The sequence below is a fragment of the Oxyura jamaicensis genome, chromosome 3 (genome assembly GCF_011077185.1).
Source record: "Oxyura jamaicensis isolate SHBP4307 breed ruddy duck chromosome 3, BPBGC_Ojam_1.0, whole genome shotgun sequence".
NCBI lineage: Eukaryota > Metazoa > Chordata > Aves > Anseriformes > Anatidae > Oxyura > Oxyura jamaicensis.
In genome coordinates, this window is record NC_048895.1 from 35,098,918 (window position 1) to 35,171,006 (window position 72,089).

Consider the following 72,089-nt stretch of genomic DNA (forward strand, 5'->3'; position numbering starts at 1 on the left):
GAAAAAAGAATATTGTGTTTTCTACATACACTAGATTACTTATTTATATGCTAACAGTTTCTCCAAGAATAAGGGCAGGGAATCTCTTTCCACTTTTATTGAAGGGCATATCATCATAAATTTATAACCAAGTTTTTGAATCTCAGCTAATTTTTTGAATTCATTTTTTGAATTCATCTATGTTTGACTCAAGTAGTCTCTGGTAAAGTCTTCAAATGGAGTTTGCAGCTAAACATCAAGGTAAACATGTATTGGTACAACCTTGCATTAAATGCAAGTTTAATGCCCACAGCTGAGCTAGCTCATGGTCTCTGAATGAATTATTGCAGGCTTCATAGATTGCAAGTGCAACCAGCCGTATTAGTTTGGCTTAGCTTGGATCAGTCCTATGCTTACACCTTTGGAAAAGCTGAAGGCATTTGAAACAGAAAATTTAAGCATATGGTACCTGGTCCTACTGTGATTAATATTTTCACAACTCCTCACCACTATCTCAGCATCACCTTTTCTGTGCACTCAGACACTATTGCTGCCATAAAAAAATATGATGGATGGTCAAGATTTGTTATGTAATTTAGGACTCACATAATGCATGTTGTCCATTCTGCACAATAAAGTGTGCCAGTGTGGGTGATGTTTGTTTGCTTTGCCCTGGAGATATGTCCCCCATTTTAGGTCTCCAACATAAGTTCTCTTCCTTAAAGATAACAATTTCAGCTCAAATTTTCTCACACTTAACCATAGGAAGTTGTATATGTGTATTTTTTTTTATGTTATACTCCTGGCTTAGGCATTACTTGTTATTTCAAAACCAAGTGGGACATATTCTTCTATTTTATTACAGAAAATCTGAAGGTGTCATACTTGCAGTATTAGATCAGGGTTGAAGCTAGCACAGTAATGACCAGAACTACATCAACTACCTATAACCCACCTGCATACAACTGAGAGCAACTGAAAGCAGTGTAATGGGTTATGTCTTCCTGCAATTATCTGCATCACTCAATTAGCACAATCCCTAAGACAATTTAAATTAACATAGAACTTTATTAGATAATAAGGAAGACATGATTCATCTGCATGTTCTGATTTCTTCATAAAAAAAAAAAAAAAAAAAAAAAAAGGAGATGCTCTGTTTCCGTCCAAAAGTGCCAATGGTGTTAAAATTACAGTAAAGAGAAAATAGTTCTATAGCTAAATGTAGCATAGAGGGGCTGATCATTAGGCATTAATGGGAGAAAAATCCTCTACAGTATCACCCTTGGGTAGCTGGTATTTTTGATCCACAATTCCAGATTGTTTCTATAAGTCTGAATTCAATCCACTGTGCTACTGAAAGCAAATATTGTTCTTTGGTAATTGAAACAAGTGATCAGTTGTCTGACATCAACATTATGTTAGTTTTCATTCTCAAATATATTCTCAAGTGAATTAACTTCACTGGCCCAAATCAGAGAATTGTAGGAGCACTGTTTTACAGACTTCCTTCACCACTGTCTCCTTCTCCCTCTTCACTTGCTGAATTTGAATAAAACTAGATAATTCAGGTAAATGTCAGTCAGCTAGTGTATTCCTGGCAGCTATCAGGTACTCAGACCTGAAATGTTATGTATCGTAATCCACAGGTCTAAGAAGTGCTCAAGCTGCTAAAAAAACACATTTGCTTTCTTACACACAGGCACTTGGCTGATGAACTTTTGGGGCTATTATGCAAAAAAGGACTTACAGATTCTAAAATCAAAGTAATCCAACAATTCCATTTTAAAGACTTCAGCTGAAAATGCACCTTTTTTTAAGATGACATGCAACATTTTAACCATTCAAAATCCCTGAATTTCAAGGTAGCCAACATTTGTGAGCTGTGTGATGTCGATAATCTTTCCCCTCTGATACTCTCCATCTAGTAATTTCCTCATTCATCACAAAATTGCATGTTTTTCAACATTCACCCAATTTTAGAGAGAGGGAAAAATCAATGTTCTTGAAAATAAAGTGATGCCTCATTGACAAAAAGTCATTAGGATAATCAGAAATAAACCCAGGCTTCCCTGTCATGTATTTAAAATATTAAACTCTGCTGTCTCTCTTTAACAGAAAATCATTTCTGTTGCTAGTGTGGTGCGTCACACACAATGTATTCAATTGTTTTGCAAGCTATATATAGATAGACCTTACAATGCAGTAGTGAGACACACTATCTTAATCTCTGTTATAAGGGTGAAATAACGAAGAAATTTTATGCCATCTGACCATCATCAAATACTCTGAACCTGTGTCAGTACGCAGATTTGTCTGCTTCTTGTGTTGGCAGCAATGAGACAGAAAGCCTATCCTGAAAAGTCTGGTGCCATGCTGAGATGACTATGTACTCATTCCACTGGGTATTAAAATAAACCAGCCTCCTCCGGCTGGAGGAAGAGAATTGGCTGATTCAGAAGAATAGGGTGGGTTTGTTGTTGTTGTTGTTGTTGTTTTTTTCCTGAGTTTTCCAGTTCCAGCAACAAGAGAGAAAAGAGATTAACCAAACGCTCTGAATCTTCAAAGAGACTCATTTCAGATTTTAAGGTCAGGGTAGTTTTGATTTCATTTGAAAAAAACTTTTCTCTTTCCCATCTATGTATAATGTCTTGAAGTGCATATACAGCAAGGCATGCAAAATGGGCAACAAACAGAGGGAGCTGGAAGCCATTGTGAAAATTGACATAGCTGCCATCACAGAAACATGGTGGGATGACTCATATGAGAGAGTGCTGCAATTAATGGCTATAAACTCTTCAAGACGGGTAGAAAGGAGATGCAGAGTGGTTGGTGCTGTATGTTGTGGAGTGTTTTGAGTGTATATAGCTTAATAATAGTGACAACAAGGCTGAGTGTTTATTCGTAAGAATCGGGGGGAAGGCTAATGAGGCAGATGTTATTGTAGGAATCTGTTTTAGATCACCTAACCAGGATGAAGAGGCAGACAAAATATTTTATAAGCATCTGGGAGAAGTCTCACAATTGCTAGCCCTTGTTCTTGTGGGGGACTTCAACTTACCAGACAGGGTACAAACCTGGCTGGCTGGCCAGGCCAAAAGAGTTAAATCCAGTTGGAGGTTGGTCACAAGCAGTATCTCCCAGGGCTCAGTACTGGGGCCAGTTCTCTTCAATATCTTTGTCAATCATCTGGATGAGGGGGTCGAGTGCACCCTCAGTAAGCTGGCAGACGACACCAAGTTGGGCAGGAGTGTTGATCTGCTCAAGGGCAGGAGGGATCTGAAGAGGGATCTAGATAGGCTGGACTGATGGGCCAAGGCCAACTGAATGGGATTCAACAAGGCCAAATGCCAGGTCCTGCACCTGGGGCACAGCAACCCCATGCAATGCTACAGGCTGTAAGATGAGTGGCTGGAAAGCTGTCCATCGGAAAGGGATCTGGGGATATTGGTTGATAGCCAGCTGAATATGAGCCAGCAGTGTGGCCAGGTGGCCAAGAAGGCCAACAACATCCAGGATTGTTTCAGAAACAGTGTGGCCAGCAGGAGCAGAGAGGTGATCATTCCCTGTATTCTGCTCTGGTGAGGCTGCACCTCATGTGCTGTGTTCAGTTTTGGGCCCCTCACTACAAGAAGGACACTGAGGTGCTGGAGTGTGTCCAGAGAAGGGCTATGAAGCTGGTGAAGGGTCTTGAGAACAAGCCTTATGAGGAGCAACTGAGGGAGATGGGGTTGTTTAGCCTGGAGAAAAGAAGGCTCAGGGGAGATCTTATTGCTCTCTACAACTATCTCAAAATTGTATCAAGGTGGGAGTTGGTCTCTTCTCCCAAGCAACAAGTGATAGGACTGGAAGAAATGGCCTCAAGTTGCTCCAGGGGAGGTTTAGGTTGGATATCAAGAAAAATTTCTTCACTGAAAGGCTTGTGAAGCATTGGAACAGGTTGTCCAGGGAAGTAGCTGAGTCACCATCCCTGGAAGTATTCAAAGGAGATGTAGATCCGGTGCTAAGAGGCATGGTTTAGTGGTAGACTTGGCAGTGCTAGGTTAGTGGTTGAGCTTGATGGAAGGGACCTCTAAGATTAGAGGTCTTTTCCAACCTATATGATTTTATGATTCTAGGATTCTATGATTCAGTGACAGAAAAACAAGTCATTACTTTTCACATAGGGTCTTTAATAACTGTGGTGAGTGCTCCGAAATCTTAACTTGCCATGGTTTCAGATGTTAGTGTCTGTGACCACCTACCCTTCTTGAGGCCACAAGTAGCAGGGGCAGCAGATATCTGCAGGCTTCCCTGACAATACTCTTCAGTATTGTTACAGGAATTCAACCAGCTGGTAAACATGAGCCAGTACTTTTCACTGAAGTGGATTAGGGAGCACTCATATAAATGATCTTGTCAGCAGAGCTGCAGAAGCAGTACCTCCCAGAAGAGAAACAATGATATATAATCAGATAAGCTGCTTGGGATAGCACTGATGGACTACTGCAGTGAGACCTGGAAAAGCAACTCCATGCAGAGACCTTTAGTCAGGTAAATAGATGGGCAACTAGATACTCCAGTTTATCTGTGATAAGGGAGCCAGATGAGTTCAGAGCTTACAGGCTTTCCATACTGTCCTGTTTCCCTCAAAACTAAATTTTCTTCATCCACTTCTGTATCCTCTCTCTCCTCTCTCTCTAACAATGCAGTCAGTCCACCAGCCTGTCCCCTATTTGTCTTCTCTATCTCTGCCCTAAGGCTGGAAGAGAATCTAATGGGCATTTATTGAATTAATTTATCATAAAGCCATAGAATCACAGAATGGCTTGATTTGGAAGGGACCTTAAAGATCATCTATTTCCAACCCCCCTGCCATGGTCAGAAATGCCACCCACTGGATCAGGTTTCCCAGGGCCTCATCTAACCTGGTCTTGAACACCTCCAGGGACAGGGCATCCACAGCTTCTCTGGGCAACTTCTCTGCTTCTTTTATGCACTAACAGACTACAGTATTTTACAGGTATGTGTGTTGCTTTTGTTGCTTCTCAGCATCTGACAAGTCAAGCAATGCTCCCTCCTTCCAGTGACTAGTCAGACAGCCATACCTCTTGGCTGCAAAAATCAGGATGGGCAATATTTTTGTTTGGAGGTGTACATGCTTTTAAAGTGACTTGCCAGAACTAATGCTTTTACTGTAGAATCACAGGCTAGAGTAAATACATTGTCACACAGCTGCATTTGGCCCACAAATTGTATGTCAGAAGGGCTGACACACAGCTTTATTTTGGTTTAAAAAGTGGCCTATTTGGATTCCAAACCCAAACAAGGAATCGCTCCAGCTGGGTATCTCAGTCCAACCTGTCCAACTGGATATCTGCCCAACTGGCTATAGCAGTTGGAGTGCTCATGAAAGACTTCTGCTTCATGGCAGATGTAATTTAAACACACACAAAAAAAGTAAACATGCAAGACAGCATGTGGAGCCCAACAATGAATAACAAGAAGAATGCAAAAATGTTGTTTGAATCACCCAAATTAAAATGGCTAGGCCACTGTTGAAATTAGGTCACTGAGCCAGACAGTTGATATGAACAGCTGGATATGAACATCCACTGATCAGATCATCCCAGGCATTTCATAGGATTTAGGGTTATCGAAGATTAGTATCTATCACACAGAAGTGAGAACACACTATTTGTCTCTGAAAAAGCTGTAATAAGTTTTGGGAAAAATATATCTGCTGGACATAGGAAGTGCATTCCGTGAATGTTAAAAGATGCTTCAGTGACAGAATAGAGTTTACAGCTACATGAAAAAAAAAACATCACCAATTCGTAACTTGTGCCAGCACATGGGGATAAGTGTTTCTATATGTAGTCCGTGGATTCGTTGCACTTAACAATTAAACAAAAACCTTAAAAAGGAACCTAGTAGTCCATCATCTTTTATTGGGATCTCTCTGGAAAAAGTCCTTCCAATGTTTGCTACATCGGTCTTCATTTACACTAGAAACACAGGGATGAGACCTTCGTATCTTATTACTTTTTGGCAGCATTGAATCACAGTCTTACATGCATTCAAAGGTTTAAACACACTGAAATCTGTCAGCCAGTGCTAAGGCACAGCAACGTATCAGGTTGGGTATTGCTCTTGGGTGACAGTGGAAAAAATGCACGTTGACTAATTCCACTGAATTCCATTGCTTCCTCCCATGAGAAAAAAGTTATTATTTTTTTACGTTATAATACCATCTAGCCCTGTAATTCTGAAATCCAGCTGTACCATGCTAGGCATTACTTAGAGAAAAGAACAGCTCCATCTCAGAAGAGTCCACAATCTAAATTGACAAGACAGACAAAATCAGGGCGAAAACGAATACCATCCTCTCCACTTAGGAGATGGTGACCTGAGAGATGAAGTGTCTGCAATGTGGCAAAGGAAGTCTGCGGAACAGTCCATCATTAAACTCATTAAACATTTTTTCAGATCTGATAACTGAGCCACAAGACCTTATTTTCTTAAAAAAAAAAAAAAAAAAAAAAAAAAAAAAAAAAAAAAAAAAAAAAAGATTACCTGTTTGGCCTTCTTTTTCTTTCCAAATAACATTTTAAAGTGCCTGAAGTATTTTGGAGTCCGAGCGTTCACGTAGAGGGAAAGTGAATCTAAATAGCAATGACAGTGGGACAATGGCTATTTTCTGCATTAACTTCCTCTATGGGCACTTTCAGAGCAAACTATTCCTGAAACTGCATACTTTGCTTTATAAGGCTTTAGAGCGTCAAATTTGATTTTGACAGAGCGTCAAATAATATTAGCATAGGGGGGTTGGGTTAGAAGGACCTGCAAGATCATCTAGTTCCAACCCCCTGCCATGGGCAGGGACACCTCCCATCACACCAGGTTGCCCAAAGCCCCATCCAGCCTGGCCTTGAACACCTCCAGGGATGGGGCATCCACAGCTTCTCCATTCCAGCCTCACCACCCTCATAGTGAAGAATTTCTTCCCAATGTCTATTCTAAATTTATTCTCTTTCAGTTTAAATCCATTAGCCCTTGTCTTATCACTACACACCCTGGTAAAGAGTCCCTCCCCATGTTTCCTGTAGTCCTCCTTCATGCCAGTCAATACAAGGAGCCAATGAGGAATAGTTCCCATGTGGCAAATTCTTACTGCTTCCTCCTGCATTCTGAAGTCTTGTTTTGGGGACAAGTGAACGGGCTCACCAGGGACATGGTCAAGGCACCAAGCCTGCTGGAGTTCAAGAAACATCTGGACAATGCTCTCAGACATAGGTTCTGATTTTTGGGTGGTCCTGTGTGGACCCAGGAGTTGGACTCAATGATCCTTGTGGGTCCTTCCAACTTGGGATATTCTGTGATTCTGTGTTTCACTTTCAAGACGTTTTTAGGATCCTCAGCTTTATTAAGTAAATGTGCAAATATTTTGTGGAAGTTCAACTCCAAAGTCATTTAGGAGCATTTGAAAGTTTTATCTTCAGTATAGAGAAGTTAATAATTTGAAACACAATTTCTGCTTTAGTAGATTGTCTGCATTTATGGTCACTTGAAAACAGGACCTGAATCCTTGAATGAACAGAATGACAGCCCACCTGGCTTCAGCTGCTACATCCAATAGCAGACCCTTCTAGTCATTTCAGAACAAAGCCAAAAATACTTCAAAACAGATTAAGCTGGACATAGGTAAATAGTCAAGATACCTCTTGGTTGTTGTGAAGACATAACCAAGCTTGTATTTGCTCATATTCTTGCAGAATTGTTGTTGACCATGGTTGCATTCAAGTGAGCTTCAACAATCCAGAGACCCGCAATAAGACCTAGAAATTACCTTTAAATAGCAAGGTAATCTAGATATTAGATAAAGAATCTATGTTTGCTGTATTTAGTACTTGGGTTTGTATTTGTGTCTGTGATACATTTATATTTGTTATATATTGAGCATCAAGTAAGGTCTGAAAATGTGTTAAATATGTTTTAGAAAGAAACGTGGATTTAAAGTTCCTATTTCTAAAGAAATGAACATACGTATTGCTAAAGCTGCTATTAACAGCACAATTTGCACCTCCAGTAACTTTAAATTGTCAATAACTGAAAGAAATGGAGCAACTGCTTAAAAAAAAACTATGGTCAAACTTTGCATTCCTATTAACTGCAGCACCCTGGTTATCTTCTGTCTTGTAATTTATGTTATTTTATACACGAAGCAAAATAAAAGTACTACGTTATAGATGGAGCAGAAATTCTGGTTTGTTTGGTACTATATGTTATTTTGCACAGGTGAGAGCACTGCAGGACAGTCAGATTTCTTCAGATCTGTCAGGGCACTGGTGATATTAGGGATACTTCATGGGAAGAAAAGGAGCAACATCTATTCAGGTTTTGGATAAAGTAAGTGTTTTTTTTTTTCTTAATTCTTCATTCAATTTCCATAATGTATGACTTATATATGTCACTAGAAAAATATTTTTTAAAATATTTGATTTGCCCCACAGTTTCACTGAGGGTTTGACTACCCAGAAACTCACAAAACTGTGCCACATAAGTACATTTTCTGTTACATGAGACCACCAATTTAAAGGTAAGAAAATAACTATTGAATTGTCTAAGCACAAAATATTTCTAGAACTGTGGTTTATCAAATTGCAGTACAATATCGTCTGCAGCAAAGAGCTTCATTCTTAGGTTGTGATGTACCAGTGAAGTATGTCATTTATAGCATGCTCCCAGCTTATCTGGGAGAAGAAAAGAAAATGCTGTATTTTAGAGTAGAATTTTCCCTTCTTCCCACCTACAACAGCATTCCTGTGACGCATAAAAATAAATCAGAACAATATGTTCATGAGTAATGAATGATCAAAAAACTCACTAGAGCAGGAATATGGATTGAGATAACTGATGTAAAGCTCAGTGCTACATGGATGGGAGTCTAATATTCGTTGCTTCCTTTTGGTGTTTTATTTCAGCCTTCTGATCTCCTGTTCTGTTTATAGTAATCCAAGCTTTATCTAATAAATAGCATTTTTTTCTACCCAATTATTTCTATCCAATAGCATTTTTGATTAACTAAGCTTATTGTTGCTTTCTTTTTTCTTCTTCAATTTTTCATTTCCATTTGTCATCTTGGTGGGAATTGCACAGTGCAAAGTGGGACTCACATAAAGAGGAAAAATTTCCATTAACTTCTGTGAAGCCAGATTTTCACTAAACTGGTCTAACTTTCTGTGACAGTGTGGCACTGAAACATTACAATTATCCCTCTGATGTGTATGTTCCTCTTCCATTAATGTAATTAAGGTAAATGGATGTGATGTCAAGATCTACAGAACAGGTTCTCTACTGTCAAAACTCCAGAGACTTTCTAGTGTGGACGTAATTCCCGTGTAGCTCTAGAGCAATTCATGGGCATTATCCAAAGTCCACTGGAAGCAATGGAAAATCTTCAGTAAACTCAAGGATTTTGTACCATGCCCTGTAAGATTATTCTTATTATTACAACAATAACTGTGTGGAGAAAGGAAAACAATAGAGGGCTAATACTCATATAAATGAATGAGAAATGATGACCCAACAGCAGTGTCAGATCATAACAACCTCCATGCAGTTTCTGTAGAAAGGTGTAGGTTGAAGAATTTTTTATTCCACTTCCAGTGCCTTGGAGTAAAATTAAGAGTATGGTCCAAGGAAACAGATGGAAAAACATTTATGACAGCTTAAGTGCTGTTAATTATTTGTAGGTGAAGCATTCTGCTATCAGCATTGACTTGCTGTATTTGAAACCAAAAGTCATAGCAGCAATGGTTTTATCCAGCATCGCTGTAATTACCTGACTATAAATAGGACAGGTAGAAGCACTGATCCACATTTCACCAACGGGGCTGCCTTTCAAGCGTCTACCCCTTTGGCAAGCAGCTCGTTCAGATTTCATCCACTCACATTTTGTTTTTCTCCTACCCTTTTCCTTACATGTATTCAACAGTCATGGAAAAAATAGAGTATTATACGTATGGAAAGATTTCACAAGCTAGGTATTCTATAGATGGTACAAATGAAGACAGTGAATAATCATTTAAATGTGCACTTAACTGCATACCTGTTCAAGGGAGCAAAGGGAAATGACATGTTTTCTTATGACCTTTGTGTGGTTTGTCTGTATCACCAGAGCATGTGAGAGAAAACTGCAGCTCCTAAGCAACGGCATTTACCTTCCCAGGAGAAGAGACGGGAAGTGATCAGGCTTGTGAGGGAAATCTGTAGCCTCCACCCACCAACAAGGAGGAACTGGAGACAAAAGGGACAGTAGAGATTATTTCTCCCCTAAAAGCATGACACTGGAAAGAGACCACTCTGTGTATGAAAATTACAACATTTTTTTTCTGTTCTTCACTACTGTCTCTACTTCCCTGCAGCTCTACTTCCCTGGTTTTGGCCAAAGTGCATTCAGCCTGTGTTTAGCCAGCAAGATGACCAGGTATTAAGAGGGCAACCCATACCTTTTCTCTCTTAATTTTCCTTCCTCTATTCACACTTCTCTTATAATACGTGTGGCAAGCCTATCAGCAAAAATGGCAAATCTGGTCTTGAAAATATCTACTACACATGGATATAACTGTTGAGAGGCCAGACCACACAGACGCAACACAGAAGAATATAGGGTCAATTTCTGCACCTTTTACAACACGGATACACTTCCTATTACAGAAAAGAGCTATTTAATTTAAAAATAAATAAATAAATAAATAAATACCTGTTGATAAATCCAGGGAGACAATCCTGTCATTGTAAGAAAATGACTCATGTAGACACCGGCGTGAATACGATATTGAAGTCTACCTGTCACAACAGCAGCACTGCCACATAATGATTTCGTGCTGCACTGCAGCCAAGTGCTGTTGGTCTGTTGGGGTAATCTAGCAAGATACTGCAACCTGTCTGGGCAACAACAGTGAGCAATGAACACACTGAGGGCTGTATCTCACTCTGTTGTCTGTGAGGCCCACAGTATTAGCAACTTCTTGATACTGTCAGACACCTTGGACACTTACTACTCTTGAGTTCTGGGTCAGAGATAACTGCTTTATGTTGACCACATACTCTAATTAATGTTTTTGCCACTTTCATATGTTATTTCTACTCAGGAGGAACTTCACTAAGTTCCAGGAAAGGGAAAGTATCCTCATATTAGACAATTTTTCCATTGACTTAAATTAAAATCTTTCTTTAAGAGGAACAAAATGTTATTAAGAACAGTGGGATTACTTTTTTTTTTTTTTTTGAATAAGGATTTTTGGTAAAAAATGAGAAAGTTAGCTTTCATTGTCTATTCATAGTAAGGATGAGATAGGGTAAGATATTCAGAATTTTCTGAACAGCTTTCATAATCCACTCTCAAGAAAAATTAATTTGACTGGAAAGACAGCAGAGAAATCTTATAAAGAAGACATACATGGAGAATGGAGAGCTTTTCTATGGGAGGATGGAAGAAGAGACAGCTCACTTCTAACCAAATAGAGGCTGAAAAGGACTGCTCTCCCTATGTATCAGGGTGTTAAACGTCATGAGATAAGGGGTATTTAGACTAATGCTGGCTCAAAAGCAAATGGAATGAATTATGCAAGAACAAGTGTTAATCTGGAAATGAAGAAAAACTTGCTATTATGAGAGCAGCGAGATCTTGGAAATGCTGACAGCAGTAGTGGGATCAAACCAACTGTTCTGCTTTCAAGTGATGTTTGAGAAGTACATTAATGAGGTTGCCTGAAACAGAGAACTTGTTCTGAGTGACCTAGCAGGTCCATTCAAGCAGTACACAGTAGGTCTTTGCAATCACCTGAGGTCACATTTGGAAGACCTGTGAATGTAAGCGCCTCTTTGTATACAAAGTCAAGAATTAGATAGCAATGCCAGTTACAAAAACTCACAGAGCCCTGTAGACAATCAACTGATCTGCTAGTGATCTAGTTCATGCCTAAAGCTCAGGATTTGAAAATTGTCTTTTCCTGCAAAACCTGATCATAATTTCACCCATTCAGCCTCACAAAAACACACCAGGACTTTTCATGAAACTGATTTTAAAGCATATATAAAGAATGTAGAAAACCTGAATTCATTTTTTTCTACCTCTGATGCATTCTGGAGGGATTCAATCACCTACTCAGATCTGAGAGTTTTATAAGGTAACAAGATGCTTAGTAGTTATCACTGTGATGCTGACTTTCTCTTGTAAAGTTAGCTCCTATACTTCTGCAGAACGAGGTGCTTTAAGTTATAGTACGTACAAGAGAAATTCAGTTAAAGACAAACTACAGCTTTTCATCAGTTTTGCATTAATTATATCATGGCAACAGAACTTTATCAGAGTTAGCTCTGTAATGACCCAGCAAAGTTTCTTAGCTCAAGCACACTCCAAGCAAACAGAGCCATACTGATTGCAAGGTCAATGTGATTTCAAGAGCACACTTACCCACTTCTGTAGTGTGTGCAATCCAAACTTATAAACCATCAAGCCCAAATTAGCTTCCAAAGTAACCTGAATTGGCAGCCTTGTTGTGTTTTTCCCAGAAGTGGGAATGCTAGGTTGTAAGAAGTTAAACTGCATACAGCAAGACTTATTGGCTACGTCTGTACTGATAAATTAAAGAATGTCTGTGCTTGGAACAACTTGATCTTCTAAATATTTTTAGAATGACCCCAGTATACTATTTGCACAAGCCAGTTAGCACTATTCCAAGCAATGCCCAGGAGTTGGCATGGGTGACAAGCAGTTTTAATTCACCAACTGTACTTTGCAGGCTAAAAGGATTTAATTTTGTTAACATAGTCTGATCACACCAACAAAAACTTTGTCACTGCATGAATGCAGTAACTCCAGCTCAGTTTTGACCTTGCCGGACATGAGATTACTGCATTCAGCCATTGCTTCTCCACCATGCTCTGCTCTAAAACAGGGTTTGTTAGCACAGGGATGGTGCTGAATGTGAGACTGGGCCTCTCCTTCTGAAACCCCATGCCCAAAGGCCTAAAGAACAATCTCTTGGCTCTCAATAGCCAGAACAAATTTGGGAGGGTGAACAGTGAGCTAGTGCTAACAATGCCGTCTGTAACGAAGCTGTTTCCATACAGATGGGCCTCTTTGCACACTCTGCATCTCTGCTAGTAACGCCTTATTACCGCATTGACAATGCAAGTGGTTTCTGTGCGTGTGGTGGTACTAATCTTACTAGTCTTAGCAGCAGTTCTGGACATATAATGCTTCTGACCTATAAATCAAACAGATAAACCTAAAATATGAATAGATTGTGTTTGTATAGATGTGCATTTGTATATACATATATATGAAGATATACATCACATATATAGACAATTAAATATAAATTATATGGTAAAATAATGAAAAAAACTTTTAAATTATAAAAAAGAACAACTTCCAATACCCAGCTAATATGAGACAAAAACATTTTGTGCCTTAGTTTTAGCTTAAATTTGACAGCAGAAATAAAGCTGCACAATAGAACTACAGCCCATGATCACCTGATCCAGCATTTTGTTATCCAGCATTCTAAAGAAGGTAACATTGATGTTACAATCCTCTTTAACATATGCAGCTTTTACCAGTCTTTTTTGCAGTCAGAGGAGCACTACTCTGGTAAGTGCTTGACACGCTTAGGTCAATCCCAATGTATTTACATGTATTACTGTGCTATTGATGCATCATAAATGAAATACAGAAATATACTGGACATTTATCTACAGGAAGAGCATATCATTAAAAAACAGAACACTGTAATTTCTAAATTCTTCTGTTATTTTTGTTATGGGTGAAAAACAAAAGAACACTTGAAAACAATTTCCCAAAATCCAATATCCCTGTATGACTAATGTCACAAGAACATCCCTGAAGAACGGTCACACATCTTATCTGAACTCGTCAATGCTCATTTTCAGAATGCATTGTGTAGCTGTTCTTGCTGTGTATGATGATCTTGCCCTCTGCTTCCTCAGAACAGAACAGTCATTAAAAGCAAAAACAACAACAAAAAACTTTGCTCCCTGGAAGACAGTAGGGGCTACGGCTTATGATGACTGCATTTAGCTGAGTAGCATTATCCCTGAAGAGGTGAATAGTTCTGTAACTCAGCCCACCTTGTTGCATTTTTTTGGTTTTGCTTGGGTTTTGAAAGCCATTTACTGGAACACACTGAGAAACAAAAGATAAACACAGTTAACTCAGCCATTCTTCATGGTACTCTGCTTCCGCTGGATCTCTTTTTCACATACTTTATTTACTTCTTGGGTTCAAAGTCTTCCTCTCTTTACTTTTTTTTTCATTTTTTTTCTCATGCATCACTTGGCTCACTCACCCTTGTACCTCCACAGTCTTTGTTGTTTTCAGTCTTCAGTGATGGTCTTTCAGTTAAGAGCTCACCAAAGTGTAGATCATGCTGAACGTAAAAGAAAGACACAGTATGAAAGTATCCTTTTGAGGCATACAGAGCACTTTGATTTTTATAACTCTTTACTGTCTGTTCCTCAGGTCTGACTGTAATGGCCTGTGCCTTCCTTTGCATTATTTCCATCTCTCTAAAGCATCTTAATTATGGTGAATTCAAGATGGGTATCAAAAAGCACTCAACAAATAACAAATTCATTAGTGACATCCTACTGCACCACAAGCTGTGTTTGAGCCTATTAAGTGCGGTCTGATGTCTGAATTTGAACAGTGAAGAAACAAAACCATTTTGCTTTAGCACATTTGATCTTCAAAACTTCAACCAGCAACTCTCAGCAGGGCAGGTATGGTTTCCCATGAAACTAGACTGTTTTCTTTCCTTTGGAAAAATTCTACACAGTAGAAGAAACAAAATGCAGACACTAGCTGGAGTGAATCCATACCTATTAAGGGCAACTTTGGAAAGTGAAGAAATCATAGTATTCTTACTGCAGTTCTAATTCTCATAATACTCAGGAAAGCACAGCAAAAGTGAATATAATTAATACTATTTTATTTAGGACCAACCGGTGAACTTTGGCTTATGTGGCCACATTTTAGAATGAAGGGAAGCATGGCTCAGTACAACAATTTACTCCCAGCAGAAATGCTAGATGACACTACACAGCTGTCTTTGATTGAGTCTTTTAGCCTACAGAACATTGGGTTAAAATGCTTCTTTCTCTGTTTGTGCCTTGTCATCTCTTCTTGCCTTTGCAAAGAGGTCTGGCAGGCAAAGACACTCAGCCAAACACACAGAGCTACTGGATGCAAAGCTCCTGCTTAGATTCTAATGCCCCCTCCATCTCAGTGTGAATTAGGCACCTACCAGATTCTGTGGGTCTGGTCCCTTCTACCTTCTTTTTTCCCCTCCTAAATATGCACATACACACACATACATGTGCACATGTGGCCAGAAAACTTTGTTGTCAGTGGTATTTAAAAGTAACATTGAGAAATGTCAACCTGCAGTCAATGACTCCTGAAGGTAAGATGAACAACAGAACCAATATCAGACCAGTGACCAAAGGAGAAGTGACATTTATCTTTTTCCACCAGTGTACAACCTTACCTTATAGAAGAACTACTGCATACAGTTCTGGCTTGAAGAGGTGTTCTATGCAAATACATTATTAAAGGAGTAGAAAAAATGCATCTTAAAAACAACACCTCCATCTAAATTGTGTTATCCTTTGTTGTCCAGTAGTTTAACTGTATGATTACAGGGGTGATTAAAAGCACAGGAATTCTGCCAAAGGTCTTAAATATGTTCCTCACATATTCTTCCACTGGACATTTGCAACTGTGCATTAAGGACATCTGACAACTAAAAGGTATAGGGGAATGACTGGGGTGCAGCTCTCCAAGAATGTCCTTCAGGTAGGGTTTTGTAGCACACACAGGCTTAACCTTGTCATGAAGGGGAGATCTGTAGGAATGATGCAAGCATGGTGCATCCAGCACTCGTACTCACCATCTACCTATTCATTTACTTACTGCCTTAAGCATCACTACACCGGCAGCCTGTGAACTGCCTGTGAGAATATGCCTGGTGAACCTCACCTGTCAGACTCAGCACAGCCTGGAAGGTATGTTTCCAGCAGTACTGAACAGCCTGTGATGCTGCAATGGGAGATACAGTTTTCAGGTACTGCATTCAGACTGGCTTATAGAGACTGTGGGAAACACACCAGCAAATGCTCTGCAACGTGCTAAATTCTATGCTAGCAAGCCGTGCCAGTGCACTGGTTAGCATAGGATCTCACACTCTTTTGAAGCATAAGAAAAAGAAAAATCACAACAGAGAAATTGATCCTAAAACTGTACATTATAATATTTATTTGATATAATGTCATATCACAACATGTATTCTTTCACACATCCTAAAAGACTATGCAGAAGAGCAATTTTTTTTTTTCCTTTGGGTTGGTCCTTGGGCCTGGCTCAGGCTTGAGATAAATGCTTAATATACTGTACTGAATTGTTCAGAGATTTAAGTATGTGTTGCTGTAAGCGGGTATGCGTTCCTGAATCAAGATCAGAAGCAGTTGTGTAGAACTAAGGAAACAGGCCCATTTTTTCCATCCATTCCTAAATGCAATTTCACAAGTCAAATGAAAAGCAGCTGCTATTTCCTTAGTGAAATGACCAGACTTACCAGTAAAGATAGTAGAAGAAAGAAAGGAGATAGAAAGCTAGCTTACACCAGGCCTCTTTTTGACAGTAACTCAAGGTATCTGCATTCATGACTGCGGGTGGATCATATGCTAGTTCTGAACTATCTGCTGGGCAACGAAAATACCTGAAAGAGAAGGAGAAGACATCTGAAATGACTCTGTAGCATGCTGAATTAAATATGTCCTGAATTAAATATGTCACTGTTCTGATCACCATCTCAGACGAAAAGTCTTCCAAGATACAGGAAGGATTTTCCTCTCTTTTTCAAGCCTCTGTTTCTGGACAGTGTTAAAATCAGGATACTAGTCTAAGCAGACTGTTCTTGCAGAACAAGTGATTCATGAATGCAGACTTTCTATACTCTACTAATTCTTTAGACTGAAACATTCCCCCTGCCTATATAGTTCTTTCTGGCTTACTCACTAAAAACTTACATATTGAGTGACAATATGTGGCAGTCTGTGATCACAGCATGGAGGAAGGATTACTGGGCTTTAACTGCATCTACACAACCGATTGCAGATATGATGAAAGGTGACAACCTCAACCAATTTATAGCTCAGTTCTCCAATTCTGAAAAGGAAAAAGGCAATATGGAGTAATATAAGAGTTGGCTGACTAGTGTTTTCTACACAGAGCACTGCTTAAATATATTACCGAAATAATTTTTATTGCAAAATGTTTTTCTTCTTACATAGGAGAAACTTTTAATTATTCTCAGTAATGACTGGATGTTTGAGAAAATCAAGATGAAAGGGATTTTTTGTTTATTTTTTTCCTCGGTTACTTTGCAGCAAAAGGCAAAAGCAACCCACAAAAAGAAAAGCCTGAACACAGTAAACGAACTGCTTTAAGATTTGCACAAATCAGATGAAATATTGTTATTTATATTGCTTTGAAATGGTAATTAACTACTGAAAATTGCTGGGATTGCTTACAGATGGATAAACAGATATATGAACAAATAGATACAAAATCCCCATACAAGTCACCAGCTGCAAACTTTGAAATCAGAAGTTCTCCTAATAACCTCACCTTCCTCCTTTCTTCCTTTCTAATATTAGTCACATCCACTTACAATCTCTAATAACACTGCAAAGCTTTTACACCACAGGTGAAATCCTTACTTAATTATCTTAATTGAAATGAAGGTATTACACAATTATCTTCCCATGGTTTTGTGTAGAAATTTACACAATGAACCCTGTCTGTGGCTAAAACAGCAAAAAAATGATGTGGTAATTATAGCAATATATATGGAGAACCACAGAAGCATATCCAATCCATTATTTCAAGTCTGACCATTTCCAGCTTGCATATAAAATAACTCTTTTTTTTTTTTTTCCAAAACAATATTATTGTCACACTTCTATTGTTAACCTTTGAAAAACACCATAAAACACTATGATTTTTATTGCACCCAACAAAAAAGCATTCAGAGCTTCACCCCATTAAACTTTTTGAGAACTTAGACTGTCACTCTAACTTCTGGATGATACACTCTACCATATGATAGTGCATTACTACCAAGTTTTGCAGAAAACAGAGTAAAAAAGCTAGAACTTTTCAATTCCTAGCTAAGGTACTAGTACTGGCTTCTTTACAAGACTATTCTTCAAGCTACTCCACAACAGTAGGTGCTTCAAGAGTCTCTTAGTGAGACTTCTCATGCAGAACATAAATTCTCTACTGTACAGCAAGAAGCAACTTATTTTATAATGCAAAAACATGTAAGGGTATCAGAGAAGATGAGAAGCAAAATTATCTCAACTTTCCCAGTCTATACCATGAATCCAGTGGAAAGGTTTCCTTGCTAGGGCTGAATGAATAGGTACAAGATCTTTTGGACGTGAACTGTCTTACAGCTCCTAGCCTGTGAAGCATTTAGTGCCTCACTGAGTTCAACTTCCAGACTCCAGCCAATTTCAGTTAAAGTTTTTATTTGGTTGTGGTGATGGCATCCTGACACCACTGGGAATATCTAAGTGGCTATTTAAATGTGGCTATTTAAAGCCACATTAATGTATTACGACTTTTCCATCTAATCATGCACAAAAAATATGTATTATTTTTTCTCTGGAAACTTAAGTCTTAGCTGCTTTTAGACAAAAACTTTTAGGCCTTTCTCCTATCACTGCAATTCATGGTTCATACAATCTTCATGGGGGATGAGTTGGCAAATAAAACTAACAAGCAGTCAGCATATAAAGGGTGGGCTTACCTCCAGAAGTGATAAAAAAGCAGAGGAACATTTAACCCCAGTGTGAGCCATTCTTGGGCACATAAAAACATTATGCAGAAAAGGCTATGGATAGAGTACTCCGGCAACACCAGCTAAAAGGAACAGAAATAACAGATGTCAGTAAAACATCTCTGTGATGTTAGTCATTAGTTTTGCAGAAGACAAACCATCTCTGCAAATCTCCAGCGTGTCTGTCCCCAGACATACCTCAGCTGACAGACAGAGTAGCTAAGAGCAATAAGCATGAGGCACAGTGACAGGCTTGTCCTGGTTCTAACTGTACACCATGGGCTTGTTGAGAGGCATGGGACAAATCTTTTGCTGTCTTACCAGGTGCTCCAGATTTCTGTCTACAAAACATACATTATATTACTGCCTACCTCACAGAAGCATTGTGAGACTAAGCGAGAACATTTCTATAAAAGAGGTCTTAGAGAGATAAGTTTTATTAATGATACATTCGAAAAGAAAATAATTAACATATTATTGAAGCTTCACTTCTACATTGCAGGAATATCCCCAGAAAACCAGAAGGCTACTTCTACCTTTTTGATGTGTTATATACACCTTAAAGATATCAAATCCATTACGAGGTTAGCGTTGTGAGCTAAAACTCACAAAGACAGGAAACTCACTTCCTTGGTAAATCCATGGCTCCCCACACTACTTGTTTCAGACCAAGATGATTCTTTCTATTAAAAGAGAAAGTGAGTGGGCAGCTGGCAGAAACAGAAATTCATGTGATATTGATTCAGAGTAGTTATTTCTAAAGGCATCTTACTTTTTTCACTCTTTTCCCCTTTCTTAGCTGGCTTTCTTCTATAGTTTTCTTCCAATGCCTTTTTTCAGAAATGTGTTCTTTTATGTCTTTGTTCACGTCATAAAAGAGACTAACTTCCAGCATTATATATTTCTCAAAGCTAGACAATCCCATGCACAGTTCATCTGCATCCCTTGCTGTGTCTTGAAGCCACATCAGCTAAACCACAAAAAGCATGTGATGGACTTCTTTTGATGCCAATGCATTTTTGTCTGTTGAATGGTTAAAGTAAGCCCTGTTACTAAAAACAATGAAAAGCACACTCTGCAGCTAGTCCCAGCTCCTACCTACTCCTGTACAGCTGTGCTGCAATTAATTCAATGGTTTTAGGACTTCTTCCACCTCACATGGAACAAATGTTTTGCCTTTCATTTGCCTTCACTGCTTGAAGTAGTTAACACATTTGGATATCTCTATGTCTGTGCCTTCCACTTAAGCATTCTCAAAAGCTTATCTTATGGGCATGACAAATCATGATACAATTACATAGTGTAGATTCCAGATGGCAGTTATTTATCACTGCTATATATTTTTTTCTTTTTTTCATTTTCAGAATGTGATTTACAACATGACTATAACCTTTACCAAGACAATGATTCATCCTTGCCACAAATTGCAGATAAGAAGGTCTTAATATTGGATGTCTACCCACTAAGCATCACAGCACTTAAGGGCCTGTTACATTCCTTATCACATACTTGATTTCTGATTCCAATACAGCCCACAAACTTAGCAAAAACACAACCCTGGTGTTTGATCAGTGGGCTGGCTGGTAATAACAGGGAAGGAAACCCATGGTGGAAATTTATGAGGAGTTTAAAAAACAAAACAAACAACAACAACAACAACAACAAAAAATTCAGCTGTGAAGCTAGAAAGGAAAGACAGGAAGCAGTGGAGAACAGACTCACTTTCCAGTCACATTTTCTGGTGTCTATTAAATCTACCTATACATTTGACAGAATAACAAATTGGTCATTTTGTCGCCCTTGTCTTGGAGTGGTATTTTTGCGTGGACATAAATAAATACAGGATCAATGCTGATCACAGTTTCTGAAGACAAATCATTGAAAAAAAGTAATCAAACACCAGCCTGCAAGCCAATTATAGTTTATATTCAAGTGATTTAGCCAAGAGACTGAATCTAAAAGTGAGAGAAAATGAAAGCATAAAGCTTATAAAGACACTAACAGCAAGGCTTGTGAGGAAAAGTAAACTGAATAGCTGAATAACTACAAAACCAACATCCAAACCAACAGTGCCTCAGTTCTTGGCTGGAAGGATTATTCTGCAGTTTGACACAAATGTCCTCTGAAACCACTGGAAACTTTCAGTCAACTTTAGCAAATACAAGATTCGGCTCCTGGAGGGAATGAAGTTGGTTTAGAAATAAGCAACAGTCAATCCTTATCATTTCTGCCAAGGTAGTCCACTACAATAGAAATTTATGTGATATGCAGAGCTGTGCAACAGGAATCAAGATCTTTTATTCATTTCTGCATATGAAATTGTCAGATGATAAATATGTTAGGCTATAAAGAGTATAATTCTATTTTGAACCAGGAACACTCTGATGCAGATAACAAACTACTTTCTGACACAGGTCAAGATAAAGTCTGGAGACAGCTACAGTATAGAGTTGGAGGGGAAACTGGCAAAGAAGCTCAGTTCTCAAAAGGAATGCCAGGACAAGAGGCAACGGGCACAAACTGGAACACAAGAGGTTCAGGAAACACTTCTCCACTGTGCAAGTGACAGAGCACTGGCCCAGGTTGCCCAGAGAGGCTGTGGGCAATGTTCAGATGCTGTCTGGACATAGTCCTTGGCAGTCTGCTCTAGGTGTTCCTGCTTGTGCAGGGGGGGTTGGACCAGATGATCTCCAGAGGTCCCTTCTAACCTAAGCCATTCTGTGATTCTGTGATTCTGTGATTAAAATTCAATATATCCTCATACACAGCAGTACACACATACATGCACATGTACGTAGTTTCTAATTCCAAAGAAAATAAGTCAGGCTTTGCTCTGTGTAGACAGCAAGGTTTGGCTGAACTAAAGCATGGGAAAATGATAGCTGAAGCTAACACCTCTCAGCAGCGTCTTTGTGTTTATTGGACTACAATGTCATCTGAAGATCTCAACTGCATAAGAATATCTCTCAGGAAGCTCAGTCCAAAATCATTTTGTTCAGCTTACTATTCCCTGAATATAATCTGTTGTTCTTCTACAAAAAAAACAATCACATCTTTTCCTGTAAGCACTCTTCCTCCCTATTCTGTTTATTACATATGACTACCTTCTTCCCAAATGCAATTTGCTCTTACAGAACACTATATATCATTTTCTCATGGAATGACTCCTACAGCTCGGCTCACCAGTGAATATGGCACATAAAATACTTCCCAGAAACCAAAACTGGGAAGATACAGCAGCATGAATAGTAATCAGTGCCCTTCACCAGTGCAATTACATTCTCACACTACATAAATTGTAACAAGTGAATCAAACTGCTTTCTCAGTCACTGTTAAGTAACTAAAACATCAAGAACTCATCCCTCTGTCACGTATTTTGTTTAGGTCCAATAATCGTGAATGTAAAACAGTAAAAGGAATTCTTACAGAATCACATTTTTTTTCTTCAAGAAGTCTCCATCTATGTAGCCTAGCCTCCATCCTGTGTCCATAAATGTGCCATTGTACCCAGAGACTGGCAACCATCATACAAAGTAATGCTGCCTTATCACAGTAGTTAGTGCTGCTGCACCTGCTTTTGCCGAAGGATGCAGCTTCTGCAGCTTGTCTCTAGGGTCATCAGCCTATCATCTTTATCATCAGTCTGTTCACTGGAACAAGTTTCCCAGAGAAGCTGTGGATGCTCCCTCTCTGGAAGTGTTTAAGGCCATGTTGGTTGGGGCTTTGAGAAACTTTGTCTAGTGGGAGGTGTCCCTGCCCATAGCAGGGGGGGTAGAACTAGAGGATCCTGAAGGGTTCCTTCCAAGCCAAATCATTCAATGAAGTAGATGAAAGAAAAAGCTTTTCCACTGTGGGGGTGAAGAGCATCAAGGAGTACCAGTCAGTAAGGCAGATCTGCTGTGATCTTAGATGTTGTATCTCCACAAACTTGTGTTTTTGTTTTTTTTTTTAAAGTTAAATCAGAACCTCTAACAGAAGCTGGGTTAGCAAACCTGGAGTGCAAATCTCAAATTTTGACAACATTGACATGGAAGAGGATAACAAATTCTTTCTTGCCCTACCTCACTCTTGTGTTTCAGATATAACCAGAGAGTACAGCCCACAACTGGGTTATTCAAGAGCTCATTCCATCTTTAAATGTTCTCCTGAGACAGGTGAGAATAACAATTAGTACTGCAGCTGCTCATTAGGATCTAGAAAACCAGCACCTCGTTTCACAGATAGGTCAATGAATGCAGAAATCTCAGTGATCATTAAAATGAAGCTCAGCCATCTGCATAGTACAGGAAGGGCCCTCAGGCTTTCTCCTTGGCGTCTGCCTAAAATTGACAGTTTTGTAAATACTGAAAATTAGCTGTTCACTAAAGGGCTCTTTCCATACCTGGATTTTAAAGGCTGTCAGTCTGAGGAAGTAGATTTGGTATAGTGCAGACCTGGTAAAGAAGATTCCTGCCCTGCTATCCTAACAGTTTTATTGGAAACTTCAGCATTTGAATGCAAGGTAGGACATTTAACTCCCACCTGAAACAGTTTCCATTCATATAACAGATAAGATGTAAAATAATTTCACTCTATTTTTAGCTATTGTGGTGTGGGTTTTTTTTTGTAATTGCAAGGAGGCTTTATATGGTCTGAACCTGACTTAAATACACAGTGAACATTCTGCTATAAATAAGTGAATTTTGATTTAACCCCAACTCATTTAGTTTCATTAAAATGTAAGTATTTTATTGCATACCAAATTAAAGCAAATATGGTCCATTAGGAAGTCAAATTTTGCTAGTATCTTCAACACAGCTCTGAGAGGCAGATACCCTCAGCAGCTGATAATTCTTTTCTAGGCATACATTACAGACAACTGTTATTCATATACATTTAGCTGCCTCTTCAGTCTTATTCTACTGTTTCTTGTGATGTTCTGATACTGTAAGAGCATACACTTACATATCCTCCAGAGCAGTACTGGAAAGAAGTTGAATTGTAATGGTTGTCTATTACAGGGTAATACTCTTTTACCACTTTGATGATTGAATAAACTTTTAAAATATGAAATTAACAGCAAAATACAGTTGGTTAATCTGAAATAGTATTATATGTAAATATTTTCTTGAGCAATAACATTAAAAGCAAACACGCATATGTCGCTCCAAAGGATATATCGGTTTTCATCAGGCATTGCATTGGCAAGTCTTACTTCCTCCCTGGAATAAAAAGGGAGTAAAGGCCAAACTGTGACTGAGTCTTCCAGTAGGCTTACAACTTTCCTTATCATCCACTGCTGCTTTGAACACCTGTGCAGGCACAGCAGGATATAACTTTTCATTATTCTCCATTGAGTGCACAGATTTCTTAGGTAACAATTACTAAAAATAAAATTATTATGTTCTAACATTTGAAAATTGCTGAATTCAGGAACTTGTAAATTTGACTAAAAATAGTGCTGGCAAAATTCACATAATAAATGAATGACACAATGCACATAATAAATGAATGTCAGTAGTGAATGAATTGCCTGCCAGAAATACTACACTTCCTCTAAGTTCTTAAGTCCTATAAGTTTCCTTTCCCTAAGTATCAGTCTCTATTCTAGTCCTTTAAGATGTCATAATTAGGATAATTTAACTGAGATTGCAGCAAATAAGTTTATTCATCAGGCTAAATGACAAAACACAAACATAAAGGAGCCATTTCTACCATGGTATTGCATGCTGACTAGTATTGATAGAACAAGAAAAAATAATAAAAAAAAAAAAGTTGCAAGTTTCTGGGAAAATCATTTGTCCCTCATATTTCAGGATGCAAACAAAACTCCACCCAAGCCTGCTGATACAAATGTGAACTTCTATCAACATGTAATCTCCATCCTCTTTTAGGCAAGCTGCAGAAAACAAACCAACACAGAGCTAGTGAAAGTGTGTGATATTTCAGTTTGAGGTATTTTATTTGCTTTTCCTATATAGCTACTTCCCCTGTCAAGCTGCATTATTCTTTCCTTTGCTTTTGGAACCTGAGAACAGCCCCACTGTTTAATAAACAGTAAATTTTAAATTTATCTCATGCCTCTTCTAACAAGAGATGCTGTAGCAGAATTGTTTAAAAATAAATCATCCATAAGCCATGATTTCCATAAACTAAAATCTGTTTACTAATACCTTTTTAGCTAACTTGAAATTTTGTTTAGAGTATAAAAAGTTACTCATTCCTAATGTAAAAATACTTTGTCAATGACTCTGAAGGCCAGAAGAAAGCTAACTTTAACATGTAACAGCAATGTAGCACTACCTTTCAAATAAGTACTGAGCACTGAAGTGCACACTTAGCAGTTTTCTGTCTCTCACACAGACTCTAATGTACTTAAAATATTCCTAGGTCACTTCAAACAAAAGCGATCTTAAGTGAATTTAGTTTTATGAAAGTCACTGGACTGACAGTCCAAGTCCTCACTGACAGAATCTGCACATTATGGCAATTCTACATCCTAACCAATATGCAGATCTAAATAATGCTTTAGAAGCAACAATAACCTTTATACCTTTATTCCAATGCCTGTCTGCAATCTCTAGAATTTCTTCTGAGGCAGTTTATGAGCTAATAAATGCTCAGCAACAGACACGAGGTCAAACCCTTCCTAAATCCAGAGATTTTCGTTTTCTGATATAAACCAACTCTGTTTTGAACCACTGAATTGCAGTTCAAGGATGGGGGGGAGGGAGTGTGTGCGTGGGGGGGGGGGGGGGGATGATTATGATAAAATAATTTTAAAAATACATCGTTTTTACCTAAATCGCTTCATATACAGCAATGCCTGCTTGGGTCTAAATACAAGCTTCTATATTGCACTGAGTCATAGGGAGACAAAGTATTGAGTATGTATCTGGTAACTGCAAAATGTTTGCTACATACATAATTCTATATTTATTCTTCAGAAGTTGCCCACACTATCTCTTGATTAGGAGATTAACTCCCAGTCACTCAGTAGGAAGGGTCTCCTGAAAGTTTTTGTACTGCCCAGATAATTAGTCAAACTCAGCAGTTCCATTGTATTGATGTGGTAAGAAAAGAGAGCATTAGATGCATCAAGAAATACAATATGCATTCAGAAGACAGTAACCATGATGAAGTCCTTGGTCCTTAATGAAAGCAGACAAAGTTCACATGCTCCATCACTGCAACAGTCACTGTTAATGGACAAAATGTCACGTGGTGCCATTTTTTGTTCTCTTTGTGATCTTTGTTACAGCAGCAAGCATCACAACTCTGGACACATGAGCCTCTTTGTCCTGTGAGGCAGCATACCAATACTACTTCCACAGCCAAAATACCTTTTGAGTAGACAAGTCTGTTTTCCTCTCAGATAACACACGCACATAGACTTCAAAGACAAAATTCTCACTACTAGTTGGGAAGTACTAAATATAATGCATAATGTATGCCACCAACCTGGTGTGTACCTATCCTGCACAGGCAGTGCAAGTATCTTTTGCTTAAGCTGAGTTAATCCTCTAGTGTGGCTATACTGAAATGTTTTGGGTGATTTTTTTCCATCAAGTCTAACCAAATGAGGAGTTAAAACATTTTTACTGAAGTTGTTAAAAAGAAAATAATTTTTTTTTAAAAAAAAAATAATACATATATATAGTACTATGAAAGGCACAAATATTGCTGCTGTTCCCCCCCAAAATTAATTTTGTAACAAATTGGCATATTGCTGTAGCCTCTCACAGATGGATTTGTTCTTTCAAATCCATGAAAGAAGTATGATTCCTTCTTACATACAGATGGTTACAAGCCACTTTAATAATCCCATCAAATTTGCTGAATTTATTTATACAGCCTTACATTAAACATTTTAATGAGCCATGCAATAGGTTTACTGAAGTACCCTGCTAATAGCTATCAGCATGCTGATGGGCTAAAAGAATGTCACAGATCTATAAAACCCTAAATCCATGATGAAACAATCGATCAACATATGCAGAAAATACACACTGTAAATCTGAGACATTATCTCAGGCTTGTTGGTTACCACAAAGCAAAACAATGGAAAAACTGATTAATGTAATAACTAACAAATTTACCAAGAAGAACAGAATATGAACAGTCAATTGAAATCAGCTACTGTGACACCTGACACTCTTCAAAGGGCTACGTCCACTACAGCTGCTGCATGCAAAGAATGTTACGAGCTACTGGTTGGTGAATGTCTGGAACCTAACAAAGTTCAAGTACAACAATTATTTCCTATAACTATTGCTCTAGTGTACATCAGCCAATCTCCTTCATCCAAACTACGCAGGAAAGATGCCAGCTGAATAAGGATAAACAAGAAAAGATAGGGCTACTTACTAAAAATGCTGACTTGCCATAATATTTATCTACATGTGAAACAGAACCTCCATACTCAGAAAATTATGTTTTCATTCATTAAGAAAATACTAAAACCAGATACAAATCTTATTTCCTTGTAACTGCTCCAGAGAACTCAAAGTTTCACAGAACAATTTATTTTTATTTTTTCAAGATCTGAGTATGTGCATTCACTACTGAAAAACAGGCATGACACAGACACAGTGTCAAGTTTTGTCTTTTTTGACATGCTCCAAGTACAGTGTCAAGCTTACAACCATTCAAGAATCTGATTACTTATGCCTCTGAATTACTTTTATTTTCATACGTTTAAGGTGATTTGACTTTTTATTTTAAACAGAATACTTACATATGAAAGCATACCTAAATAAATTGTACACAGAGACTCAAGTGTTTGGAATTATATATTATGCTCACTAAGTTTTACTTTTTACTTACTGTATCTCAGTCTGAATTGAATGCCTTCTGTAATTGCTCTTTAAGGTAATATTGGTTTTGATAAATAACCAAAACCTGTAAATACAGTGAAAAATGATTGTGATATGTACTAGAGAGTATACTATGGAATATAAATTGAAAAGACAGATGCTGGTTGACAGCCAGCTGAATATGAGCCAGCAGTGGGCCCAGGAGGTCAAGAAGGCCAATGGCATCCAGGTCTGTGTGAGAAATAGTGTGGTCAGCAGGACAAGGGGAATGACCGTCCTCTTGTACATGGTGCTGGTGAAACTGCACCTCAATTACAGTGTTCAGTTTTGGGCCCCTCACTGCATTAAGAATATTGGTCTTTTTATATGTAACATTGGTGAAGGATATAGGTCTTTTCCAACCTAAATGATTCTATAATTTTATTTTTGCAGAGCTTTAAAAAACAGAATTGTATCTGGTAAACACCACAACTACTAAGTACATGATACATTTCCACCACTAGTACCCTAGATCCAGCTCTACTGGAAATCACAGTGACAGAGGTACTAGAAGAGACCAAGCACTGGCAGTCATCAGCCTCCTGACTAAAATAGTAGAACTTCCTTCAAAAGGCATTAGGTGAAGAGATTTTTATTTTTAAACACCTGGCTACTGATTTACATTCCACTCTTGTTGTTGCTCATGCTAGTAATGGAGTACTGAACAAGCTGTAAGTTTGGTTATTCAGAAGTTGTTCTTGTGTATTTTGTCTGCCTATTTTTTTTTTCTAGACAGTTTAAGTTCATCTGAAACATCTTTGAGATTAATATCAGCTTGTCTGTCATTAGAGTTCTTGATGAATTTGCTCCCTTCCAATCATTCCTTTGGGACGAGACCCCCCACCCCAAATGAACTAACTAAGAATAAAACCACCACCACAAAAATAAATATATAAAATAAAAATAAAGGATAGTGCAATATTTTCTTACACTTGCAATTTTACAGATTTCATACTTACCTTAAATGCTTCCACTACACTAGGAAAATGAATGAGTCTTTTTTCTACCTCAGTTCACCCTCAGGTTAGTGCCAGTTTTACTGTTCATAAATTGCTTTTATTTTAGTTAATGGTGTTTAAAAAAACAAATATTTGCTAATAGTTTGAGAAGGATCAACTACATTCTTCAACGGGGTTTGGCATGAGCAAAGTGAAGTCTGAAATACAGTTGCTGAGAATGAAGTAAGTTTAATTAACTTCTTTGTAAGGATTTATCAGCTTAAATCAAACATTACAATGCTGTTACATATAATCATAACCCTAATCAAAAGTCAATTAAATTTCCCCACAGGTAAAGCAATGCTATTACAATGGTCGATTAATGAAATAGCATTTTAAATGTACAAAATTCTTAATTGTCCTTAGTGCTAAAATAAGTACTTCCACCAGAAATCAACCAGGTAGGTAGATCTCTTGAAATATACCTGCAATTGTTAAGTATATAATAGTGTTGTCTTCATTAATCAAATATGTTTTGATTAATCAAATATGTTTACCTCACCAAAGTATTTAATCACTAAAATCATGGCACAGTTATATGTCACACCTCAATTATTTAGATGTGCTAATGAGTCCAAGACTCCTGTACTGATGGCTGGACTTGATGATCTTGAAGGTTTTTCCAACCTAGATGATTCTATGATCCCATTAAGCTAAGACAGCTCATTCACAACTAGTTTGCGTATCTCTGCAAAGCACTGTAGTGCGCATCACGTAATCACAAGAGAAAGAAAAGCAATTCAGCAAAAAAGATAGCACAGAGTCCACAGCATTGACCAATACTAACATCATTCACATAGGACATACGCAACACTTGTATGACTCACCAGTGTCTACACAATCAAATATTCTACAATTTACAGCACATGCACATGAAGATTAATATATACTCTAGAGGCCCCCAAACATATCACTGTATGAAATGAGCTATCTCTATCCTCCTCACGTGGTGCTGGCTTCAGAAAATAAGTCCTTCCTGTCATTTACTTCAGAACAGAAGAGACTTAAGCATGGCTATACAAGGTTAATAGCTTCTTTATATATAAAATCAGTCATTCTCCAATGACCAGAAGACTTACGCTAATTCTCATTCTGTAGCACCATAAAAACATGGACCTGTTTGTACATGCACATACATATGCCGGCACTATATATATATATATGCTTCACATGCTCCCTACATTTTTTTCCATGTCATGGAAATATTTTCCCCAAACCAAAAGTCTGAAAGCATCTAGTTGCTGAGGGATTACATCCTCCATTCCATTTTGGAAAACGTAACTAAATTATACAGTATCTGGTAACACATCAAGTACCTGGTCACAGTTTGTTAATGATCTTCTCCCAGTATTTTGGAGATAAAATGAAAAATCCATTCTTAAACTCATCAGTATCATTGGTATGGCATATTGTACTCCTATTTAGTAATTCCCATGAGCCCCTTCTAAAACCAGGCTATAATGAAACCGAACATATTTTTATAACCTACCTGTAAACTCTTTTTTTTTTTAGATTTACAACAGATCATCATTAAGTTCTAATGTCATAAACAGTAATCATAACACTATTTTCAAAGTCATTTAAAAGAATTATCTGACTTTGTGACAGGGGGAAAAAGATACATTGCTTTTTCATAGAAGCAGAAACAAACCTAAAGCCACACAATTTTATAATGAGGGATATATTTAGTGCTTGCAGATAGCATCTTAACTGCTGTCTTCCTGTATCTATACAACACTTGATTCTTCACTGTTTTTGCCAGAACTTATCCCCAACAGTGAATACTTTATGCTACATAGTCTAAAGCTATTTTTAGTGACTGTCAGTTTTAAAGACTACAAATCTCTGTAGATATTCCACCACCTTCTTCTTGCATATTATCTCTCAATTAAAACAAATATGTCCCCAAAGAATTTTGAAGACACTGAATTAACAAACTATTTACGAGAATCAGAAGCAAGCCAATCCCTTTTGAATACAGAATCTGTAATTAGCCAAAACACTCAATTTTGCTGTTCACAAGAATGCTGAGGCTCAATAATAATTAAATACTGATGAAGGCAAGGCACTCTCATGGGCTCACATACATTACCACTCACTGGTTGCTTTATGTCAGATAAACTGTGACACAGCTTGAAATTGGCTGGCTGCCAATTTGACAAAAAGGAAAGCTATTGGTGATAAGTGTATTTTTTCTTATTTTCACATCTCTAGTGTCTTAACCATGCTAAGTTCTTAGATGTGGCTTCTAAGAGCCACATGCTCATAATGGTGCCCAACAGATATGTCTCAAGTTCTGATTGATCTGAGTCATTTCATATATTCTGAGCGTGGTCACCCCTAGATCTTTGAACCATCCCAAGTGAGTAATTCCTAGCACTAGTTTTCCCAAAACTTCTAAGGATGGGGCCTTCAGATTATTAAAAACTTATCTGAATTTAGTGCTTAGCTTGATTAGGATGCAGTCAGCAGTCCATACTTCAGTGATGACCTTTGTTAAGCAATATTGTTGAATGATTTACGTGGCTCCATTACTAATCTGGTGAAGGCAATTAATAGAAACTTGAATATATAAAGGAAAATATTTTGGAGCTATGATTATTTTGACTTCATTGGTACAGACTCAGGAGAACAGTCAGTTTATGAAAGCCCTCTTTCAAGCTACAGAGGAAAGATGTAACCTGACCATACCAATCCTACAATTTATCAGTTCCTTCAACTCTCTCAGAAACTGGGGCACTCCTCATATCTGGTCAAATTAAAATAAATGGTGTATCAACTTCTCAATTCAGCCAAATGAAAAATGTAATTATTAATTATGTAGGTAATAAAATATTTAATTTATCAAATAGCAAGCCCCTGTTAAAAAAAAAAAAAAAAAAAAGGTATTTCTAAAGCCTGTATTACAACACTATGATCAAATGACAGGGCTATAAGCAACTCAAGCTGCAACTGCAAAATGATTCACTGCCATCCAAAAGCATGTTCCAAAATTAATGGGCAGATGCTCTCGGGATTCAGTTCTTATCTAGGAATCCTCTATTATGTTAACTTTTTATAATTTGACTTACTCTATTCTTACAAGGTCATCATGACTTCCACTTCTGCAATAGAACTGAACCTTTCAATAGAGAATGAGGATTATTCAAAGAGAAAATGAATGCAGATAACCACTCATTGGCTTTAATTCTCCTGCAGTTCACAAATCCTAGATTAGTTTACACTCACCTTTCGCAGGAGGAAGCAAATACGCTCAATATTTCTCAGTCGCTCTCTCTGTCAAGAAAAAGTGGGGAAAAAGGTGGGAGATTAGGTAGTGTTATAAATTAAAGACAATATACAAGTACAAGGGGTCAAAATCATATTTTTTGATTGCAGGTAATCAACATGTTATTAATCTGAACCAACAGTATTCACTTCTAATGTACCATCTGCAAGTCAAAAGATCTACTAATTTCTAAGTTCCAATGTTATTTTTCATCTGTTACTGGTAATAACAGTATAAAAAGGAGGTTCATGTGTGTGTTAGCCTTGAGTCAGAGGCTGCAACTTTTTTTTGGAAGTCAACATTTGTGACTGGAGCCAATCTACAACACAGAGACTCAGCCTGGCATTTTCATGTATCCAACCTCTAGCTTTAAGATAAGTCTGTATGAAAAAAATAACTGAAAAGCTGATATAGCTGCATTTCCACTATCACTAATAGTGTGTCTGAGCAATTTAACCCATTAGTGAATAATATTCATAATGTCCTAGAAATATCACTTTAAACAACAGATATATTCATAAATGCTAAAAGTAACTGTAATTAAACACTTTGACTCAAAAGATGCGCTAAGCTTGACCCACAGAAAGAAAACAAGTCAAATTCAGGTCTTCTTTAAATGGCTTATAATGAGAAATTCACTAGTAAAATCAGATTTCACTCTGCATAACTGGTGTTAATCATAAGGATATGTAGAAGGATAGTGTCCACTCCTTTAAGGGTCAAGGGCCCTTTTCCAAGGCAACAAGATAGTAAGGAAGGGAGGAAATGATGGGAACCAAGTTCAGTCAGTCACGCTAATTTATGAGAGCACGTGAAAATGTAGGAATGTTTATTCCAGCAGGGTTATCTGATGGAGTACTTCTAAGGTGGGAGATAATTACAAGAAACAGAACTCCTAGTAACACTAATTGGTAGGCTAAAAAGCTACAGGAGCGCCTTCCAGGAAGGATGAACCTTGCAGCTGATAAGATTGTGAAGAAAGGGGCCCTGGACTGGGAGGGTACAGAAACTGCATAGCTCTGTAAACCCATGTGAGGTGCACAGGGGGAAAGGGGAGGAAGAGGAACAACAAGGTGGAAATAAGCAGCAAATGGTATAAAAGGGCAAGTCACCTGTAAAATAGGGCTGGTCAGTACACTGAGCCCTGTGCCTTAATGGAATGTGCCCATGAATGACCACGCACAGGAAAAGAGGAAAAGATACTTGGCCACAGATGTAAGAAATACCTGCTCATTATAAAAATCTTCCTTTTATATAACTATAAAAGGCAAAAACAAGTCTTCTGTGCAGAAAAAAAACATCCAATATTGTTGTTTAAATTATCACAGGAGGTTTCATACAAAAATAGATAAAACATTGCAACTGATCACATAATACCTTGTTGTGTTTTACTGGAAATGTCAGGATTAACTTTCTGATTCCCACTAACATGATTAAAACATGGTCTGGAGACCATGTTCCATTACCATTCTAGACTAAAAGGAAATTATCTCCATGAAGCATCTTACAAATTTTAGGAAAAAAAACAAATGACTGGAATCTGGTACATATAAATACACAATTCTTGTGTGCAGTTCTCAAGATGGGAAGTAAAACCAAATAAAGTGACTTTAAAACCAGGTTACTTCCATTGGAGTCCTCTATAGTATTTCATGGACACAATTTCTTTCTTCAGTTCTCTTTTTTTCTTTTGTTTTAGTAAACAGTAAACGAGTCAATACTTTGCATTTAATCTCTACAAATTCAGCACCTCTTGAAAGCATTACACTTCCCATTGGGATGATGGGGCCAAGATGTGCTCTCAGTTATGGTGGTACAAATCTGATGAATGTTTAACTGTGGTTACCTAAATCACTCCAGATTACAGCTCTCACTGAAGTAAGAATTTTCATATGCTTAAATCTGGGTTGCATTTTGGTTCATTAGGTAAAACTGAGCTTACAGTCATAAGGTGGTATTTCACCTTTCCCATAGCACACGAAACAAAGTGTGTTAGTTACTGTTCAAGTACAGGAGAATTTAGGGCCCTGATAGGGTACAGGGAAATCTAGGATCTAGGAATGCACCTCTTATCATATCCCTTCAAAGCTTTTGACTGGTCAATATGGACAGTATTGGAGAAGAATGTTAATGCATACATGAAAGCAGAGAAAGCAAATGATTTTAAAAAGGAAAACTGGTGACACAGAACAAAAAATTAAAAAATATTAATAATAAAAAACCTTTACCATCACATTATATATCCTGCAATTTTTGAACTTCCAAATATATTTTTTTCTGCCTTCTTCAGCAAAAAGGAAAGCTATTGGCATAAAAAACATCTGTTTTCCTAAGACTAGCCCAATAAATCAATTTTCCAAACTACAACTGTCTTCACAACAGGCTTTACATTCCCTTCCACACTCATATTTTCACTGATAGCTCAGTGCACCTACCCATCTTCAGTAGCTGTTGCTTAGCAAACCACTGGTTGTACTTACTGCGTGGACTGGGTTGCATTGATCTACAGGGCTTTTGAAGTCTGTCCGTAGCTCATCAAAGGCAATTATCTGAAAAACAATTTTTTTCTAACATTGTAATGAATGTTAATACAAATATTTATTTTTATGTTAGAGACTAGTTAGGTGTGTTGCCTCTCCTCCTTCCATCTCCTGAGAAAATCAGGGAACCTAACTTCCTAATACACTCCTTTCAGAAACAGTTAAAACAAAACATGGGATACTTCTAAATATGAAACCTAGAATCCATTAATCCTTCTGTCTTTCCGTAAAACCACATCCGTAGCCCTTTCAGCATTGTTGTTTTCCAGGTTTCTTCCTTCCCATCAGCTTGAATTCTGTCTCCAATCTTCAAAAGATGAAAAACTATTTCACAAATACATCTCCAGGCTTGATAGAAATAGTCACTAGCTGCCTAATAAACAGAGATGCATCAGATGCACTACCCCAGGTTTAATGCATGCACAACAGATACTTTTTAAAAAGTTATTAAACCTACTTCAGATATTAATTCAGAATTAAGCTGCTATTTATTTTCAAGCGTACTCCTCAAACAGTAAACTACTCTAGAGCAAAACATGCCCTTCCTAAATTCCAGTGGGTCTTAGAACATTTGCCTCAGATATCATTAATGGAGAGAGATCTTTTGCTCAGGTCCTTCAGTTTCATTCATCAGCTGATGGATTTAGGTACACTGGTAATTACTGCCTGCTTTTAAAGCACAGCAGATAAAATTGCCCATAAAAATAATGAAGTTTGATTATGTTTTCTTGGAAATAAAACAGCCGTAATAGCCCTCAGTATATTTCATTCAAAGATCTCAAAGCATGTTCTTAACTTCATTTTATGTTTGTATTCTAGCAATACCTGTGATTCTGATGGTTTGACTCAAGGAACAAAAGCTCACGGTGATAGGGACCACATAAACACACAATAAAAGTGATTCCTCCTCAGACAATTTACAACCCAGGAAAGTATTTGTACCCAGTATAAATATGAGGGAAGTACAAGGTATAGTCAGGTAGTTAGTATATGAGTGCAACAGCCATTCTGTGACAAATTACAGCATACCTGCAGCCTCGCTGTTCAAACAATAACCAAGTGGGTATCAACACAGACCTGCTGTATAGTTAAAACACATTCATTTTACAGGTGTGAAATGCATAGAAAACAGGAAGTCTAAAAATGATTCAGCTAATAATCTGCCAAGAGGTTTGAGGATAAAACCTAGAGCTTCAATCCACAAATCTAACCACTACTCTGCATCACGCTCTAATGCTGCATTCATCATGCTGATGCACATCTAAAATCAAGAGTGTGGCATTTTCTAAGAGCACACTACAAAATTCAATTTATTCAACCATGACAAGTCAAAGTGCCAGAATAAACCAAGGGAACTATAAAGGCATGATTATAAGTGAAGTGTTTCTCCCCATGGATGCAGTATCTCTGCAAGTTAGGAATTAGGTCTGCAATGAGCTATTTAGACTAAGGTGAAAGAGCAAACAACAGACTGTGAGAGGGTTACAGTACAACTGTGAGGAATAAGTTTGGGAATAAGGGAATAAGGAATGGGTCAATTGTTAAGAGGGTAAAGAACATGCAAGTCAGACACATGGTTGTGTTCATAATTGGATATCAACATCAGCACTGGCTGCATCAATATAAAGGAAAAAGGATATTCTTGTAACAGGTAAGAGAGCTGAATCTGTTCACTGATTTACTTTGGGATCCTGCACATCTCCCTTAAATTCTGTTTGTCTAACTGCACCAGTACTTACAGATGTGGCTTAAAGATAGAAAACTGTTAGGAGCTTTGAGTGACAACTTTTTTTTTTTTTTTTTTAATAATGTACAACAATTGCAGGTGTTACAAACACAGAAATTAGCTGAAATTTCCTTGAAATAATAAAAAAATGAGAGAATTTGCTGTGCTCTTCCTTTTGGTAGTCAGTAACAGCAATAAGGAGTTTGAGATAATAATGAAACAACAGCCAGTATGGAGCCAGCTCATGCCATTGTGAAGACTGGTAGGAGACAATAACTTGGAGAACTGGAAATTTTGGAATCATGAGAAGGACTAAAAATTCACTGAACACAAAGGTTTGAGGATAACACTGGAACACATTTAGATGGAGAAGAATTAGGTCACTTTGCAACACAGAACCATCAAGGTAGGGTTCTGATGAGCTAGCTAATGCAGCTAAGAGAAGTCTTGGAGAAATCCTAAACCAGAGTTTGGAAAAGAGATTAGCCTCAAATATACTACACATTTAGATTTTCTCATCTCTCTCTCTCTTTCCCCATCCTTCACTCCCCCAGCATCCCCAGCTCTGTAGGGAAAAACAAAACAAAACAAAACAAAAAACCTACTCTTTATTTCATAGAATATCTTGAGTTGGAAGGGACCCACAAGGATCATCAAGTCCAACTTCTGGCTCCACGCAGGACCACCCAAAAATCAGACAATATGTCTGAGAGCATTGTCCAAACGCTTCTTGAACTCTGTCAGGCTCGGTGCCATGACCGTTTCCCTGGGGAGCCTGTTCCAGTGCCCAACCACCCTCTCAGTGAAGAACCTGTTCCTAACATCCAGCCTCAACCTCCCCTGTTGTAGCTTCACGCCCTTATTTGCTACCAAGCAGTTAATTTTGTGTTGTGATGGCACAATATCTGTCTCTCTGAAATGAATCTGAAACAACTGAGCACATCACTTTCATGGAAACAGTGGGTCTAAATACAATAGTCTCACAGGCATTCTCTTGGGATGACTGCCAGTTACGACAATTTTAAGATAAATTTCAAATTTCTGTTACACTGCAAGAAATAGACTGAGGACTTGTACCAAGTACACAGGATGGGAGGAAAGTTTCTTCAGCAAATTTTCAGCATCTCTCTGGAAGGAGGTGGAAAGAAATAAATCCTCTCAAACTCTTAATATTTCATCTCCATAAAGGTTCCATAAGTTCGTATTTTGTTAAATCCAAAGGACTGGAAAGCATGAAGATACCTCCTTTCATTCATGAGGAAGTGCATTTCTGTTTCTCAGTCACAATGAAAAGCTAGGAAGCGTAATATTATGAAGGCCCCATTACAAGGAATATAAAGACACTGCCCAATTTTTTTGTTGGTGGTGGTTGCTTGGGTTTTTCGATTTCCCTCTTGTGCTGGAATTCTAAAAGTGCAGATAAGAAATGATGGAAACAAAGCTGTAGATTATTAAGATTGGTGGTTGCTCACCATACAGTACATAACTGAGCAACAGACTATATCGTATTACTGCAGATAAGGGTGGGCTGTGCTGCTGTGCTTTACATAATCAGTGAGGAAACATCTTCCTCTTTCAATTGTAACTAACCTTGTGTAGCAGTTTAACACCCCAGGGAATTGTGTGGCTGAAGTTGCCGTTTTTTCTTAAAGGGAAAAAAAAAATAAAAATAAAAGAACTACTTGCCACGGTTAAGTATTTCACAGTGCTTTCACAGGAAGTGCAGACTTCTGGCCATATGCCAAAGAAACTATCTGCTGCCCACTTATATTTCCTCTGGATGCAGCATAGCTACCTGCTTCCCATACATCAGCCCATCAGAGATGCTGAATGTTCTGGAACAGCATTCAAGTGTGTTCAAGGTCCATTTCACTTCAGAAAATGTCACACTCGTCACTATCTTGACAGAACAGTTCATTCCAAGGCAAACAATGAAATAGGTCCCAGTCAGGGACAGCCAATCATTAAGCCTCTGTAAATGAATGCAAAATGCATTCAAAATATAAAATATAAACCATTCAGTATCTTTTTGTTATCCAAACTAATTTGATCCAGTGTGGCAATAAAGACTGCAAAACATACATACATGTGGACATCAGCGACCCCATCTCTCCAAAGGGCAGACAATGAGCAGACTGTTCCAAAGAAAAATGACTAGCCTCTAGTCACAATTCTAAGCAGAAAGCCAAATGGATAGCACTTCAGAAACATATACTGGGGACTGATATCACACAGATGAGAAATTTACTTATATTAGTAAACAGTAATGTCCTGCACAGCTTGCTAGAAAGAGAATAAGGACCATTTGATTTTTTTTTTTGATGGATGGTTGTTTTTTGATATTTTTTTTTGTTCCCCTTGGGGTTCCTAAATAAAACAGCCCCCCAAAAATGGTTATCTGTTTATCTGCAGACCTACATCACATAACAATTGTATCATGTTTACCAACAGTTTTTATCATTACTGTGAAAAGGGGACAGGGACTGAATGAGCAATGGATGCTGAATTACATTTTGACTTGCATAATTTTCTCTATGATTCCACACTTCAAAACATCACAGGAAGTTTGTTCTACCGCTGCCTAGCTGTACTTCTTTCTGTTGATAAAATGTACTTGTGGGTGTTACCAACTAATAAAACCCAAGGTTTATAAAATTAATAGTCGCATTCTCTGGTGATTCACACCATCTGGAAATCTCATAGCTACAAGTGTAAATCAACAAGGAGTTTGCCCAGTTTAAGCACACACTCAACAGATGAGATTGTGATGACATCGTATGTTTCAGTATACCTACAACTGCAGTGATATTTATAAAAATGTGCCTCCATTACTTCCACTCTCTGTGCTCATCTCTCCAGACAACAGCTTTGAATGATGAAGTACTCACATATGATTGAACCTGAATTTTGTTCTTTCTATACTTATACACACGTCAAACTGAAAATTTTCACCTATTAATGGCAGGAATGGATTTATGACTTCTCAAGTTTAAATCACTGAGCTCTTACAGAAATATATTTTAATTTAGAATGTGATATTTGGGGCTAGTGGGTAGGGTTGCTGTGTGTTTGAATTCAGTGACAGCAAAGAAGTGGGCAATTATTGCTTAATGGTATCTTAGAAAAGTTAAAATAAAACAGAACTTGATGACAACCACACTAACCACAGAACAGAACACTTAACATATGCTTCCTTGCTACCACCCTGCCAATCCTACCCTGAAGAAACTGTCTTTAATGGCTTATTTAAACAGTTTGTCTACCCCTCTGCTCTGCTTTCACAGCACCCGTACAGGCAGTTCCCAGGCTGTCTGTGAGTCAGCACACGGACAGCAAACAGACAGGTTTAGGAGCATGCTGTGCTTATATTCACTTCATGCCTGCCCAACAACTGCTGTAGAGACATATTTACTGTGTTGAACCTTAATCATGTTTAAACTATGTTGGTACAAGCTGGGTGAGCTACTTTGTTGGATTTTGTTGGCCAAAAGCAAAAACAGACAAAATGTATGAGTGTCAGACAGTTAACAATGCAGAAAGAGATGAAATTGTCACTATCTTGATCTCAAGGAGCATGGGGAGTCCATAGAGAGTTGCACAGAGTGGTGACATCGACAAAGTTACAAACTGGGAGAACAACGCTTGCCACCCAATTCTTATCATGACATTAAATGAATCTGAACAAGAATTTCAGCTTCTTGGCAAGTGTCAGAATTGCACTGATTTCAGGTTCACAAGTTCAGTCTATGACCCACTGGAAGAGCACAGAACTATTCACCATCCATACAGTTTTACCTATAGTAAACTCTGTTTCAGGAAGCCAGACATTAAAGCGTATTGACTTTAAAATGCTGGAGATGTGTGGCGCTACACGTTAGAAAGCTATTCTCATACCCTCCCCCCAGTAGACATCTTTTTGGGTGTAAAAAGATCTACACTACATCAAGAGTTCGTTGCAAACAAACACTTCAATATACTGGATATGCAAAACCTATTATCTCAGGTTCACTAATTACTAGTTACACACTCAGGGGCTGGGGAGCATACACCTGTATGTAACTCTGAATATCAGTATAATATAAACAGTTTAGAGAAAAAACTGCAGGACTGGAGGATTTAAGGCAGCAGAAAGTAAAACATAACCAAGTTTGACCAAGACATGGAAGTCAGAAACCATAGAAACTTCCAGGGGAATGTTTTAGGTCTATTTTAATCTCCTATTTCATAAAGAAAAAGCATCTATCAATGATCCTGCACAGTTGCATTTTATTAACTAGCACAAGCAACAGAATCCTCATTTTAGTAAAAAGAGGTATAAGTGTATATATCTGAGTTTTAAAAATTACATATTTTCTCACGGTCAGAAGAACAAGCATTTCCAGTATTTCCAATAAACTAATTCTCAAAAAAATTCCAGACGTAAGACAAAAAGAAAAATCTTGTTCCAAAATTGCATATTTGCTTTGAAATTTATTTTGGTTTTAGAAAAAATAGATTATATGGCATAGTTCAATTGTATTTATTTTAAAGCAAGCACACTACTTAGTAGAGACTGAAATCTTTTATCTTATTTTCTAGATCAAAGTATCTCTTGTTTGTACTACACTGAAACAGTAATGATTGTAAATATTATTAATTTATTACCACTTAATTCTCAAAACAGAATCCAGGAAAAAGTACTGGAGTGGACATCCTGGGCCATCAAGTTCAGCCCCCTATTTCTGCAGACACCACAGCATAAAATCCAAGTGATAAATACACCAAGTTTATTTTAAAAACAGGGAGGAGGCATATGGTTTCCTCCTGAACTGTTTCTTTTGGAAGACCATTTCCAAATCTGCTGCGAAAGCTGGGAACCTTCTCCTAAATTAAATTTGTTCACAAATAACACAAACAGTTGCCAAGACTGCTTCATTACAACAACTACTTAGTAAAATGAGAAAGTTTTATTTTGAAGGAACTTGCAAAAAAATGGCATGATTCCAACGACATTGCTCTTCAATTCAGCAGAAAACTCCATCCCAGCTCATGCTAGCTGACATTCATAAAAACCCACTCATACACATGCAAATCTTGTGCATTACAGCACTTGCACAAGAGTAAGAATTAATAACAGAGCTAAATGACATTGGCACTGTATCTCTACTTCAAGTTTCTTCTTAAATGAATGAATTAACTCTTTGATATCTGGAGCTTTTTGTCCTGACACCTGCCTGATAGAAACTAAATCTAATCAATCTTTTCTGGGGGGGGTAAGTCAAAACCTCTTTCTTGACAAATTTCTTAAGTTCTTAAGTTGCAGCAAAAAAAGACAAGAAAAGCTGCTCATTGATGCACATATGACTGCATCTTAGAATCATAAAATCATATAGGTTTGATTCCCTAGAGGTCTTAGAAAAAGACCTCTAGGATCAAGTTCAACCACTAACCTAGCACTGCCAAGTCTACCACTAAACCATGCCTCTTAGCACCGGATCTACATCTCCTTTGAATACTTCCAGGGATGGTGACTCAGCTACTTCCCTGGACAACCTGTTCCAATGCTTCACAAGCCTTTCGGTGAGGAGATTTTTCTTGATATCCATCCTAAACCTCCCCTGGAGCAACTTGAGGCCATTTCCTCCAGTCCTATCACTTGTTGCTTGGGAGAAGAGACCAACTCCCACCTTGATACAATTTTGAGATAGTTGTAGAGAGCAATAAGATCTCCCCTGAGCCTTCTTTTCTCCAGGCTAAACAACCCCATCTCCCTCAGTTGCTCCTCATAAGGCTTGTTCTCAAGACCCTTCACCAGCTTCATAGCCCTTCTCTGGACACACTCCAGCACCTCAATGTCCTTCTTGTAGTGAGGGGCCCAAAACTGAACACAGCACATGAGGTGCAGCCTCACCAGAGCAGAATACAGGGAATGATCACCGCTCTGCTCCTGCTGGCCACACTGTTTCTGAAACAAGCCAGGGTGCCGTTGGCCTTCTTGGCCACCTGGGCACACTGCTGGCTCATGTTCAGCTGAGCATCAATCAGCACTCCGAGATCCCTTTTCCTCTGCACAGCTTTCCAGCCACTCCGTCCCAAGCCTCTAGTGCTGCATGGGGTTGTTGTGCCCCAAGTGCACAACCCAGTACTTAGCCTTCTAAAATTATAGCCAGTTGGCCTTGGCCTATCCAGATCCCTCTGCAGAGCCCTCCTGCCCTTGAGCAGATCAACACTCCTGCCCAATTTGGTGTTGATCTTAAGAGCTTTAGTTTGATTAGTAACTGCTTGAGTGGAGAGACCTGATGCAGCCCTGCTTTCTATCCCTGCATCAAAACCACATTGCAGGAATTTACATATGGCAGGTGTAGGAACTGTCTCCAAAGTCAGTGTAGTTTTTGAATTAGTAACAGAATTCAATATATCATTTAGAATTCGGAAATGGTTTTATGTTGGCATATAACACCACTGCTATTTATGGATTTCAGTATCCCTTATTTAAGGATAAAGACACCCAAAGATATGCTGAAGTCTGATTCTTTAGACAGCAGCTCAGATTCAGGAGAACAGTGAAAGCCCCACAGGCCAAATGCCTACACTATTTGTACTTCATGGTTTGTACTTCAGACAAGGAACCTACTAATGGAGTTAACAAATACTGCCTTCCTGGTTCGTAGAACGAGATTTCAGAGTACAGCTTTAGCTGCCACTGACAGGCACAAACAATACATCACCTGTGTCTTTTTGTAGTAGGCAGAATTCTACAAAATCTGTGTAAGTTTAAACATGTACACCTTGAAAATGTACCAGATAAATTCAGAAAAAAAAAAAAAAAAAAAAAAAAAGATTGTTAAGCTTAAATATTATTAATGTTGTAATTTTACATGGATGTATTATCCAAATAGGTGATATATAACTCCAAATTGCATGTTAGTACCAAAGAATAAACCTATAATACTTGCTTATCCATGACAACTTTTCCTTTATTTGACTGTTTTTAACTGCTTATCTCTGAAGCACAGCAAGAGCTCTCATATTTGTAACAGCACTTCTCCATTAGCCAGATGGGCATTTCAGTCAATGTCTCAGTATTATCTCATATGATTTAGTTCCCTGCCTTTCTCTGTATGATCTCAGCTACAAACCTGCCTGCTATTTTAAGTTGCCATATTGGGACACATCTGCATCTTAATTTTATTTAAAGTGAGTCTTCTATCTCTCTGGAAGTTGCAATTACATTATCAATGAAGCAAGGACAGGACATAAAGCAAAATAATTTGTAGTGATCTTTGCATTGTCAAGTAAAATTTTAGTGGAAACCACCTTCCTGACTTTCAGTTATTATGAAGAGCTTTTCTCACCTTTAATGGAGAGTGGCAGAATGCAGTTTCTTAAAATGATTATTCAAAATTGCATGAATGGATGGGTAATGTGCCTCAAATGTCAAATAATTTTATCTTCCTTCTTCTTTGTATTTTATTCTTTGCTTGTATTCTTTTGTTAAATATCTATTAAGAAAAAAATATAAAAAAATAAAAAAAAAAGCTCAAATCTTAGTTTTCATCATATCTGCCCATGTAACTCAGCAGCTTCCTAGACCACTCCATCTGAAATGTCGGCTTTGATGAGAATCTTAATGCTACATCCAAGAAGAGTGCAGAGAGGAAAGTGAGATGAAAGGTAATGTTCCTATACCTCTCCCCAAAAACATTTGTTTTTCTGAATGTCACACTTATTGATTCACCACATTTATCAGTAAAAATAAACGATAATAATTAATAATGCTTTGCAGTTATAAATCTTCCTGCAAGGCGGTGAAGACCTTAACAAATGCTAGGAAAGTATCATTTCCATTTTTAATACATGGGGAAAAATGAAACTTGGAAGTTATGTGATTTACAGAAACAATGGCAGAAGAAACAGAGCCTCCAGATTTCTGCACCACATCAAATGATTGGGTAACAAAGAATTCTGTCAGTGAACTAATAACATATGAGAAGTGAAACTATGCATTTCTGGCTGATTATTACACTGTCATTCATCTCTATAGTACTGCATTGCTTTAAGCAGTGCCTTTCTAGATTAAGATTGCAAAGGGTTTTAAATCACTCAAGGGTAGAAAATTGTTCTATTTGTCAGATTTAACAGTAATAATCATATGGCATTTCTTTGCTCTACTTAACTTGAATTTCATATGCTGCCACTATTAACTCTCCATGCAGAAATCTGAACACATTGCTAATGCAAACAAAGCTCTTGTGGCTCCACCCAGGTCTGCACAAATATTAACTGAGAAACTAGTTTTCATCTTTTTATTGAAATTTCACTAGTAAGGCAGTATTACATTTAGGCCAATACAATTTAAACTATTTTTGGCTCTAACTGGATGTTTAAGATAACTTAACAGTCACTATAATCTTATTGCAACTTCTGAAGTATTTAAGCCAGATCCTAAGTCTTTTCCAATAGAAATTCCTATATGAAATATTGAAAACATGCAGTCTATTCCACAAGCACAATTCAAAAGGTTTTCCCATCTACCTATGGAAATGTAGATATGTGATTATACTATTGTAGTGGGTTTATGTGGCAAGGTTTTGGTAGCAGGGGTCTTTAGGGGTGGCTTCTGTGAGAAGAATCCAGAAGCTGCCTCATGGTAGACAAGAGGGCAGGAGGGCAGGAGGTGCTCCAGGCAGGCAGCAGCAGTTCCCCTGTGGGCTGTGGAGAGGCCCCTGGCGGAGCAGGCTGTCCCCCTGCAGCCCATGGGTCCCACACGGAGCAGATCTCCACGCTGCAGCCCATGGGTAGAGGAGCCCCCGGTGGAGCAGGTGGATGTGGCCTGGAGGAGGCTGCGGCCCATGGAGAGCCCCCGCAGGAGCAGGCGCCGGGCCAGAGCTGCAGCCCGTGGAGAGGAGCCCACGCAGGAGCAGGGGTCTGGGGGGAGCTGCCGCCCGTGGGGGACCCGTGCTGGAGCAGTTTGCTCCTGGGGGATGGACCCCATGGTACGGAGCCGTGTGGGAGCAGTTCTTGAACAGCTGCTGCCTGTGGGAAGCCCAGAGAGGATCAGTTTGGGAAGGATGGCATCCTATGGGAGGGATGCCACGTGGAACAGGGGCAGAGAGTGACCATGAAGGAGTGGTGGAGGCAAAGCGCTGGGGACTGACCACAGCCCCCATTCCCTTGCATCAGTCAGGGGGAGGAGGTGGAAGAGGATGGATGGGGTGAAGTTGTTTGTAGTTTCTTTTCTTTGTTTCTTCCCTAGCTTGTTAGTAATAGGTAATAAATTGCATTAATCTCCCTATGCTGAGTCTGCTTTGCCCTGCACAATAGTTGTTGAGTGATCTCCCTGCCCTTATCTCACCCTTTGAGCCCTTTTCATCATATTTTTCTCCCCTTTTCCCTTAGAGGAGAGGGAGTAAGACCGCAGTTGTGGTGGAGCTCAGCTGCCCGCCTAAGTAAAACCACACAACTACGCTAATTAAATATTGATAAAAATCCATAAAAGGCTCTCCCACCAAGAGTACATGCACAAATATACTAGTCTGCATTTGTATAGTCACGCCACTGTATTCCCCTGCACTAACAGACACTACGTGAATGGACAAAAACTAGAAACCACATAGATGGACAAAAACAATTGCATTGTTTCAGTTATGCCAAGTCAGATTTCCAAGCATGCAGAGAGGTGCAGAGAAACCACTAAGAACAATAATTTGGCAGTCACCTGAAAGTGCAAGATAAGTCACCTGAATGTCACATGATTAGTACAAGAAAGAAAAACTCCATCCATGTTGTGAAAAAAAAAATTATCTTCAGGAATACAAGCATACTGTGCAGAGTTTTGAGGACTTTGAATGGAATGGAAAGTTACTATCTCAGTGCCTTACTGGTTATTATAATGGCAACCCTGCAGACAACAATTTGAAAAAGTAACCTCATTTCTGAATGTTAAGAATATGCTTGTTGTTATTACTTTTGACAAAACCACCAGAAAACAAACAAACAAACAAACAAAAAACTCAGCCGCTGCAAAATTCTGTTGGGAACATGATGTTCCCAGAAGGATGATTTGACAAGCATCTATTGACAGATTTCTACAACTGCTACGAAATGGGTGTTTTAAAATCACCTCATTCAACTGCTAGGAGAAACAGTTTTACTGTCTAACAACAGGATTCTGGACACAGATTTCACTTTCTCATCACAAGCACTAAAATATGTTCCCCTGCTATCCTGAAACTGAGATGTGCCAACCCTCTCACATTCAGGAAAGAGAAAGAAGTTCCACCTATTGCCCACTTACAGAGTTCAGAGATTACCTGTGCTTGTACCACAACTGTAAATCCGCTCCCTGACTTTCAGTCTCGACCAGCTGAAATTCAGACAGGAAAAAAAAACAGCTTTGTGCTGATAAAGTGCAGTTCATTAAGAGGAGAAAGACAAGCAATCCATACAGGAGAGATGATGCTAATACAGCTGTACAGAGCCTGTTTCTGAATAGGCTAATAGTTTTGCTCCCTGCAGCTAGAACACGTTTCAAAACAGACCTCAAGTGGAGGAGGAATTTTTAAGGTGAAGACTGCCATGTTTTCCCCACCCCCTTTATGATTTCATTATTTTGTCACAATTCATTCCTTTTAAAACTTTGGTACTGCTTTTAGTACAGTGAAACAGAAAGCAGAAGGAAAAAAAAAACAGCTCAGAAAGCATCAGTATTCTGTGAATGAAATGCAACTCTTGACATTTTTTAAGGGACAAAAAATATTGTTAATAATATTAAGCAAAAACAAACAAACAAAAATTTTCAATTAGCTTCAAAACTGATGAATGCACCACATTGTTCTGAGAAGGAAAAAAAAAAAAAAAAAAAAAAAGCTTACATGTATTTGTACCTGGAAACGTATTCCTTAAATTACATTCTCCATGGTTGAAAAAAAAACTGCCTGAATTGTCTTAAAATTCATGTCTTCTGTCTCTTACAAGAGCACCTGAACCATCAGTCTGTTCTTTTTTTGAAACTACTTTTTTTTTTTTTTTCTTCAGAAATAGTGTTAATTCCACTGCTGGTATCTTGCTACAATGCATAAATACACATTTCATTGAACAGATTATTGAGGCAAGAGACATACTCTCACTTTCCTATACAAGAGTTTTATACAGTGCAAGACCACCACACCTAGCAGGACACCTGTCTCTGGAGGCTTTATGGGTCTGTCAGGAAGCTAATGTCAGGGTCTGAATAGCACATCTGATGTTGGCATTCCCAAATGGTTGTATGCATTGCCTTCTACCAACAAAACGTTAAAGGAGAATCCTATCATCAGGACAATGTTTCCCCCACCAGCCCAAAGAGCCCAAAAGAGGGGAAACACAGGTTGACTCTCTGTGGCAAAGGGAACTGAATGCTTATGTCCCTCACTCCTTGTACTTTTGATGCAAGCACGCTGCTAATATTCTGCTCTGCATATGCTCTCCTCCTCCTACACGCAATGGAGTATTTCACATGGACTTTCTAAAACAATCAGTTTTTTTCCATTTAGGTAACAAGATCAAAACCCTTTAAACATTTTAGTATCTAACAACTTCTGATTCTTCAGTTCAGCACCAAAAACCAGTTACTGGATCAGTTACTCGAAGTGCATCACTAACTACAAATTGACACGTCATGTCAGGAGTGGTGTCACTTGTTAGTTAGGCACTAAGTTGGTATGTTAGACTGGCCTGTCTTGAAAAACAATCTGTTACAGAGTGGATTCCCAGACCTCTCAAACAACCAAGGTGAGAAGAAAACAGGATAATTTTATATCCAGGCTCTGGAGAAATTAGAGAACTCAGCTTTCAACACAAGAGACAGAGCCCTTGCTTCTCTTTATGCTAAGAAAGTGCAATAAGAAATGAAACAACTAAGATGTATTGCTCATTACCTCTATGTCACTGATTCAATACTAGAGATCTGTACATCTTCTACACGTGTAGGCCAAATTCTGCACTACCCAGCTTTCTCCGCACTAAACCAGGAACAGGCTAGACATGGGTTGGTGAAAGGCTTGATACACAAGGTTGGCCAGAAAGGTAAGCTAAAAGGAAGGTTGGTAGCCTGGTCACATTGGACTGACAGTGTGTTAATTCTCGCTGGAGACAGTATAACTGGCTAACTATAGACGTGAGAGGAAATATTCTTCTATCCCTGTTTTTCCTTAAAATTACAAATCACTTGTCATCTACCCCACCTTAAATGCAATGTTCTCCCATGCAATGTTTCCACTTGCCTTTTTATTCTTATCAAACCTACAACATGGGGAAAACAAGTAAAAAGACAGCCATGTTAAAGTCACAAAGCTCTGCTTCATAAATTATTCTTGAAAGGAACTGAAGCACATTTTCTATTAGTTAACAGCACAAAGCTGATAATCACAAAGCTAGGAATAAACAGGATGTTTCTGCAGAATAATTTTAGGGAAAGGGTAGTAAACAGATGGAAAAATACACCAGAATAGATACAACTAGAACAAATATTTGTTCCAAAGAAGGAGGTAAGAGAATGAGATCAAAAGACAAGATTTTTTTTCAGAAAAAAAAAGTAATAAATGAGAGACTTGCGAGTTGGCTACTGCTGTCTCTAGCAAGCTTCCAATCTTATCATCCCACCCCAACATATTGTATTACTTAATTTTCAAAGATTCATATATATGGTTACAAATAATTATTTTGACATTTTTGGTTTTTTTTACATGCAATCTTTTTCAGGTCAGTTTTCTCCTCAACAGTGTCAATTTATTGTGCAAAAATTGTTGTTTGGGAGAAGTATCTTCCCCCACTCCTTATGCTGAGTTCTCTTGCATTTCCTCATAGGTTTCACATGGCTGCTGCTACCTCTTTTCCCTCTGTCATGTTCTCCATTCTCACCAGCAGTGGTATATGTGCATTCACCAAAACCCACAAAATGCATAGGCACACCTGGGTTCTGTCGCTAATAAATCTGTTCAAGCATGCCACATATTACATCATACCCATACAGAAGACTCATTATACAGGCTGCACAAAAATGTCAACCATCTGAATTCAACCATACCTTCTGGATTCAGCCAGCCTTCTCTTCACAAATAATTCTTCCAAAAGCAAGAATTTTGCATTTTCGATCATCCTTCTTTTTGTCCCTTACTCATACCCTCTTTTGATCTTTCCTTCATATCTTCCTCCCTTGAGTCTTACTTCCCTTAGTCCCACCTTCCCTCTTCCCACACCATTTTTCTTAACCACTACCTACTCAACCATGGGGTTCTACCAATGCTGTCTCAGAAAGGAGCCTATTATGGGGGAGCAGGCAGAAGTGCTGATGATCTGCATTTCCTGCCTCCAGATGGCACGGCAGAAGCCCAGCTGGACCACCAAGAGGCAGGACAAGAGAATAGGAGGTTTTCAAGCAGGTGGCATCAGGCAGGAATGACCAGGTTCAAGATCTCCCCAGATTTTCTTTCCCATAAAGGAAGTAACCCTGAAGCTCAGACACACACACCAGACGTGTTTGTGGTTGCAGAAATAAGGCATGGGGAAGGGATGCAGCAGTAATGCAGTTGTTTTTGCAGAAATAAGGTGAGGGGAAGGGATACAGCAGCCAGTAAGAAGGATCAAGCATTTAGAGTAAAATAATCAAACAGCAACACTATTATCTTGCCTCATCTGTTCGCATACCTTCTTATGAAACTGACGAGTTTAATTATAAGAGCATGACTAAGGATAAGGACAGATTTCAGCATAGATCTAAACATACCTGCCACTTAAAAAGATCAACAAATCAATTTTCTAAAGGATCTAATAGTGTTTAGGTAATAGCAAACCAACTCTGAAGCATATGTTTTTGATTAATTTTTGGTCGAATTGATCTTCATGGAGCCTTCATTCTGCTTGCTTATAAATACCCATTCTGTGAATGTACAAAGCAGTTTATATTTACATGGTGATACAAATAACTTTAGCAAGAACTCTTAACAGGATAAAATAATAATGCAACAGAAGATTGACTAAACAATCAAACACTTGAAACTGTGACTCACAGCATAAAGATGGCTGGCATTTAAATGCATTCAAAAATCAAATGTCATTACAACAAAAAATGGAGCTCAATCAGCAATGCCTGGCACTTGCACAGCAACTGTTATCAGATAATTACAAAGACTCTAACTTACTAATTCTCAACATTTTACTGTAGATCTTCTCAGTTATTGGACTCCAGTTACTCCCATCATGTGCTTAGCTTCCCAGCTCTATTATAAAATCTAGCACAGACAGCTAGAATATGACACAGACTCCAAAAGCTTAGAAATACGAAAGGACCCACAACCAACCCAAAAGTATTTTATGATCTATTGCATAAGTGAGGAGCTCCAGGCAATGTTCTATAGACCAACTCCTTGAAGGCATCATTTTTCATCTCCTCTATGTTCTGCTTCATGTGCTCACTTTATCAAAATGGTAGGTGCAAGTTCAGCAGTCCTTCAGTATCTTAAAGAGAACAACTACTTCCATTATAAATGTTTTGTGATTTTCCAGTGCCTTTTAATATAACTGTTTACAACATTCCTAAAATAAATCCTGCCCAGTTAGGATTGGAGCTACTCAGGGATCAATACTGCAGCAAGTCTTGTTTGACATCTTCATTGATGACTTGGAAGATGAGACAGATGGAGCAAATTTGCAGGGGACACCACACTGGGGGGATCAGTTGACATACTGGAGGCTACAGCTGCCATTTGGAGTGGCCTTGACAAGCTGGAAGAATGGGCCAGTGAAAGCCTCATGATGGTCAACCAAGGCAACTGCCAAGTCCCGTTCCTGTGACACGCCGTCCACACATAACATTACAGCCTGCCAGCAACCCAGCAGAAAAGGATCTGGCCATTCTGATGGACAAAAGAAGGTTGGGTGCACAAGGAGAGACTGAGGGAAGTGGTTTTGGCTGTGGGGTAGGAGATCAAATTACTGTGTTCAGTTTCCTGGGGAGGGTTTGATAGGCGTCAGCACAAAGGTTTTCTCAGGGGTGTGCACCATGAGACCGAGAGACAAAAGTCAGAAGTTGCACCCATAGAAGTTCCAACTGTGTGTAATAAAATATATGTTCACAGTGAGAGTGGTCAAGTACTGGAACAGGCTCCTGGAGAAGCTGCGGAGTCTCTGTTGGCAGAGGAATTCACAACTCAGCCGGGCAAGGACTTGAGCAGCCTGGCCTAACTTTGAAATTAGGCCTGCCTTGAAGAAGAGATGTGACTAGGTGATTTCCTAAGTCTCTCCCAATCTAAATCTTTTTATGAACTTGATATTGTTTCTTTGAACAGGACAGGGACATTTCTGAAGGTGTAATTATTACCCAAGGAACACAGAAACCATCCTGTTAATAAAATTGCATCTTGCTCTCTGAATAGCATCATGGCCACAAATAAAAAATAATAATAAAAAATAATAATTTCCAACTGTAAAACACTGGGACAAGTTTATCTTGTAAATAAAATACTATTTGACATTTGTCTGCTTTTACCTCATGAACAGACTCTGTCCTGTGACTTTAGGTGACTATCACTTTGAAGAATGGCAATAATAGTAACAGTGCTTACTTGTTTCATATTGGAAAGACTCTTTGTTTCCACAGAAAGTGTTCATGTTTTCAAAACCACCAACCCACAAACCAGTAAGTTCCTCAGTATCCCCTGCTTTTAATTTCTGTGAGACGCTGCTTGCTTGCTCGGTAGAGTCACCGCTAGCTGTCAGCAACAGCACTGATTATAAAGGAACTGCATGTCAGAGACACTGAAGAAGAGGAATGGGTCAAAGAGATATTTAGATTCTCATTCTCTGCTCAGCTTCCTCCTCTTCTTTCTGAAACACATTCTGATGGAAGGACATTCATGCTGAGAGGGGTGAAGGGGGCAAGGGAAGCAACTCAGCCAGAAGTCTGAGTGTTGAATTTTAAGGGTGATTGAACATAGTATTTGGTGACTGAATATACAAAAGTATGTAATAAGAGCTAAAACCTCATGCCTCAGACTCAATCTAGAGAGTGGCACTCACAGTCTAATGAAATATGACAGCTATATTGCCATGCTAATCAACAAGCATAGCAGCTGAAAAAAGCACTACATATTTATTATTTGCCAATTTTGAGATAAAATCCCTTTAGTAAGTAGATTTTTCCATCTAATCTGATGATTAGCAACAAACAAGAAACAAACAAAAAAAAACATTGGGTATGTGACAACCAAATAACATAGAAACAGTTTTCTGCACATCTTTGAAGGAGGGAGGCACAAGACTCCACAGAGTAATTTATCGTACATAGATAACGGAGTCACTGTGACTTGTGAAGCATCTGGAGTTACAACCAGTGGCAGCCATTTACAATTTAAAACCCTTCTCCAAATAAATCTCATCATGACAATTCCAGCATATAGAGAGATCCATTTTAATCTTTTTACAGCTTTTAAATCTGTGGTAGAGCCAAAGACTTATACCATTTTTAATTAATACTTAAGCATGACAAGGCAACTATACTGAAATATATTTACATTTCAATACATGAAATATATTTTGTTAAGTAGGCTAAGCTGCCTGGCCTGGTATCTGTCTGTCAGCATTAATGTGACTAACTTCTGAAAGAAAATTGTAAGGGAGCTGTCAGGCTATGTTATAGCCAGACACATCAGACTTACTCCGTAAGCTGTCATGACTATGAAACCTTCGGGGACAATGTGCTCAGTCACTTAGATAGAGAAGAAAAAATCTTCAAGAACTATGTATAACATAACAACACTGTTTGTGTTCCTGCTCCTCAAACCTTAATTTCATTCTATTTTTAATCATGTAATGATCCAATATTCTCAGGAAACTGAATTAATGACTCATTAAAGTACAGAACTGAACTTCAATGACTGAAAGAATATTCAAGCTCAATCAAGTCTGCAAAGAAATTACTTTCTTTTCAAGGCAGGCTCTAAAGGATTGTAAGGAGGTTAAATTGAGCTGACCAGCAGCCTTTGCTTAAGAGAAGTACAGGTTCAAGTGAGCTTACAGCTCTTTGTACTGGATTCTGATAGAAAAGCCAGCTATCCTCCAAACCACAGTTACAGATAAAATAAGCTACTGATACACAGAGAATACTGATATACTAGCCACCAGTTTGTGGCCAAAGTGCTTTGCTCAAGTGAATTTGCCATCAGCACAAGCTTTAAATAATTATCTTGTGTGCTTTTTACTTATCTTTAAAACTAAGGTTAAACAATTTATCAAAAATTAGGCTAACAATTTTATGAGGAAGCCTAGGTGAGATTGATACTGAATATTCACCAAATTCCATTTATGTAACTCTTGGAGAGCTTTCAAATTTTTCTACCTACGCTACTGCAAATTGAGTACTGATAAAATACAGTCCATATCAGTAGGACAGTAAAGTGAAAAATAACAGAAGTGGCAACATCTTCTATGTCAATAGCACCTTCTGTTGGAAAGCAAAGACATTTTGGGGTTATATGTTAAAAGATGTCATGCAGTACTTGGAGTTCAGTTCTATTATCCACACTTCGTAAATGAGAAAACAATGAACTGAAAATTTAAGCCATCTGCTAAACATAACAAACAAAGCCAACAGAGGAAACAGCACACCACATAGTTTCCAAAGGCTTCCTTCCTTGGTATTCTCAAAAAAAAAAAAAAAAAAAAAAAAAAAAAAAAAAGGAACTAATTAAAAACTAAAAGTCCATCTTAGCCTACAATACTTTTTTCAGTCACTGCCTCCCCCTGGTTTTAAATATAATTGTGATCTGGTAACTGTTAATTCAGGCCTGTCATAGGAAGGTAGTTTATCAGCACTAACACTGTCCTCAAACTCCAAAAGGATAAATAAATAAAGCAAAAAATATATACTCTGCTATTTTATTCTTCTTGTTACTACATTTAAGTAACTATCACAGATTTCAGCACACGCTACTCTTGCCATGACACAACTGTTTCTAGAATCAATTGAATTCACAACTATATTGAAGAACTGCATAAGCCCAGCTGATTTGGTACAACTCCTTAGGCCAGCACCATTCATTTTTTCCCTGGCCTAATACTCCTAATACTTTCTGGCAATCCTCAAGTACTACTGGTTATTAAGCAATTGCACACATTCACGGATACACTGGTATTAGTTCCAAGAGATGGTCCCCCACTTAAATTCATTTTTCAAACAGCAATGTCCTTGCTATTTTGTTTTGTTGTGTTATTATAAAATGGAACACTTTGAAATGCTCTTTTCATAAAGCTTTCCTTAAAATAACAAATCTCAAAGCAGATAATTCATCTTAAAATACGAAGAAAGAGAAGGACTCTCTTATATGTAGTCAGATTACCCCAAAACAATGTATTTGTAGAGAATAATAGTGCTGCAGGTCTTTGTACAAGCCTGTCATACATTAAGCGACAACACATAAACCAGAATTTGGTCACTTTCAGTCAACTTCAATTCAGACATAATTGAAATCAATGGAGCTATACTAGAAAAGAACGTGGTATGTCAGATCTCACTGGGAGTTCAAAAAGACATGGCTCACTTAAATGTTAATGGGAAGCTAAATCTTAGTTAAAATAGTTTAGGAATGGAGTAAAACTGCTTATGTAATTAAAATACATTATAATAATTATAAAAATAATTATAAATTAAAATCTATAAAGAACAACACGAATAGCTGAAGACAGCAAATCAAAGTGTCTATGATGTTTAGTAAGAAGGCCATACACTCTGTTCTTGAGCTTACAGCACGATCAGAGGCAGATATAACACTATGCAGTTGACAGACCAAATCCTGCTGTTAGCTGCACCACACAGCCCCACCAAAATATGCTCAGCTGTATTAGTCCAACAGAGAGGACTCCTTGGTCAATATACATTTAAATGATACCACAGCTAGTAATGCAAATAAAGTGCTATCAAAAGTTTATTTCTGAAACAGCTTACAGTCACATGCAGTACCTCGGTGTGTATATCTTTTTTTTTTCCTCACAAGATATTTGCTCACTGAAGTTTTCTTAGCATTTTGATGCTAGCTTCTTCTGAAGACAGTCTCATTTAACTGATACACATTTGGTGAATATTGCTTCAAGTACAATCAACTTTACTAAACTGTGTACTTATGAGAACTCAAACACACTCAACACGTTTAGACCTCAGATTAAAAAGGTTTATTGAATTTTGAAAGGTCTAATTCATAAAGTTTTGCAAATTTTACTCCAAATACCAGAAACAGCCTATATAATGTTTGAAACAGCCTATATAATTCTGTAATGGGAATGTAGGGCTTTATGAAATTCCACAGGGTTTTTAGAAGAAACAAAGCAGAAAGATCACCGTTCTCTACTAAATCCTCTAGTACTTTTCCACAACAGTGATACAAAAGTATACATTTCTACGTGATGTTTTTAGTATTGTGTCTTTACAGATGGAGGTAATGTGAACATTGAATAATCTAAACGTTTAAGAAATTCCCATACCACAGAGACCAGTAACGGTATTAGGTAGGACACAGATTTATTTTTTTAAGCCCTTTTCTTTCACTAATATATATGAATGAAATTCCAAAAGTATTACATTAAGATGAACCTTGCACATAGTTTAAACAAATGTTTCTGTTTGTATCAACTAACTTGTTTTGTTTTGCTTTGTTTTTTCTATGACAGAAAACACTAACAACCTATATGAGAAGATCACTCAGAGGAAGGAAAAAAATGTTGCTACACTCTCCAGAAGTCTGAAAGAGTTCCCATAGTTTACTTAAAATTATTTTAAACATTCTAACCAACGTCATTTTACCTGTACTCCAAAGAGTACATAGCACAGGAATGTTTTACTGTCCTTCTATGATAAAGGCATCAGGAGAGTAGTTTCCAAAAATCAATACCCTCATTTTACACTCTTATTTTGTTTTCATTTCATAGCTTTTATTGAACCTATATATTGAATCTATAGTAATGAAAATTATCATTCTTATAAAATCCATCTGACTACTGAGTAGGAAGAAAATGAAATTTCATTTGAACAACTGTAAATTCATTCTAAATAACTGCCCAAACTTCAGTCAGATTCTGGTCTGATGTCCTGGTTTCAGCTAAGATAGAGTTAATTTTCCTCCTAGTAGCTGGTAGGGTGCTGTGTTTGGGATTTAGGATGAGAATAATGTTGATACCACACTGATGTTTTAATTGCTGCAGAGCAGTGCTTACACTAAGCCAAGGACTTTTCAGCTTCTCACGCTGTCCCACCAGCGGGCAGGCTGGGGGTGCAGCAGGAGCTGGGAGGGGACAGACCCAGGACAGCTGACCCAAACTGGCCAAAGGGGTATTCCATACCATCTGGCGTCATGCTGAACAATATATAGGGGTGGCTAGCCAGGGTGGGGGGCTGGCTGCTCATGCATAGACTGGGCATCGATCAGCGGGTGGTGAGCAATTGCATTGTGTATCACTTGTTTGTACACATTATTATTAGTAGTACTATTATTATTATTATTTTCCTTTCTTTCCTGTCCTAATAAACTGTCTTTATCTCAAACCACAGGTTTTCATTTCTTTCTAATTCTCTCCCCCATCCCAGAGAGGGAAAGGAGAAGGTGAGTGAACGGCTGTGTGGTGCTTAGCGGCCGGCCAGGTTAAACCACAGCATCTGAACAACACCAAGTCGAAATGTTGCATTTTACACTCATCCTTTAAAATAATGTACAAAATGTAAATGCAGATTCAGTATTAGAACCCTGTAATCTTTCAATGTGATGAGATGCTCAGATTAATCAGCACTTTGTTCCTAATAAGAAAACGTTAAAAAGAAAAAGGGAAAAAAAGCATTTTAGCAGAAAAATGTAATATTTAAAATCCTCTGCTGCCCTTATGAGAAACTATTTAAAATACGTCAACTGTCCCTTGCAAATACATTACAGCAAAAAATAAAGATAAAAATCTGGTTGCAGGAAGGAGTAGGAGTTTTGTTTCTTGGGAAGACTTTCACAATGAGATGTTTAAGGTAAAAGAAACTCCTATGACTCAATACATAAGCTACATGTCAGACTACATTTAAGAAATCAGGAACCAAATTATAACAGTTCTTACAGAACGGATGATAGAAATTGTTTTGTATTAGGTATGCTTAAAAATTTGTTCTGGCAGGGAGTTCCATCTGTTATTCTATGACCTTCACACAAACCATGCACTTCAATAGGATTATCTATTTATAACAGGAGTACCAATTCTTGCTCTATTACAGTAGAACGGTGTTTCCAGCCATTTTCAATTTCAGTCCCTCAATAGTTTTACAATGGATGTGAGAAACATGTGCCATACACATAAGCCTATTGACAAAGGGTTTCCTTTCTTCTTTGCTTCTTACAGATCTCTAGAAATAATGGATTGCTCTCCGTGGGTTTACAGACTGAAAGATGAAACGTGCTTCACCAAATTTGCAGTGACTACACTGATTTATGTATGGAAAAATAATTTGCACCATTTGCTAGACAAACTGTATGTCTTCAGCCAACAACAACTTCAGTCCAGGAAAATGACAACTGCTGAAACATGATAACAGAGTATAAATATATAAAATGTTAAAAACTGTGTTAGTAATTACAGAAATAGCAGTGCAATTTGTAGAAAGAGATTCAACAAACACTCAGAAAACATTTTTTAACTCTAATCGGTTTGAAGAATTTGCAGAATTATCCCTTTGGGAGACCTTATGGTTTGGGGAAAAGGAAAGAAGGAAACATGAGTAATCATCTAAATTGTACCACCCCTTTTTTTGCAAGGAGTGGGAGTAGAGTAGTTGACTCCTAGAGATCCTTTTCAGTCTCTGCAGTACACGACATCACCATCACATTTTTTGTCATTTCATTAATAAGAAAAAATTTTAACTGCACCATTAACTGTTCAGAACAATTAGATTTCAAAGAATCCTCTCAGCTGACTGCTTCCTACCTCTAACGTGCCTACATATAGCTAAGATAGCAGCTTTACTCATGTTATAATAAAAATAAATTCTCTATCTCCCTTGCTTGTTAGTTAAAGGAGGTTGCTTTTTTTTTTTTTTTTTTTTAATCTTATTCCATCAGGTACCTGCCAAGGCATTCACAGAATCATTGAATGGCTTGGGTTGGAAGGGACCTCAGAGATCATCCCGTTCCAACCCCCTGCCATGGGCAGGGATGACACCCACTAGACCAGGTTGCTCAAAGTGCTATCCAACCAGGATCGGTTGAGCTCTGTTTCAGCTTATCCTGCTCCACCCTGAATGTTTACAGCACAAAGTTCTTTGTGTGATATACAAAGACGTACAAGACATAGTGTAAATAATTCCACACTGTGTAACCATATAAAATAATTTTAAATTATGCATATGGATAATTTCATCACTGTGGAAACAAACATATTTTAAGTTGCACACTTACTGCTATCACAGCCACCCTGCATACAGCAGGGAACGAACAGCACCGCTCTCAAGAGAAATTGGCGAAGAAGGAATCGAAACACCAGCTCATGCATCACAAAGGCTGACGAAGTTTCAGTTTGAAATATGACTTTTAAGAAAGTTGTCGGCGCAGTACTTATTGAAGGACAGATCTGCTTCGCCAGGTACGTGGGGGCTCTGTTCCTGGGCAACAAAAGCACGTCCCTCGGAGAGCTCCGGCGCTAGCACGGGTGACGCTGTGTGCACGGGTGTCCTCGTGCCAGGGAAAGCCAGCGGCGTACAAGTTCTCCAGGCGCACAACGCTACCACGGCGCTCAGGGTGCGAGCACTTCCCAGAAGCACAAACAAGTGCATTCTTTATAAGCTATCGTGGAAGCACTTTCCCTTGATTTATGTTTGTAAAAACTTAACTGGATACAGATATACGGGTATATATCCCCACAGCGGTGTCAGGGGCCCTGCCCGCCCTGCCCACGCCGGAGACCCCCGCCCCTGCTCCCGCTCCGCCTGCCCCCCGACGGCCCCCGCGGGGTACTCACATGCCAGATGGCGAAGAAGATGAGGGCGGCGCAGAGGACCAGCGACAGCATGTAGCAGAAGGCGGCGAAGGTGAAGGCCATGACGGGGAGCGGGCACGGCAGAGCAGTGACCCCCAAGCTCCCGGGAGGGGTGGGGGGGGAGACGGGCGCCCGCGCCTCCGCCCTCGGACAGCACAAGGGAAGGGATGCTCGTCCCCAGGACAAAGGGCCCTCGCAGCGGCTCCCTCCGCTCCTCCGAGCCCGTCCCGCCTCCCGCAGCGCCGTGCCTGGCCTCCGCCCGCCCCCTCCCCGGCAGCGGCGGCGGCGGCGGCGGCGAGCCCTCCACCTGCTGCTGGCGGCGGAGCGAGCTGCGAGCGGCCGGGCTTGCCGCCGCCCGCCCCTCCCTTCCCCTCCCCTCCGCCCTCGCGTGTGAGGCGCGGGGCGACGGCGATGGAGGCGGCCGGGGGGCGTCGGTGCGGGGCTGGCGGAAGGGTGTGTGTGTGTGTGTGCGTGCTGGGGTCCTGTCACCTGTAAGGCGGTGTCTTCCGTCACGACTGCGTGGTTCTGACGGAAATCGTATCACGACAGCGTGAGGGGTATGAGCCTGGGCTATGAGCTGAGGTCGGCTTGGGCCAGATCTTGAACAAATAGTGACTTGCCCAAACTCGTGACGAGGAGGGCAGGAGGGGTGAGGCGCCCCAGTGGGGAGAGCGTGGCCAGGAGCAGGCTGAGGCGCTGCCAGGGGTCACCCGGCAAGGCAAGGCCAGCGCCGGAGCCGCCGTCCTCGCAGGAAGACAGGCTTCAGAAACAGCCCAGGGGAGAACTGACTGCAACCGAGTCTCTCAGCGAAGCACCACCCTTATATTCTTTCCCACAAGGTGAAAAAAGGATATTTGCAGATAGAGTAAATAAAAGGCAAAGCCGTTTTAAACGACAATTCAGGAGATCGCGCTTTGCGACTTCTGGGTATTCGCAATATCCAAACTGCTAAAGTACAGATTTAAAATCAGGAATGAAGGGTAAGCCTCTTCCTTCCTACCTGGTCTTTGACAGCTCCCATAGTGTCTCGAGACATGCCTTAGCAGTTTCTGCAGGGAGTTTTTTTAAGATTTCCAACCAGTTCTTCTGTCTCTTTGTACCACAGCAGCTGGCAGTACAGCAGGCTTGCAGACAAGCAAACCCAAAAATCAGTAGAAAATACCACAGAACTACCTGAGGACTAATTTAAAAATATTCTGAAAAACCATGGATGAAAGCTATGTGTTTGAAAAGTCTTTACAAAACTTAAAAGAATTTCAGTTCATAGCATTTTCTTTCTATCTATGGATGGAAGGGACTAGCTTGGTTGGTTAAAATTAAGGTACTGTGTTTTAAACATAATCCGCACTTCGATCATGAGGGAAGAGTGCTGACTTGACCTGAGTGTCAAGGCCAGTAATTAATAAACCAGTCAGGAATAAACTGATGGAAATAACCTTTTATAACTGAGCTGCTCTGGAATGTACATGTGATTTGATGATTTAATAAAGAAGGACAGAACACAGCAAAAAAAATGAGCTTTGCTGTCATACAGAGATGCAGTAAATATATTGTAATTCTTTGACCTTTTTAATTGCTTTGTATCTGAAATTCTGCAGAGCATACACGAGAAAGTAAAGGGTTTATTCATAACCACACATTTGGAAAAGAGCTGAAAATGAGCTACAGAAGCAGCTTTGGATTTTATGTAGTTTTTGTTTTATTTTGTCCTGGTTGCTTTAAAACCTGGATATACATTACCGATGGTAAGATTCATCACAGAGCACCCAAAGCTTCCAGGAAAACAAAAATAAAATGTTTCCTTCTGGAGCACTTAGGAGCATATATGTGTACACACATGCACACACACGCGAATATAAATAAAAATAAAAACATCCTATAGGTATCATTACAGACAGACATGGAAGCAACGATTAAGTATCAATTTGGACTATAAGGTAAATATTCTCCTGTTTCCCACTGCCTCTTATCCTCATTTACATTTCAGTTATGTATTTGAAGCTGTCTGATGAACACACAGGTAAAATGTTTCTCGTTCTGTAAAGTGACAGTTCCACAGCCAAATGCTTCCAATATTGCACAGTCTTTCCTGATACTGATTTCAAAACATGTATTTCCCATTGGCCCTACTTCTAGCCATTAATCATTGTTAATGACTGACTAATTACAGAGGTTCTTGGTAAAAAGTTAAAGTTTTTTGTCCTATCACTTTCTTACATTATACCATAAGGATATCTTACGTATCCTGAGATATTTAACTGATGGAAAAGAGTGGAAAGATTTAGCCTTCACTTAGTACATCTCTGAGATTTGTCCAAGCTATACAGTAATCGCTAAGAATGTCTTCCTTATCTCCATCTCATTAGAAACTCATTACAACTATGTGTGTGATGAGGACCTCACATCAAGGAGCCATTCCTATGTCGTTTCTGAACTAGATTACTGCAAATCATGGTAACTGAGGCAAAAGGTGAAAATAATTTAGATGTGCCTGCCCCTTTTTTCACTGGCTCAAGCCCTGTGAACACAGCAGGAACATAAGACTGTCTGTTAGTTCTGCATTCACTTCTAAGGTCTTGGTCCTAACCTTCAAATAAACTAATGGTTCTGATCCTAGCTGCATGAGAAATTACAGCCAGGACCCAGCTGTGCTGCTTTGAAGTAATGCACTTCACAGAGACCAGAAGGGATGGTTTGAGAGCTGAGGATGCTGCATTATCAACTTAAGGGATCTGGAACAAGCACAGCAGATGTACATACAGAATATGATCACCTTTAGAAAAATAAAATGTTATTTTCAAAACTGTTATTTTTACACTTCCCAAAATAAAGAGACACACTTGGGTTTCTTTTGTGCTAACAGAATAAAAGCGGATGAGTCCACAAGGGAGCATATACACCTTGAAGTGTCTCTGGGTATGGATAAGTCCACTCTAGAGCAACTACACATCAAAGTGTCTGGGGCCATGGAGAAGTCCATGCTGCAGCAAGTACACCTTGCAGTGTCCATGGATAAGGCCATGCCAGAATACATTGAAGCACCTGTGGCCATGAAAAAAAATAACACAGCAGGTGTCTGAAGGGACCTCTGAAGGGATTGTGGCCCGTGGAAAAGGCTGCACCAGAGCTTGTACACCTTGAAGCAACTGTGGCTGTGGATACATCCATGCTGCAGCAGGTATACCTCTGAAGAGGCTGTGGCCCATTAATAAGACCACACCAGAACAGATAGAGCTGGAAGTGTCTGTGGCCATGGACAGGTAAGTCCAGAGCACAGTAGGTAGACCTCTGAAGGGACTCTGGCTCATGCATAAGGCTATGCCACAGCAGGTACACCTCTAAGGGACTGTGGCCAATGGACAAGCCCAGGCTGGAGCAGGGGCAAGGGGAGGAGTTCATTGCAATGTTAAACCCTATGGCTTGGTCCAAAAGGGCAAGGGATGGAGATTGTAACAGATACGACTTTAAGATGTTGTAATTCATTATTTGAGTTGCATGTTATAGGAAGTCCTAGAGCAGGAACCCCTTGCTGCTAGCCAGGCCAGGGGAAGAGGAGGAATTGCAATGTTAAATGATACAGCCTGGTCCAAGGGTGGAGATTGTGATGGATGTACCTTTAAATTTTTGCAAACCATCATCTTATTTACACTTTATAGGAAGTCCTGTGGCAGGAACCATTCAAACCAACAGAGCATGAGCATCACAAGAAGCAGTGCAAGTGCAGCAGTGATGCGACCTGAGCTGGCTGTGATGTCCAGCTACCGCACACAACACACTGCCTCTCCCATCCTGAGTGACCACCACAACAGAGAAATATAAGAATCTAAGTCATGGACTAAAAGAACTCGGGGGATATTTTGTGGACATTTTGTGGACATCTCACTGGGGTGGTCCATAGACTAAGGGAATGATATTTGTGTATTCATTGAAAGGTGGTGATTAATTAGAATGTGTTTGAAAGTGTAGAACCTGAGCCTGACATAAGAGACATGGAATAAGTGGTGGATATGGTCATGGTTTTGGCTAGGATAGAGTTCATTTTCTTCTTAGAGGCTTGTATGATGCTGTGTTTTGGATTTTTGATGAAAATAGTGGTGATAACACACCAATGTTTTCAGTTGTTGTGGAGCAGTGCTTGTGCAGAGTCAAGAACTTTTCAGCTTCTCGTGCTGCACTGTCAGTAAGGAGGCTAGGAGTGCACATGGAGCCAGGAGGGGATGCAGCCAGGACAGCTGACCCAAACTGACCCATGACATATACCATACCACATGATGGCAAGCTCAGCAACAAAAGCTAGGGTAAAGAAGGAGGAAGGGGGAGATGTGTGGAGTGATGGCGCTTGTCTTCCCAAGAAATTGTTATGCATGATGAGCCTGCTTTCCTGGCAGTGGCCGAACATCTTCCTGCCAATAGGAAGCAGCAAATTAATTCTTGTTTTGCAAGGAATCTCCAGCTTTATCACTTCTGACTAACTGAATTCCTTCAGAGCTGAAAATGGAATAATAAATTTCATGAATAAATAAGCTACAAGAAACTCTTCACCCGTCACTGAAGATCTAGCAGAGCCTTGCTGGTTGTTCCTGCCTACTGCAGAAGCTATTAAATCCCACTTCATGTCTCCATCATTCTAAAGAAAGAAGCCAGAACTAAGTCAAACATGTGATGTCCTTCTGAGCTCTTCTAAGAATGAAATTAAACTCACAATAAATGAAATTTTTCTTCTTCTTTCTCTCTTTGTACAGAGACTGCTATTGCTAATGCATGCTCATCCCTATTATCCAGTAAACAACAGTCTGATGCAGTAAAACAAAGAGCTGGTGTCTTTGCTATAGTTTTGAGAATTTTCAGTATTTCACTAAACTGACATATGTGTTCTATCTGAATTCGTGGTCTTAGTCATTTTTAACTTGCACGCATAAATGAGTAGCTTCAATATGGTGTTCATAAATAACAGTGTTGACTAACGAATACATAAGCATTACTTTATGTCTGTATTCATTATTTTTTTTTAAGTGTGTTGCCACAGGTTTATGAGGTGTGGGTACATCCACAACGTGAAAGGAAGGAGAGGCTATACAGACATTAACAGCACATACTGTGGTGTCAGTACAAATGGACTGGTTGCCATCACCTCAGGACCTTGTAGCTTTGCCTCATTGTCCTCTCCATCTGATAAATTAATATCAGTTTTCACTTATCTCATTTTAAAGAAGAAAAAAATTCAATAGCTCAAATCCCAAGAGTTGTACTATTAGCATAGTACAGAAGTGATTATCAAATGCTGAATTTAGTTAAAGCTTGTCCAAACTGATCCCCTAAGCACTTGCAACTTTGAAACGTATTCATCATGTTTTGCCAGCAAGAAAACTAAAAGCCCATAAATGTTGTATTTATTTATTTATTTATTTATTACTTTAATTATAGGAGTTAAACTAGTGATGTAGCACTGTATCAGTTTGAATTTCACTTCCGTCAAATCCCTCATAAAAATTATTTTAGTATTTGACAACAAGAGCCAAAGAATTGATTCGTAAATTGGAAAAATACCAGAAGAAAAGGTTGGAGGTGGCAATGGAGGAGCGGGAACATGTTTAATAATAAGTCTCAGGAGAATGGCAGTTCTGAAAGATCATTCCTATTCTAAATATAAATCTTCAATACATTAACCATCCTGTTTTTAACAACATATGAAATATTCCTAGTCTGAAGCAGAAACAGCAAGACTAAGTGATTCCTTGTGATTTATCCATCTCTTGCAAAGAAGAGAAATAAAAGGTTGGAAATCCTGGATGGAGATTCTCATACAATTTGTACCACAAATATATTCTGTTCATTTGGATTCTCTACTTCTTCTTACTGTTATATCGAAAAGTCTAAATAAATTTGCCTAGACCACAAGGTCAGATAATGAATGTTTGGGTCTAGCTCTAGATTTGCTTGATCTTTAGCAAATATTCTGAATGCTATCTGGAATACTCATTTTAACAGTAGAAACAGCTACAAGAAACAGTGATTGTGTTACAGTCAATAAAGACAATTCTTCCCTCTTTTGGTTTATTTTTGGAAATTACAAAATCTATGCTATTCTGAGATGCCTTTTGCCAAGTTCTATATATTCTGTACCTATTTCATGAATGATGATATTAATCAAAAAGGACAAGGTACACTTACTTTTGTTAAACCAATTGTCACTTTTATTTCAGAGACAAAAGTAGCTGAGCAGTAACAGGTGTCAGCGCTAGTCATCCATTCTTTCCAAATGGAGTTATCTTGTGTTATGTCTTAAAGACTTAACTTGTCACTCAGTACTCTGAAGCAGTTGTTCACTGGAAGATCAATGAAGCACAAGCCTAAGAGAGATGGAAGAGATAAATGTGATCTTAACTAATCATTACCTAGGAAGAGAACAATGACTCATGTCAACTTCATAAAGTTAAACAGCCTTTAAGAAACTATCATGACTCACAAGTATTGCATACACACACACAAAATAATTCTTAGCTCAAAGTACTTAATTCTTCTATAGAGAGACTAAGTTATCTTCTACATGAACCTTTAGCAGCTTCACATTAATGTAACTGCCCTGGCATCAGCCAGCCAAGTGATTCAGAGTAGTAGATGCTATCACTATGTTTCTTGCTGACCAGGTTACATAAATTGTTGACCTAATGTGTGTGGGGTTTTGTTTTCTTCATTTTGTTTGGTTTGGTTTTGGGGGGCTTTGTTTTGTTTTTGACCTAACAGATGTAAGAGTTTCCTTTAATTACAGTTTAAGCAACATTCAAGATCAAATTGACTTCAGGCAAGTTTTCCTTATGGACTTCCACATGGTTATCTAAAAAAAAAAATTCCAGCAAATATCTAGGTGGGAGGTTATTTGGTTTTCTGAAGCCTTCATTTTAGTGACGATAATTCTGTGTCTATTGAAACAATTATCATAAGCAATATTATTTGGTTAACCAAAGCTAATGAAGTCAACAGGCTGGGACTTGAGGCAGAAGCAAAGATGACAAAGCCTTTGACATATTCTTCCATGGTATCCTCCTGGAGAAGCTGGCAGCCCGTGGCTTGGACAGGTACACTCTGTGCTGGGTTAAAAACTGGCTGGATGGCCAGGCCCAGAGAGTGGTGGTGAACGGAGTGAAATCAAGCTGGCAACCAGTCACTGTTGGTGTTCCCCAGGGGTTGGTACTGGGGCCCATACTATTTAATATTAAATAGTGATGATTTGGATGAGGGAATTGAGTGCACCCTCAGTAACAGTCCAGAGGGTAGTTCTGTCTTTTCTGAAGGCATATTTTAACAGTGCTCTGTAAAATGCACAGAAGACTGAGAGCTGCTTTAAGTTAAGGATATTTACTTAAATGTTTAGCAACATATTTTCACTTTCATTTCTTAGAAACCGGATGTAGAGAGTTAAAAATGAATAAAAGAGACTTGTTGACTTATAAGAAGGAAAAACTGAAAATGTTGCCTTTGTTAGCTATAAAATTACATGAACAATGCATGGTATCTTCAATTTTCCACTACAGGAAGAGTCTTCTTTAAGATGACAACTTTCTATTTAGAAACTCAAGTCACAGAAGCCTTATTTTTGATCTATATTGCAAGGTAAATGTATATTCAGTTTGTTCAAATATCTAGGCAAAATATGAAACCAAACTAGAGGGAGTCTCCAGACAAGAACAACTGCCTAACTGCATTTCAGTCCAAGGCTGCACCAGCCATTGTTGTTTCAACACATCTAATGCACAGTCTCTTTTGTTAACTTATTTAGTGTCTTCTGCACAACAGGTATGAATTCCAGACCCTACAATTTTCTGGTCCCAAATCTAAGGCTGAATTTGCTGCCATAGTCTCTTATGGAACAGGTCATTGCATAACTTCATATCTCCAATATCTGTCAAATTCATAGGGGGTAACAGCAGATATTCACCCACCTCTCTATATTTCTTAAGTGAGTTTCTACTTCAATTTTAAAGTTTTGTGGTATCTGTATGTATTGTGAAAACGTGCTTTACCTAGGTAACTGATATCTTACTAACTGACAGAAATAAATACTACAGCACACTATGAGACAGTGAGATATCAAGAAAATGTCCCTGCAGGCAAGCCAGTTTACCCAAGTTTACCTCCTTGAACACATTTCCAATATGATTTATATTTTAAAAGTTGCTATGATCTCAGGTCAACTATATATTTGAGGAATTCTGAAAGACAGCTGAGGTAAACACCATGTTCAGGAATGGGCAAAAGGAAAAGTCAAGGAATTATAAACATTTTAGTATATTTATTTATTCCGTAAGTGATCTGTTAATTTGAATTAAGCAATACCTAGAAGTGAGAAAAAAAAATAAAAGTAAGGATGAATGACAAATTAAACGTAAACTTGTATTAAATGAAACAAACTTCTTCCTGTAACAAAGTAACTTGGGAAAAGGAAAGAAGCAATTAAAGCCATTTATTCTAACTCTTAGAATTTGATGATGTTTCATATGACATTTTCAAAAATAGGTTAAGGAAGCGTGGTTTAGTTGACTTTTTTAGGTGACTAGTATTGTTGCGTTGGGAAAACTTAGGTGTTACTGCAATTCATGATTCACTGTCAAAGTAGAAGGATTTTGCACTTGGGATTCTGTGGGATTCTACCTCAGATCTAGCACTGTTCAAAACTCCCGTTAATATTTTGGATAACACAGTAGAGAGTGTTCTTAAATACCATTTAGCAAGCAAATGCAAAGGATCCCTTAACTGCCTGAGAAAGGGTAGGAGGCAAATTCAGAATCATCGTGACAAGTTAAAGAGTCAGAGTGAAAAGTATAAGCAACTCAATGAAGACAAATGAGAAGTACTACATTTAGATACAAATAATTACCTAAATTCCTACTATTCAGGTAGGAATCATTAAATACACAATATTAAGAGTGGGAACAATCAGATAGCAGTCCTCAGAAAAATAGTTGCAAGCTTTATCATAAACTGAGCACGAGTCAATAACATCAATCTGGCATGAAAAAAGAGACCATCATACGAGGGTATATAAGCCAAGATGTAGCATTGAAGAAGTGAAGTAACAAAATTTTGGGACACTATGCTTGCAAAAGCTATAGGAATCAGTTTGATGTAATTCAGGCAATATTAGAGATTAAAAAAAAAAAAAAAAAAAAAAAAAAGACCTCTGAGGCAAGGCTGGAAAAATTGAGCTCATTTCACCCAAAGGAATCTATGAAGGCATGCTTGAAAATTGTCTTCAAATATGGAAAGAGTTGTTGCGTTAAAGAAGATTTATCGAATGTTTGCCTGTTTCAGAGCCCTGCTAAGGACTTTCACTGAGACAGTTTTGCAAAGTTGAAAGTATTTAATAGGGCGACAGATAGAAGATTCTGAATTGCCGTTGACAAATACACATACTGCAGTAGCACTAACAAATGATAACAGTGCAAAATGCTGTCCTGGGTATTCCTCACCAAATGTGAAGGTGAAGGGCCTACCAAGAAGGCATCCCAGGAGCACAGCCCATTGACTGCCTCTTCTAGGTATCCAGTTTCTTCTTTCTCCCCCCTGCTGTTCTTTTTTCCTAACTCTCTATTTTTCCTGACATTAACTTCTACACTAGCCTCTTTTTGTTTATATCCTAAACATATCTGGAGTGACGTTTAGCATGATTTGGGTGAAGAGTTGAGTACTATAGTCATAAATGTTTACCATGTACTTCAAGTTCATTATCACATTCAGGGATGTTAACTTTAATATTCATTTTACACATAACAAAGCAAAAGGTTTCACTCTGGACACTGTGGCCTTCAAAATTCTGTTCTAATGCCAGAACAGGGTCATCCTGCCACCATAAGACTACCTTCAGCAGCCTCTCACACCAAAGTTTGTATAAGAGATAAGCAGGAGTAAGCTGCTCAACTCCCTCTTGCCCAAGGCTGGTGCTTATCAGTGACACTAACAGGTCTGACTATTCTCCACAGAAGTACTGAGTGTAGAAATAGAATATAATGTTCTTCATTCACTACAGATAGAATAACATGTAATTATCTCAAATTACAAAAAATAATTTAAATTAGAAATTAGGAGGAGTTTCCTGTTGGTAAAGACAACGAAGTAATGGAATAGATATCACCACTGAGGCCAATTCCATGAATTGGAATATTTCAAGAGCAGTTTACACAGAGTTATTCAAGAAATATATGGAAATACTTGGTCTTGTTTTTTTGTTAGGTGATTAACTCAGTGGCATTTTGGTGTACCTTCCAACCATATCACATATGATACAACAATATTTTAAGCCAGAATGTTCTAATTTGTTTTAATTAAGTTAAATAAGTAAGAGAAAAAAACTACTGGCTTATTTCGCAAAGACTTCACTGTAGCAGTCTCCAACAAAATAAGCATCAATACCATTAACCAATGACATGCAGCAACCACATTACAGCAGGAATCATGCTTAGGTTGAACAGCAGGCTATGAGACTTCTATGAAGCAGTTTTTGAAAAGCCATTAACCTCTTTATGGGTGGTTATAAGTATTTTTCTGTTCCCTGTGAATATAGATTCCTATTAGTCATTTAGGATAAACAGCGTTTTGTTGGTTTTTTTTGTTGTTGTTTTTGTTTTTCTCAAATCAAAGAAATAACACATAACAGATGAGCATATGGACATTATATTATAATAGATTCAGATTATTGTGTAAGAACATCCTGTTCTGGAAGGGTTAGAAGGTACGCAGTTAGAATTTACCTATTTTATCCAATGAGTGATTACATCTAAAGTAAGTAAACAGGCCTGGAAGCAAAAAAACTACTTACTTAGGCATGCACCTAACCAGATGAACTTACACTTCAGATAAGTAAATGATTCCATGTGTAGTTCCCAATTAATAGATTTTTCAAACTGCCTGCCAAACTGCAATGTTACTTGTCTTTGCATGCTTTCAAATAAAAATCCAGTCCTGAAGCACTTCCAAATACAAAGAGTATATATATATTACATACACAAATAATAGATCTACTTTTCAGAATATTCCCACAGATACCCTGTGTGAACCACAACAGCCATGCAGGAATATATTTTGTATTTCTTTATCTTGAAGAGGATTTTAAAGTAAAAAAATAAGTTGTAAGAAATGCCTTCCTAAATTTAGTATTAGAGAGAGCACCTTTCTGGGTGTGAGCTCTGAAGCCTATAGCACCAAAGTGGGGAAGGGAAATGGGTGATGCAAATAGGGTGACAATTGACATGAAAGGTCTTCTACTAGCCAGATTTTTACATTTGTAGAAATTTAAACTCCCTTTCATCATTGTAGCTCCTGAGAAGAAAAGAGGTGTCTTAAAAAATACCAGTGTTGTAAAGAAATTCTAGGTATTTAGCTGTCAGTATGCATAATCATGTCGGTGTTATCAGCACGGCCCCGAATGCTGTCGTTTTAACAGAATTATGCAGATTTGGTGCCCCCTGCTGTCTCTTCTTTTCCTGTCAGAGTGACTGATTAAAAGTATTCACACTGAACTGCACAAAGCGTCCCCAAAGGGCAAATTAAGGATGCTGCACAGAAAGACACATTTAAGATGGAGTGTGAGCCCATATGCTGTTTGGGTGAGGCATCCTGGAGCTACGAAGAGCAGAGTTCTGTGTTGGTAGAATAACGAAGAGAGCAGCACGGAGACTTGAGCTTCAGCCTTGGCACACCATGGCTCCCAGCAGGCACAGAAACAACCGAGTCTCTTGTGGTGATAAAAACACATGAAATCTTGGCGGTCTGTCTTTCCTCACTCAGCACTGGATCTGCTACAGTCCTACGTCTTACCCCCAAATGGAAAATTTAACAAGATTCCAAATACTTCTGTGTTATGTTAATACCTAGAGGTCTCAAGAAATATTAGCAGCAGGGTATCCCCAGTCACATGCTGGTACATCTGCATAAACTTTCTAATGAACTGAACTGGAAGACATGCCCTGGAAGCCTACCCAACACACCCACTTCCTGCACGGGACAAACCTAGAGCCAACCCAAAATAAAACCCCTCCAATGCATACCATGTGGCTCTCAGAATGGCAGCACAACTTGTTTCTCTCTGCAGACCCAATCCTCTCGGGCCACATTGTGTGGTAGAGTAGATAGCTGGCCATTCCCCCACTGAATGTCACTGCTGCCAGGGGCAGTTGTCTAACCTTTCCTTCTGCTAGCTGCTCATTCCCAGTCCATCCATTTTCCTAGCACCACCAACCATCTGTCAACACACATGGCTTGTTTAAGTTACAGACTCCATTAAATACTAATTTTTAGCTAGATCAATTTTACCGTGTGATTAAGAAGGGGGAGGGGGAGGAATGTCCCTTTTTGCAACATTATTTCATGTCCTAGATTGGCTTCAACTAATCTGAAACTTCTGCCCTAAATCAAATAAAGGTGTGAGGTGCCAACAGATGCAATGGCTTGTTCAGAGTAATACAGCACATTTCTAGCACAGCTGGGCTGAAACCCCTGAGGAGTCAATGGCTTAGATTTTATATACCTAACTTTTTAAATTTCTCCATTGGTTTCTTTCCTCCTTCCCTGTACTTCCCCAGGAACAGTACACAATCTAAGTGATGATGAAGCAAAGCTACAGTACCCCATTGGAGCCCCTGCAGAGCAGCAGACAACACTTTTTGAAGAAGAATGTCTGTTTATATGATTTTCTATTGTCAATCAGCAACCAATAACTCTGTGTGCTTTTTCTCAAGGATTTATCTTTAAACAGGATTGTTCAGTAGTCACATCAATGAATTGGTCAGTTAATTACTTCTTCCCTTTGGTATCTGTGCTTAAAGAGAAAAA

At 38.6% G+C, this 72,089-nt stretch overlaps 1 protein-coding gene across 2 annotated transcripts; it reads right to left on the bottom strand.

Annotated features, from left to right (window-relative positions):
• Positions 1–10,717: 10,717 nt before the first annotated feature.
• On the bottom strand, positions 10,718–59,410 carry CNIH3 (cornichon family AMPA receptor auxiliary protein 3). 2 transcript variants are annotated; one of them, XR_004749358.1, is made up of 7 exons: positions 59,247–59,410; positions 34,472–34,540; positions 31,952–31,999; positions 18,861–18,973; positions 16,620–16,763; positions 14,334–14,414; positions 10,718–14,170 (listed from the first exon to the last, which is right to left on the bottom strand). XR_004749358.1 is itself a non-coding variant. In XM_035321473.1 (6 exons), the coding sequence occupies exons 1-6, from the start codon at positions 59,325–59,327 to the stop codon at positions 14,387–14,389; spliced, it is 483 nt and encodes a 160-aa protein (XP_035177364.1). In that variant the 5' UTR covers positions 59,328–59,410; the 3' UTR covers positions 13,260–14,386. The 2 variants fall into 2 exon arrangements, 1 of the variants encoding a protein (XP_035177364.1); XM_035321473.1 differs by having other exon boundaries at positions 13,260–14,414.
• Positions 59,411–72,089: the final 12,679 nt, after the last annotated feature.

Coding starts and splice junctions, on each gene's coding strand:
- CNIH3 (XM_035321473.1), bottom strand. CDS start 59,327: ATGGCCTTCACCTTCGCCGCCTTCTGCTACATGCTGTCGCTGGTCCTC. Junction 34,541..59,246: donor TCTTCTTCGCCATCTGGCAT/GTGAGTACCCCG, acceptor ATTGTTTTTCAG/ATAATTGCCTTTGATGAGCT. Junction 14,415..16,619: donor TTCTTCTACTATCTTTACTG/GTAAGTCTGGTC, acceptor TTTTACGTTCAG/CATGATCTACACTTTGGTGA.